Consider the following 62283-nt stretch of genomic DNA (forward strand, 5'->3'; position numbering starts at 1 on the left):
TGGTGTCTGCTCCAACAGAGGCTCTCCTCCTTTCCTCTGTCCCAAGTACACAGCTCTCACAAACCCTGCTGACATCACTCCTCTGCACAAGGACCTTAATTTGCACAGTCCATAGACTCAAAGTGGCAGACTTTTCAAGTGTTTTTTCATCAAGGACTGTAGTCACATGCTGTATTCCTCCTTCACCTCATTGCCCATGTTCTGCTCTTCCTCAGCCCTTTCTCACCATCTGCAGCTGCACCTTTTTGTAGTAGTTTATTTTATTTTCTCCAGCTTCTTCCCACAAAAAAGCTGATGTGCAAGTTGCTTTCTCTGCATTGTACAGAGCAAACATATCTCACATCAGACCTTACAGCAAAGACTCTGGAGAGACCAAAGTCTTAAGATTAATCCACTAGACCCAGCTCATTTTGGGAAAGATATGCTCAGGCTGCAATCACATTTCAGGATGGAGACAGAAGTGAGCAATCACTACAGCTGAGATCTTGTAGTCTGGGACAATGGGCTGATTTTTAGATATGATTATATAATACTTCATAGATTATATTAATATTTAATATATTATATGTTATATATACTGCATATTATATTAATGGCGGGCTATGTATTGGGCTACAGAAATTAGTTGGTTTTTCTTTTTTTTTTCCCTGCCATAGCTTTGAAAAAACCAAACAGTGTATGCTGTGTAGAATATGGTCCCACTGAGAACATTTCCAAATATTATCTCCATCTGTGGTGAGACAGAATTTTCAGAATGATTTCTTTTATGCTATTTTGAACACACATCAGTTTATGTTCATATTCATTAACTACTATTGAAAATTTTATTTGAGGAATACTGAGTTACAAATTCTACAAAAGAAAAGATGAGTCATCAGGTTCATTTGAAATGTTTTAATGACTTTTTTTTTGTTAACATTAAAATCAAAGAGAGATCGATAGTTGAGGGCCAAGGGTTCTAAATAAAGTCATTGTGTTCTGACCATTCTAGTAAAGCTTAATGTTGAGTTCCTGGGTAAGAGGAGCAGAAATCCGCAGTACCAATTTCTGTGAAAAAAAAAAAAAAGAGACAAAACAAGGAATTTTTTTAATGTGAAAAAAAAAGTTCAAAACAGAGATTAAGAATTGAAACTTGAGTTTCGATCCTTATGATTTCTTTAACATATCTGGTAGGGTGACACTAACTTGATGGCAGTATGCATCTTTCTACTGCTGTATTCAATTCAACATCCTTTTTAGAAATTCTGGAATGGTTTAAAATTAATTAATTACATGAATTAAATATTAAATTATAAATACAATATCTGTCCTGCTGTCTCCCTGTTCAATGTTAAATATCATGCATTTTATTCTACTCACGTAATTTCCATTTTCAGCACTTCACCAGTTTTATCTTTAGGTTTCAGAATTAATAATTTCTTAAAATGCATAATACCCATTCACTTTGCCAGCCTACAAATTCATGTTAACATTACTCTAACAGTCTGTGCTTACTTAGATCACTTCTTCAACGTATCTAATATTTTCATCTTTCATCAGAAACAGTTCTCTACCACTGCTTAGCGAGTTGGAATTCCACTTCTTGTATAATCTGCCTTTTCTTCAAATACAGGGAAAAATTCCAGACAAAAGTACTGCAAAACTGAAAATTGCCAGGCAGCCAGAGAGGCTACTCCAGACTGCAATACTGCATGGATATTGGGAGCTGTGGATATTGGGAACCTCTGGGAACTTCCCAGAGGATGCAAGTGTGACAAAGAGAACCTTCCCTATGCCCATTGTCAGCACAAGCCTGGCCAACAGATGTACCCTTCCAGCATCCCTGCTGCAGTCACTGTACAGTTCCTTAAGGCATGAGGCTCCAGAGGAAAAAAAAAAAAAAAGAGATAACAGATTCCTAATAATAGGAAGATTCTGTGATATTGCAAATGTCAAATCAGGGTAGAGCTGCATGAATCAGAGAGAAAGAAGTAGCTTATTACTAAGCAACCTGTTTCTATTTATATACAAATAAATATGGCTCAATAAACACTTAAGCACTGCTATTAGGTAAATTTGCTTTCTGTAAAGCAAAACCAATATGGTAGAAGTTACTTTCTACAGTAGCCCTTTAAACAGTAGGGTCTCTGCTTGTAAAATTATTATACAAGATGTAATCTCACTAAGACTGTAAGAAAGTGGCAAATTTGCTCTTTGTATTTTATTTATTTAATTACATGAATAAGTTTTCAATATTTAAACCGAAGCTGCTGCTAGTTCTCCTTAAAAAATTAATTTTTATTTTTTTTTTATTAGAGGGTCAAACACGAGAAGAATATAGGTAGTGACGTAACATCTGTTCAGGGATGGTGGGAGAGGTTTGACTGAATCTCTCAGAATTGTGAGAGGAATATATTTAGCTTGTTTAGAAAATTTAACTTTTTTGTAATTTTGGATCCCTACAAAATCAGCTTGGTGGGTTTTTTGATCCAGCATTTGAAGCAGATCTTAAGTCACCGAGATAATATTTTGCTCTTAAATGAAATTGAAAGTTATATTTTTGAGACAAGCTTATTAGCCTTTTAAAATCATCTTTGTATGTGAGGCTGTTGGTCTGCAGTTATCTTCTGGATTTCTGTGATTGGTACCTTCAAGCATGTCTCAATGGAAAGTTTTCTTTACCCTGCCACGTTTACGTTGCTTTCAGATTGCTTAGAGGCTGTTAAACAATTTCATCCCTTGGGGAAATACTGATCACATTTATTTATGACATTGTCTGTGAAAGTGAGATTTTTACAATTCTCTAAGGCAGAAATTTATTTTCAGCAATTTTCTTCCTTTGCAGATTCCTTCAATAAAATAAATGCTAGTACCAGGTATTTATAATGGGGATCACTCTTTGGTTACAAATGAAACTCAATCACTAAGCCAAGTGGGTAGGGTAACATTAGATGTGACAGCCACTACTTGTTGCCTCAGTTATCTTTCACTGCAGGATGACTTAGTGGCATTTTGCAGTGTTAACACCAGGAGTTCCCTAGATGCAGACCAGTGCTGAGATGTGAGCACACATCTCATACAGAGTGTGAATGGCCACTCAGCTTGGTGACTGGTGACAGATATGGGAAAGTAGCCAGAGGAAAGGAAGCAAAAGGTTTTGCTCCTTTTGTCTATACTCCTGCGCAAAAGAAAATTGGGACCACAGAGGCTGTTGCCTCTTAGGGCTTGTTAGAGGTGTTCAGTCCATCCATCCCCTCTGCAATGTCCCCGTGCTGGTGGCAGAGGAGCACTGCACAAACAAGTCATGCATTTCGTTCTGGAACACTGAGGCTTGGCACTTTAAGATGATGAAATTGTATCTCTCCAGATGACAGAGAGATGCTCCTTAGAGTCAATTACACTGGAATAATTTTTGGACACCAAGTAATCATGAGAAAAAATCCACAACACTTCTTTTCAGCAATAGATTAAAAGCTTGGACAAGTTTTCTCATTTTATCAGAATGGTAAGAACGCCCATAAAATTGCTAACTGCACTCTCAGCTCAGGGACCTGTATCTTCTTTCCAATATTTCATTAGTTTAAAAATTGGTGTAAGTGGCAGACATTAAGTAAAAGAGAGAAAGATATTAAGTAAAAAATTGGTGACTGGTTAAACTTGAAAATGTAAAGGGGTGTGGATGAGAAACAGTTCCTGTCCATCACTGACTTCATCTCTCTTCACTGTTCACCCTCCTTTCTCTATGTTTTTACTTAACCTCTCAATTCAAGTCTTACCCCACTCATCTCATAAGACACAGCATCTCCACGGATGGATCTTCCATTCAGAGACACAGCTTGAGGTCTCAGTTTCAGGCCAAGAATGGTAATTTTGTTGTACTTCAGAGTGTCAGCTCCACGGTAGCCATTTTTAACTATTTCAGTCTTCAGGCTTCCCTGGAAAAAGACACAGAGAAAACTTTAGGACCATGACAGCTCTTTAGAGGTGACTTGCTGCACAGTTACAAGATTTTATCCTTGTCAATGAACATACAGAACGTCTCCCAATGTAGACACTGAATTCATAAAGGAAAAAAAACAAGAGTCACATTAATTTGTACATAATAAAGGCTTCATGTATTATTATAAACTAAGAAAGCAAATAGTATTTACAGCATTCATTCGATTACGAATAGAAAAAATGTCCAAGAAGACATGTTTTTCTACTTCTAATCAATGTAAATTTTGTTCTTGTACCCATTACAGAGTACAGTGGCATATGCAAAGCCGAAATCCAGATACAGAGATTCAATTAGTGACCTCAAGACATAATTAATTAACATCTAAAACGAATTGCTTTAAAACACCAGTATCTTCCACAAACATCAGCTGCTACATGTTTTGCCCCTATTTTATGCACCACATCTCCTCCTAGAAATACATGTTATATATGTCCCAACCTTACAGAAACTAAAGGAATATTGTATGTCCACAGAACTTTGTTTCTTGTACTTGTTATTTACTATGTGTCCAATATTTAGGGGTGTACTAAGAGGACATACAAAGTCATTAAGCTAATTCATTTGGATCAGTGACAGTAATTTCCCATACATGCAATGAAGGGGAATCATCGCATTTGTTATGTGATCAAAATTGTTGAGGAAATAAAGATTAATTACACTGCTCAGGAAATGATGGACTGCTATGCAATCATGACTTTTTAAAAATATGCCAAGGAGAAACCCATGATGGAACCTTTTGCATAAATTAGCTTATGTTATTTCAGTAGTGCATTGTAGGAGGGGAGCACAAGCTAGATCACAGTATGTGTAGCTTAGGGCTGTGCTTAGACTGTTTATTTCAGGCATCCACACTAAAAATAAGTGCTAAGCCCCAGCACACTGATTTAAACTGCCTAAATAAGGAATGTTGGTTATTATTCAGCTAATGGGGAGAGGCCTGCAAAAGCCTCCAGAGAATTTTTTAGGGTACCTATTGCATGTGGTGTCTTATCCCCTCTGGCAGAGCTCCAGTACAGAGGGAGGCTCAGTTTAGAGAGAGCACCTCCTATGTTGCTTTACTACTGTCTCAGGTGTGGCTAAGCAGGAGAGCCAGCTCAGGTGGCCACACAGACCCTGTAAGCACAATATAATATTGAACTCACATCTCAAGCTCAAAGGCCCAAGTCAGGACACTTCAGTAGACACCATTTTCCCTGACCAAGATCTAGAACTGGAGAAACAGAATCACAGGATATGCTGACTTGGAAGGGGCTCCTAAGGATCATGGAGTCCAGCTCCCTGCCCTGCACAGGGCAGCAGGATGGTCTGGGTGGATGTGACTCTCTCCTCCCCAGGCATCTAAAGATTAAAGTAATTGCACAGGAAGGTCCTGCCTTCTTGTTTGAGGGAGTTATGGATATCACTCAAAACCCCATAAATGCAAAGCAGCATGAAGCCCCTTGATCTGATGCCACAAGCCAGGGTTCTGTACTTTGAGCAAAATGGGTACCATGGAGTTCTAGTCCTATCAACTTCACCTTTTTTCTCCCTACATTTTCACCCTGAATATTGGACCAGTTTTAGGAGAAACTTCTTTTCAAGCTATCCAGTCACTTAGTGCCTAATGGATGCTTTCAGAAGCTCCCATTTTATTGGACAACCCTTCCATCACCATTGCTTTAGTATAGTGTGGACCCACCTGGTACAGGCAGACACACCTGGCCTGTCTGCCAGCCCTGGGGAAGAGGACCTCCCTGCTCATCCCTGAAGAACAGTGGATCTTATACATGGATCAAGCATTTTTCTAGAGGGGAATTAAAATGCCAACTGCAGTGAGACAGCACCACGGAGCAGGAGCTTGAATCATTCTCTGAGACTCAAGTGCCTGCCCTAGTATTGAATTCTTCTTTACACTTCTGAGTTGTTTAAATGAAAACATAAATTAAAGGGTCTAATCCTGTAGCTGTTACTTTTGCAACATCCCATGCTGGGTTCAGAATAAATACTGTGATGTCAGACCTTACCAGCAAATCTCTCAAGGAACAAAACTTATGTGTTCTCCTAAAACTAGGTGTGATTAAATTATTCTTCCACATTTTTTTAAGAATACAGAAATGTGTAACAAATACAAAGATATTCATACATTTCTTATACCTCAAATTTGCTATTTGAGATGGACTGTTTTCTTTATAAACACATTATAAAAACTCAACATTAAAGATTATTGGAACGCAGATAGGGAATTCAGTCATGGATTTACAGGCAGAAGTTAAATACGAGCAATGAGAAATGGAAGTGCCGGAGAAGCAACAATCTAATTTGCACAGTTCAAAATTTAATATAAAACTGGATATTGTTTTTCTGTAGCCTTCCTGCAATAAATTACTATACACAAACTATAGAAAACCAAAGTGATTTTTCTTCCTTTTTGCTGTTGAAATACCCTCTCTTTTCTGAAGAAGGATTTTTTTTTTCTTGGTAAATCAAGAACAAAATAAGTTAAAATGAAATTTAAAGTTAATAGTATTAAATGAATGTCATGTGGTATTAGTTCCAGGAAAATATCTCATGAATATACCAGGCTACATAATAAAGCCCGTTGGCTCACCCTGAATTGTTCTTGCTCTTGCACCTAGAAGACAGATCTTCTAAGAGCAATATCACAATAGTGATTAACACAATTTTATTGTTTTGACTATTTTCTGTAGATTACTTTGGGGCTTTTAGGAATACATGGCATGAAAATGATGAAATAATTTATGTTGGAAAATACCTTTATGGTTATCAAGTTCAATTATTAACCCAACACTGCCAAGTCTACCACTAAACCATGTTCCTAAGAGCCATAGCTACACATCTTTTAAATACCTCCAGGGATGATGACTTCACCACTTCTCCGAGCAGCCTGTTCCAGGGCTTGACAACCCTTTAAGTGAAGAAATTTTTCCTAATATTGAATCTCATCCTCCCCTGGTGCAACCTGAGACCTTTGGTCCTATCACTTGTTACTTGGAAGAAGAGACTGAACCCCACCTAGCTCACCCTCCTTTCTCACAGCTGTGGACAGCAATAAGGTCTCCCATGAGCCTCCTTTCCTCCAGGCCAAACACCCCCAGCTCCCTCAGCTGCTCCTCGTATGACTTGTGCTCCAGACCCTCCACCAGCCTCCCTGCCCCTCTCTGAGCACAGGATCTGAGGTGTGGCCTCACCAGTGACAAGTACAGAGGTGCAGTCATTGCCCCACTCCTGTATATTTCTGGTACAAGCCAAGATGCCCTTGGCCTTCTTGGCCATTTGGGCATATGCTGGCTCACGTTCAGAAGGCTGGGGACCAAACCATGCCATAGTCTACATTCAATCCTATTTCTTACCAAATGCTAGAATTGCAGATGAAATAAGATCTGTAGAGATATCTTATTGAAGTAGAGTAAGGTTTAGTTACAATAACTCCCACAACTTACTCTCATATACTTAATGAGCTTATGGTAGATATATTTTATAGTTTTTTACTCAATTGAAGCCTGGACTGTTGAGCTTTTCTATATGTCTTTCTCAGGACAAGTCTGCACAGAACTGAGTGCTGTGTGAAAGGCATCAGTGCACTGACCCTGAGCCAATCTGTTCCTGTGCTGCACAGAGCATCTGATCAGCACAGCAAGTGGCCAGTCGTGTGCTGGATCTCTCCACAGGGCACCCACCATGGGAGCAGTGTCTGTGCTATCAGACAAGGAAATGTAAGCTAAAGAATTGAGACTACATAATTCTCTGCACCACAAAACAAAAAAGTGATTGAAGTTCAAATGTTGCTGGAATATCCTGAAGAGAGCATAGCTTTCTCCCACCTGTCAGGCTGAAAGTTCTCACGAGGAGGAACAAAAGAAAAAGGTCCCTTGTCCCCAAAAGTTGCAACTAAGGAAAAAAAAAGTTGAAAAAGTGTTTGGTTTTTTTTCAGATTTGTATTACAGGAGGGATATTAATGACATGTGTCACTGCAAACACAAAACTCTAGGATCATAGTTGGACTATTTTGTAGCTAGCTGTAAATGAAAGCATTAGGTATCTTACCTAGTTTATAGACTGAGCTAGAAGATAAAAAGCTTTCCAGAGAAAAGTTAGACATCAGCACCTTACAGTGGCTACATTAAAATACAGCTACCTATATGTATGTAGGTATCTTGCATGTTGCCACTTACTTTGCTGAATGTGTATTTAGCCAAGAAGTAGTTCTCTTTTTCAATAGTATCTGTCAAAATACAAAGCAAGGAGGATTGATATCAAAACAGGCAGCAAAATCCATAAGCAGTTCACATTATTGCAGCAAGTGGCTAAGGTCACGCTAAGATGATTTGTGGGCTATTTAATCTCTTTCTCTAGTCTTAGGTTGATCTCAGGAGAACACAATGTGAAAGATTGCCCTCTCTAGCAGATTAGCTGCTCCCAGTGTTACACATTTCTCATATCAAAACACTGACTTCAACAGCAATCAGTTTTTCACCTTCACAGAATCACAGAATAAGATGACTTAGGACCCTCAAGGATCATCAAGTCCAGCTACTGGTCCTGCACAGCACCATTCCTAAGAGTCACACTATGTGCCTGAAAGCATTGCCCAAATGCTTCTAGAACTCTGTCAGGCTGGTGCTGTGACTGCTTCCCTGGGGAGTCTCTTCCAGTGCCCCACCACCCTCTTTGGTGAAGAGCCTTATTCTAATATCCAACCTAAACCTCCCCTGACACAGCTCCAGGCCATGCCCTCAGGTGCTGTCTCTGTCACCACAGAGCAGAGATCAGTGCCTGCCCCTCCTCTTCCCCCCATGGGGAAGCTGTGACTGCACTGAGGTCTCCCCTCGGTCTCCTCCAGGCTGAACAGACCCAGTGCCCTCAGCCACTCCTCACACGGCTTCTCCTCAAAGCCCTTCACCATCCTTGTTGCCTTTCTTTGGACACTCTCTAATAGTTTAATGGGTTTTTTATATTGTGGTGCCCAAACCTGCCCCCAGCACTCGAGGTGAGGCTGCCCCAGTGCAGAGCAGAGGGGAGGGGACAATGCCCTCCCTTGCCCAGCTGGTGATGCTGTGCCTGAATCTCCCAGGACACGCATGGCCCTCCTGGCTGCCAGGGCACCTGACTCACTTCCCATTGACCTTTCTACCATTCAGTCTGGGGTCAGCTCTCCAGCTATTTCTAGCAGAAGTCAGTGCCATTATGCTGCTGAAAAGGTGGCCGGAGGAGAGCCCTGTATGCAGGTACTACTTCACAGAAGGGGACCAGGCTTACCAATGGAATCACCATCATCCCAGAAGAGAGATCCAGAAGCTTGTCCTTGTTCATCCAGGGCAATAAGGAGTCCAAACGGGTTCAGGCGGCTGTTGACAAACACATTGAGAAGTGTCAGTACAAACCTCTGGGCACTGTTCCTTCCAGGTGACTGAACTAAAACTGTGGAACACAGCTCCCATTTTAAGGTTACAAAAAAGGTCATGACAGAAGAATGAGAACGGTGTTCACCAAAAGGATTCTCAAATTGATGGAAAAAAATCTTTGCCTTGCCTTGGCTGCTGAAGTCTAGACTTCCCACACTTTGAGTGCTCATGTGGACAAGCTTTTGTGGCCTTAGTGGATAACTGGATAACTGGATGGTCTGGGACTCACCTGGTAACCAGTACTACCTTACTATGGCTGCTGCACAGTGCTGTCCCTTCTCTTTCCTACTCAGATTAGCTTCTGAGCATGGTTCAGACTTAAGACCAGTATATTATCCATTGACATGGGGAAATAATTTTCCTGAAGAAAGATTTGAGCTTTTCCATCTTGTTGATGGCATTTGGTAAATTCACCCAAGAAAATTTTTGCATTTCCTCTTGCATACATTTACTTTCAATGACTGACAGCAGGTCAGTGTGGCACTAAGAGGTGCAAACACTTTTCTGAGCATAATCACAGGGCCAGGAGTAGGCGTCACCTGTGCTAACAGTGACATGGGTCATCTCTCAGGTGATTTCTCCTAATGAAATGGAGTGAATAGTAGTATTATCACTTGGGATGGCAGCTGGGAGCTGCAGATAGTCTCGCTTCTGTACTTTCCTTTGATTTCTTTTTTGACTCTCTGTGGGTCTCTCACCCATACCGTGGCTGCTTGGTGACAAACACAGGTGACATTACCTCTCAGTAGTGGTTGTGGCTGGTGCCTGTTGTGGCAGAATGTACCCTCCACGGATGAACAGAGGGATCTTGTTCAGTGGGGCAGACACAGTAGCATAGTTCTTCCTCCAGGCACTTGGCACTTTAAGACCCTACCACAAAAATTAATGCAGTTAAAAAAATGCAAATCCAGGCACTATACATATAGACCACTGAAAAAGAGAGCAAGTGGTAAATTTTGATTTCAGTTACACCAGTGAAAAAAACAAACTAAAATACAGATTTCAGGAGTATTACTCTGGTTTATGTTTAAACATGAAATAGGATCTAGACCCTGCAGTTATGCATATACCTGAGGTAGAAGCATCATGACTGAAAGACAAGGCGAATGGTCTTTAAAAATTTTTCATTTGTATCATTTTTCCATATGCTATGAAAAAAACCCACTCATCAAGACACTGAGCAAAAAGAAAAAGAAACTTTTATTTCCTCCTTTTTTACATATGGAGCCTGTCACAATTCAGTTTAAGGTAAGTGATTCATAGTCATTTGGGAATGTAAACTATAGATTTTCTTCTCTTCTAAGAACAATTCTTCGTCTTTCAAAAAGTAATTACAGCATTCAGTGAGTGAAATTTGTGTGTGTGTAGACAACCAACATTAAGTTCTCTTATCCTTTTCTGGTTTAATGCCTGAAAACCAGCTGCAGGCAAGACATGCACAGAGTAAATAACAGGAAGGCTTTGCTCTTGCCCTCTGTAAATTATAATTATTATTTATGACAAGTACACAACTTTGCTTTGGATAAGCACCATGTGCATGACAAGTAAGTGCCAAATACTGGGAGGTGAGCAATGCCAGGGGCAGGCACCTAGGCAGGGCAAGGGACACGGGCCACTCACCCTGCGCCCAGCCCAGCAAGGAGAGTTGAATTAAATGCTGGACTTTGCAGCATCGCAGTCTTATGAAGAGAGAAAAGGAAAGGGTTAGATGAATATCCATCTGAGGACACCAGCCAAATGCTGAAAATGACCAAACTTATTTAAAAATGAGTCTGCATTTCCTCTGAGAGCAGTTCTGTCCTGCCTGCTCTGCTGCCAGGGACACTCAGGAGAGTTAACAGCCTGATGATCCTGGGCTTGCATTTCTGAAAGCTCTTAGCATCAGTTTAACTGCTCACTTTGAAGCCAAGGCTGGGTTTAGCCTGCAGATTGCAGCAGAGCACTTTTGGAAAAGCTTTTTGTCCTGGGGATGGTGTTGGAAAGGTCAGGACTCAGGCACTGAAGAGAAGGTGCTGGCATGTCCCACAGAGCAGATTGTTTTGCAGCTCTTGGAAGCATCTTCCAGAGGGATGCCTCACTCTGAGCTCCCAATATGCCTTCTGTCAAAAGTGATGTGTGTGAAAAAGTACATGCACAGGAGGGTTTGTTGCATGTTCACAGGAGTGTGGCTTGGCTCTGCCTCTGTCTCTGCGCATAGAAGTGTACCAGAACAAGAATTAAAAGTGGGGGTCAAAGAAAGAAATCCTGGCATTTTCATGTAGGTCTAGGCTGCTTTTGAAAATTCTGTTCACTGTGTCTCAGAGCTTTCCATAGTAAAAACAGAAAATAAAATGTTACTGAAAGCTGTGTCATTTTCTCTCCCAACTAGCCTGATGTTGATTTTTTTCCCTCTAGTTTTCTTAAATACAGATGCTGAGGTAAAAATACTGCTGAAGATTGATAAAAGTTATTTTGCTGTAATTGTACCATATTAATTTTTTTTTTAAATAAGAAAATTAATCTTAAAAATACATACGGTATAATAGTCGAACCACTGTGCATCAGGGAAGTATACAGTCACAGATCTTGCTCCCTGTAATTGTCATAAAGATTAAAGAGATTAAAGTCTTTTTTTTCCTTTTGCATTTCTGATATTACATTAGCTTTATTATATTTGTTCATGGAGAGACATATGCTGAATATTCTAATAACGTCAAATTTTGGATATTATGGCTGAGTTATTGTCGTAGCAGTGGGCTAGTGCTGGATACTAAACAGACAAGCCTATCCTATTTGGAGGGGTTTTACTGCCATAGCCTGGAATGAGTCAGTGTTACATGATTCATTTATTCTAGTACATAGCTCTGTGTCTTGCAAATGTAACTGGCCTAGGTGCATTCCTCCAACACCTGAGCAGCCCCAGCAAGAGCTATGGCAGGCTTTGCAAGACAGGGCTTCACATCTGTAGTGGGAGGACACCACTGCTCAGTGCCCCCTGCACCATTCCTGCCCCAGAAACAGGGAGAGAATGAGCTCTAGCACACAGAGGATACAGATCCTTTGCTTCTTGCAAACAATTTAAAGTTGCAGATAAGTAATAATAAATAATAAATGCTTTGCTAATTGCACAATTACTGTACTTCATTTTGCAGCATGTGTTGTGTCAGATCGCTGCAGGGATGAAATCCTGCTAAAGGCACTTTGCATTAATAACTCCAGGAACAGTTGGATTCATAGCATACTTCCAATTTTGTCACAAATTGCTTATTCTCACAAACAGATTAATTTTTACTCTCAGTGTAGACATCTGCCCCTTTGCAGAATTACAGATTAGCCCCAAGGACTGCCCCAGGAATCCTGTAGAGCAGGAAAATAAAGGTGAAAGAGAAATAAGGGGAAGTTACCATTTGACATTTTAGGGATTTTAGATACATGAAAAACCCTATAAAGGCAAGATGCCCCCCTCACCATCTTTTCTCTGTGGTATTGTGACAACCCTGGATATTCTGGTCTACAGAAAAGTGTGTAACCATCATCTGAGTGGTGATGATTTCAGGGCCAGGTTGGATGGGGCTTTGAGCAACTTGATCTAGTGGGAGGTGCCCCTGCCCATGGCAGGGGGCTTGGAACTAGATGATCTTTAAGATCCCATCCAACACAAACTGTTCTATGACTCTATGATTCCATGAGCCTCACATTCATGCCTCCCTAAATAACAAACCAGTGTTCAAGGCAGTTCTCTATTCTAATTATTTATTTTTTTTATGTCTCACTTGCTTTCATCCTAGGACTCAAGAGGTGAAGTTCAAGTCATCCCTGACTCATCTTCTCTACACAAGCAGATGCCAAGCTGCAGTTTGACAGTCACTGCTGGCCTGCACTGCCACAGTGAGGGGCTCACAGCTCACCTCTGCCCCTGCCCTGCCAACTGGCACAGCTCTGGCTGCCAGCTATCACTGACTGTAAGATCCAGCAATGTGCTGCCTTCAAAGTTCTGCCTTCCCTCAACAGGCCACAGGCATGCAGCCTCCTTTTTGTGCTGCAGTTCTTCAAAAAACATCATGATCTCCTTATATAGACCCCCTAACATTTTATTTATCCTTATAATGTCACCTTTTATTCAATTCTGTGCAGCAAGCTTCCCCTGGCTTGTCACTCCCTCTTCATGGGAAGGGGTTTTTTCCTATCCTTTATCATCTTGCTGGTCTGAGACCCTGTGAAATCTTCATTCTACTCATTAGCTATTAGAAACCTGTGGGAGTCTGAAGATAAAGGACTGATATATGAAGTGCCCCAGTGGGGTCAGAATGGTTTTAGAATTTAATTTATATTAAATTCACAGAGACAAAAGGGTTGATTAAAAAACAAGATGAGTAAAAGTGTCCTGTTTATGTGTTTGACCATCAGCAACATCTAGAAACATATCAGATATTCTGGCAGCATGCTGATTGCAAACAGCACTAGGATGTATCACATGCAAATACTTAGATCTGCTCAGACATACTTCTGTTTTGCTGCCAGCAGTAAGTGGTGGGCAAGGAGAGATACACACCCTTGCTCCAGCCAAGGAGCAAGAGCCATGACCCCAGCACTGTGCCCAGCAGAGGAAAATGCTGTTTTTTAAAACCTGTCCCGTTAGCAGCTTGCATTACCATTATTGTTTCCATAATGACTGCCTTTGCCTGTGATGCTGGGAAACTCCTACCACAGCCCTTGAGATGCTGCACTTCCAAAACACTGTGGGTGAGCAGTAATATGGAAACCAGTTTGCTTTCATATCTGTGTGTTTTATCCTAGCTCTGTGTGTGTCCTTGGAGACTGCTGCCAGAACAATAACAGGAGCAGGTGAGGGGCAGCATCCAGCCTCTTTACATCCATTCCTCACTTGGAGTAAAAGGGAAAGGCTGTGCCCTCACTTTCATCCTCCCACTTCAAGTACTGAGAAGCTCTGTACTGTCTACACTGCTCAGAAATGTATTCTGCAAGCTTTGACAGTGGAAAGTAGAAAGGGATGGATATGAGCAAACATGCTCTGAATGTCAGCAAATGCCCTAAGCACCATTCGTTTCTTTTATTCCAGTATGATGGCATTTCTAATTACAGTACTTGCCTCTTGAAGAACAGGAGCAATCATAAAGGCAGATCCCCAAAGGAAGGCAGTATCTATCCCATGAGTCTCCTGATCAGAAGTAAATCTATTTTGAAAGCAAAATACACAATGTTAATTCATAGTTGTTAGAATTTACTAAATATTTTGATATTACTCACTGTGACAAGAAATCTGCTTCCTCAAAGTGTTCTTCAACAGAGCCAAATATTTTTCCTGATTGAGGGAATGCCAAAAGCTGGACAGAGATTCAGATATTTTAGTAGTACCTACCATCCCAGAGCAGACCAGAGCTCTCACAAAATTATGAAGCTGATTTCTTTTCAGAACAGCAACAGTGGAAAAACAGCTCACTTCTGTTCAGTGGGCTGAGACTGCATTGTGGGAGTCAATGAGCAGGACAGGGACCAGGCCCAGGAGAAAGAACACAAAGGAAAAACACTGTGCTTTAGAAACTAAAGCACTTATGAAAATCCTTGGATTTGGCCTCCCACACATTTCACAGATTTACATTTGAAATTGTTTGCAAGACAAACACAGAGCAACACTCATACATATTATACATTTTAGCTGCCTCTCCAGAACGGATGGAAAACCTGTGGAATTCATTTTATTCAATGCACTAAAATAGTTTTGGATTCTGATCATGTTCTTCAGAATGCTCACAGTCCTGTTTGCCTGGGATCACAAACCTTCTCTTGGGAAGAGATCTCTATTCCACCATGCATCAGCTAATGAAAATATTGAATAGCACCTGGCAAAGAAGAGAGATCCTTCCCAACTCAGGAACCTTCCTTTCATCCAGCATAAAATCCTTGAGAATTTAAATAGGTTTTCAATCATCTGCGAGTCTCCTCCTGAGGAAATAATTAATGGATCCTAGTTCTTATAAGAATGTCACATGGACAAAAAAAATCCATGTCTCAAATCCTCCTAAAACCAAGTTACCTTGTACCTCCTGACTTCTGCTACCCCTCTGCCCCTCCAAGAGCCCTGCTGACTTGTCAGAGATGGCAGCTGGTCTGGTTTTCATGCATTTTTGACAAACCCACATTGGCCATTGCATATTTACGTATTATTCTCTAAGGATGTAGGAACTCCTTGTTTAAAAATTCCTCTACTGTGTCTGTTTCATGGACTTTGCAGCTGCCCCTGTCTAAAGCCAGCTCTCTGTTGAACACTGGCTGGAGCAGAGCAGCTCAGTGTCAGTGCTCTGCTCTGCCACCCTGCCTGCTTGGGGCAAAGGCACACACTGCACCCAGCCCAGGCTCACAGAAATTTCCACAAATAAGTAAAGATAACTTGGCAATAAAAAGATATCTATTGAGTGCTTGGATTTCTAAAATATTGCAAACTTTGGGGAGTACACAGAACTGAAGAAAAAATGTTCTTGAAGGCATGACTTGGGCTCTGCTTGAAAAAAAACCTCAATTTGTTCAGAGTTTCTTTTTCTGTCCAGAACAGTAGCTCTTTTGGACACCTTATCCTTGATAATGTTTGCATTTTGACAAAATACTCTGTAAATGTTTAAAGCAGATTATGATTTTTGATTCATTACCTTGTCCTAAAGTTTTTGAAATATAAAACATGAGTTTTTCTCATCATCTCAATAAGTTCTCTGTATTTTCAATTTCGTGGTAATAAAACTGTAATAGTAATAAAATATATTTTGTTGTGGGAGGTTGCAGGACAAAAAGCTGATCAAGAAATTATAAAAAAAGATGAATCAATTGCATTTGTACATGGAAACAAGCTTCTCACCCTTTAACTCAGCACAATTTTCTCTAGCAATTATAGCAACCACTAGCACAAATTCAGCAAACAAATGAACTTTCCCATTTTGAAAATGGAAGCCACTAAAGCATGCTGTCATCTGTGAAAGGCCTTTAATTCCATCTACTGCTTCCTCTGATTAGATGCTGGCCTGTTTTCTGTTCTATTTCCCCCTTGGCTAGCCATTAAACAAGCCTTCCCTTCCACTAATGGATTACCACCTCACAGTCTTTTTTGGACACCTGAGATATTGACACTTCTGCTTTATGGAGTGAAAGCCTCTAAGGCACCAAATACACTTTAAAAAATCTACTAGGATGTTGTTCTTGTTTGTTACTTGAAATGAGCCCCTAAATGTTCAAGATGGAAGGAAATGTCCACATGAAATAGCTATTACTTGGAGACTCCCTGCCTGGGTACAGTTCTTTTCATGGTGAGGACTCTGAACTCATAAGAGCTTCATCTGAAAAACTAATGCAGGTGTTTTTTAGTTTTCCTTTGTATTTTTTACAAGAGGCAAAGTTGATGTAAACTTCCATCATCCACACACTGAAAATTCTGTTTCAGTTCTCTTTCTCAAAACCCCACATTTCTCCTCCTGTTAGGACCTGGGGTCACCTTCTCTATTTGGGCAGACCCACTACTAAATTAATATTAATTAGAAATAGCAAGAAACACGCATTAAGTAATAACAGTGAATAATAGTAACCAGAATTAACTACTAGTAGTAAAGAAACACTTCTAAACCATTTTAGGACTTAGGAAATGAAATTGTGGCACACTTTTGGGCTTTCATATGTATTGCTTGCACTCCTTTCAGTCAAGTCTTCACATAAAGCATTCTGAAGTAAAAGATTAAACAAAAGCAGGTAAAAAACTAATTAAAATATGAGGACAGGGACACTAAACCTCAGCTGTTGTCTGGCTTCTTCCAAAAAAAAAAAGAAAAAAAGAAAAAAAAAGAGTTGTTCCAAAACTCTGAGTTTAATATCAAAGGAGCTTTTCAGTCTGCATTTATTAATCTCAGTTTTGCACCTGCTTCCACACTCAAACATCTTTATCTCTGTTTTCTCTGTGCAATTTGTGGACACAGATGTGGATTTCATATATAGCATGCAGATGCAAGTGCTAAATTGGAAAAAAGCCCCAAATGCTATGGATCATTGGACTCTCTGTATGAGGCCTTTCAGCATTCTGGATCAGAATACAGATTTCACTGATTTCATTCAAATACAGGAAATACAGGTATATGACCCTCATTTTTGAAATAAAAAAGAACTATATATTTTCCTAAGACTAAAAATTTTCAGAGTTCTTCTTTCTTAGGTTTGTCTTTTTCCCCCCCGCTGGAAACAAACACAGCTTATACATTAATGTAAATTAATTGCATATATTAAGAGTTATCTTTGTGCATATAACTTGATTGATTTAATTGTTCAACTGCTCTTTTAAGAGAGAGCATGAAATATATAAATGAAATTGTGACTGTTCTCCTAAGGATATCTAACAGTATATACATAAGAGATCAATTATTTTGTCAGCAAATTATGATAAAAAAGAGACTCCAGACTCACTCGTGCATCAGTGACCTCACCACCGTGCCTCCGTAAACGTGGGACTCGTAGAACAGGGTGTATAAGTATGGCAGCAGGGAGTATCTGATCCGAAGAGTAGCACGAGATATCTTGGCAAAAGCATCTCCAAACACGGCTGGGTCTTGTTCCTGTTCAGGAAAAGCTTAGATTTGTACTGAGCATTGACACAAACTCAGCAGAGAAGCTGTGTGCGATATAAGGAGATCTGTGGCTGGCATGATGCTATGGAAGTGAGTGTTTAAATAAGAAAAAGTACTTATTTTCAAGCTGCAAGATTATTAAGAACAACATCCATTATTCCCAAGCTAACATTTGTAAAAAATTCTAGACTTGAAAAATACCAGTGAGTTCAAAAAGATCAGGCCCCACCACAATGTATGTGAGCCCCCTGCAAACATCCCTAACCTTGTGAGGAGAGGGAAGATGGGCTCCATGCCTGTGGTCAGGAACAGACACCCTGCGCCCAGAAGTTAATTCATCCTGGAGATGAGATGCAAGCCCTCTCAGATAAAGCAGATTAAACAGGAAAAAGGGAAGACTGACAATCTGCAGATCAAAGTCTAAGCGTAATTATGTTGGCCACGATTATAAAGGTTAAGTCTACTCAAAAGAGTAGACTCATAACCCTCCTGAAGCCAAGAGACATGACCAAAGTCACTGTGTGTGGTACAGAAAACATTTCATCCATTCAAGAAACTTGATTTCTCCTCCCGTGTGCCCCATTTTAGGATGCCCTGACTGACAGTACACCCACACATCAGCAGTGCCCCTCGGCTCCTCACTGGCAGCAATGCTCTCCTGTGAGACAGGGCATGCACTGTGTCCACCATCAGGAGGGCAGCTCGGAGCAGTCTGTCTACGTCCATCAGCTGGACTTGGTCTTACTCCAACACAACTTTGGCTCTCCCCTGGGACGGCAGAGAACACGCAGCCAAGGGCGGCGCTGATATGGGAAAGAGTTACAACTGCTTTGATTCCTCCTGTCAGCCTCTCCAGTGCTAAACAGCCAGCTTACAAATCACATGGCTCCCTTTCTCCTTCATGAAATCTTTCCAGAGTACTCAATTTTCTCATTAAAGCTGAAGACTATACAATGAATTCCAAGGATAATGAAACGCAAAAGTAACAGAAGTAACAAAGCTTTTTATATTATCTAGTGCGTCTCAGACAAGAAAAATATTAATTAAACTGTTTGAAATACCCAATGAATTAGGCAAAGTGGGTATTTAAGGCTTTTTTTTAACACTAACCTAATGTTAATTAAATTCAATATTTAAGTAAAATTTCACCATTATTATGTTTATGTCAGAATTGCTCACTAAGAATACTCCCTGCTGACTCTGAGCTCCAGAGCATCCATCTATTATTTCAAAAATTGCACAATATTTTTACCAGTGTTCTGATACTGTACAAACACTGCTTAATTCCACAAAAAAAGCCAGACTTCTTAGGTGATGCTGAGTCACCCAAAATGCCTGTTCATTTCTTTCCGTGAACCCAATATTTTAAATGAATTTAAGTAATCCAAAAAAACCAAATATATCTCTGACCTCCAGCACCAATCATATAGACCCATTGCTCTCTTCCTGTTTATTAAATTGTACATATGAGATTGGTATCCACTCACCCAGGTCAGATTCTGTTTTCATGCTCAAAGGGCCAAGCAGCCACATATATGTATATGTATATGTATATGTATATGTATATGTATATGTATATGTATATGTATATCTATAGCTATAGCTATAGCTATAGCTATAGCTATAGCTATAGCTATATCTATATCTATAGCTATAGCTATTTTTATATATAGATATCTACCTCTAACTTTAGGTGAGAGGCAAATAGAAAATAAATATTTCACAACAGCAACAGCTAAAACCTTACAGATGTTTGTTCTTCTACAAAGAAATACCTCAGCAATCTATAGGCTAATTTCTGGCCCTCTTAATCATAGTACTATAGTTTATTATTCCTGCATTTGCTCAGTTGCTTTCATGCAGAGACAAAGATCTTCCTGGGAGTATAAATGTTGCAGCATTTTGATGATGCAACTTCAAAGAAACTGAAGGTTAGCAAATAACCTGAGCTGTGAGCATTGCACAGATCAGAAGGAGAAAAACCCAAACGTTTCTTGAACAAGCAGAACCATTTCATCACGTTTGCAGATAAACACAGAATAATTACAAAGGCTGCAAGACCTTCAAACTTCATAGCTAGAAATAACCTGATACTTCTTGCTGTTTGCAACAAGTCTTTAAAGGACTTTTATGATGTTGAAACCAGGGCATGGATTGGGACTAAGGCTGCACTTTCACATTCATCTCATGGGCTCATTAGCCTTTTCCGGTTGCTTCTTGGCTGATAATGATGCCACTATTGGTGCCTCTCCTTGGAATTCTCACATTTTTGTAACCTGCTTTTAAATAGCAAGGTTGGTGTATAATGATCTCTCTCCCTTCCCTGCCAAACCTATTATAATTACAGAAGTATTGAAACAAAAGTTGTAGCAATCAAGGGAGTAGGAAGATACACTGACACTCACTAGCTCTTAAATAAAACTTGGGCTTCAGTAGGTAAAAGATGAAACAGATGAATCTCACCAACAGCATGAGAAGACCAGTGTTTCTGTGTTATCTTTACATTATGGATAGGAAAAATTTGCATTTCACTCTGTAATTCCTGCTCTTGGTGCAGCATTCCTTTTCACCCACTGCACCAGTTTCCCCAAGAATGGCAGGTTAATTTTGGAGAAAGAAATACAAATCCACATAACTGTAATCATAGGCTACAGCTTTATGTAACTTTATTTACTTACGCTGTTTCCCTCTGCATTGTGATTCCTGGAAAATGGATAGAAAGAGCCAAGCTGCATCCAGCGCAGGCAGAGTTCATAGGTAGTGTTGTAGTTAAACCCACAGATATCAGCACCAATCTAAGGAAAAATAAAATTGTCTTTGTGATTGTGACTCAAGCCCAAAAATGAGAGACTACAGAAATCTAATAATAAAAATAATTGTTGGAAAGAAATCCCTGTTTCTAATTACTTTATAAGAATGCTCCAGAATGATACAAATCTTTCTGTGACTGAGGCTGTACTGTCTCCTAGAGCACTAAATTCACTGTGGAAGATCTGACTGTATTTCAATAATTCTACAAATTCTCCATCCCAGCTTGCAAACCCAGAAATATATGAAGGGGCCCTAACCATAGCATACGTAATACAAAGAGATGTGTTTGGGATGTCATACATTAAGTCAGTCTGAATCTTGCAGTGCTGTTTTTGTTTCCCTTTAGCAGCCAAGACTGACATTTAGCCTTTTAATCTGCAGCTCCTTAGGCTGTGGCTTACTGCCGGCCACCTCAAACGTCTTGCTTCAGAAAACATTTGAGTTAATTTGAAGTGATATTGTGGATAAGCCAGCCTAGAGGACGCCAGACTTACATAGGGAATGCCAAAGAGGTTGAATTCCAGGATTCCAACGATTGAGCGGTGCAAGTCCTTCCACTGAGAGAAGTTGTCACCCAGCCAGTGACCGCCGTGCTTCCCACTGCCAACAAACGTGGACCTACTCAAGACAAATGCCCTCTTCCCAGTTGCCTGCTGGACAACACTGCAAAAAAATGCAACAAGATCATCAAAAAAAGCGCATGGTAACCGAAACATCTTATAATCAACCTGAGCATACAGGCATAATTTTATCTGAAAGGGTATTATTCATGAAACAATTATTATTGTGGTACCTACACACATGAAAATGTGGCTGCAAAACTGCAAATAAAAGGAAGGTTTACAAAGTGGCCAAGACAAAACAAACAAAGAAACAAACAAAATCTGATTCACTAAACAATTTGTCTCAGGTATTTTTAATCTTCCTAAATAAAAATTTGTGTTTAATTTATTCTCATCAGTGTCTCAAACGGAAAAGTCAAATCATAATTTTCTTTCTATATTTAATTAAGTGTCTACTGAGTTCCTAAAACACAATATAACAGGTATTTTTTCCAACACAGGATTTATTTAGAGATTTCTGCTGGTAAATAAAATCCCAATACCCAGTAATTAAAAACATTAAAAACCCCAACAAAACACAAAAACAAACAAACAAAAAAAAAAAAAACAAACCACACAAAAATACAAAAATTATATCTAAACATCTTCTAAAAAATAAATAATCAATATAGAAAACAAACTTATAATCATTCCAAATGCCACCTCATCCATGTAGTATTTTCTCTGGTTTCCTGTCTATTTTGATATATGAGGTTCTATTACAGAATTAGTGGTACAATGAATTTATCTGTGCTTTCTGAAAATAATTTTGCTGCATCACCAGAAAATCAAGAAATGTGCCTTACTAACAAATCTATTACAAAATTCCTCAGAAGAAGATCCTCTTCGTAAATAATTATAAATTGCAGAATTTTATATTGCAGGAACACAAATTCAGCTCTGCTTTAATAAGATATGGGCAACACAATTTGGATTCTCTGGGAAAATCTAGCATGAAATATTAATCATGTTGTTCACAATCTACTTCTTCCTCCCTTTTCTTAATAAAATTTCATCAGGAGTTCTTTCACCCGTATTCATAATGGCCTAGTGTTTGCTCTTGGGTCTGTAATGGCACAGAGACTTTAAAGTGTTTCAACACTTGCTTCTGAAACAAAAAACAAAACCCAACAGCTTTCATGGAAGACTGAATGTATTAACCTTAGGGGTCATATGCAGCAAGAGGTGCAATTCTGGAGCTGTGAGAGACTTACTGGTCCTGATTTGCAGGTACACTGTTAGGCCAATAACTACACAATACTCTGTGTGCTTTGCATAAGTGTTATTTTGGAGCCTTTCATGGATGTCTTGAGCAGGATGCTCTCCTCTGGCTGTCTTTGGCTCTATTTGCAAATACAGGTGCTAATGGGGGGCAATATCAGATCAACTCACCTATGATCCAGAGATGCATAAACAATTTGTAGCAAGTAATTTATTGAATAATTTCAGTCTTTCACGAACCATTGCAGAACAGGTCCTAATGTTGTCAAATGCATTTGTTTATTTAAATCATTTACAGACTATCATGTGCAAATTACTCTTGGCATTAAGCTATGCATAAACTGATTTATGCTAGTTTATGTATTTGAATTCAAACCATTTGACATAGGCCAGATGACACATTTCCTATTCTCTGTCTGCCTTAGAATAATTCTTAGAATTGGGGTTTTTTATACGATTCTGAAGTTGTCATTCATTTTCATCCAATATCCTGCAATTGATGCTGGATGCTAAATATTCCTGTCAGTAATTTCATTTAATATATTCTTTGTGAAGAGTGACTGCAGAAAGGAAATACAACCAGCCTTGAAAAGAAATGTATTTGAGAAACCCAGATGAATATTTACGAAAAATACTTCATCAAAGTTTCCCAGCTTTGCAGCAAAATCAACCTCTGCATATACTTTTGGTTGTGTTCTCCACGTTTGGCCAAGCAAAATAGGTTTGTTGGGAGGATCTCTTAAAAGACTGGGGTGACTGTACTTCATCCAGGCCCATAAGAGCTGGTCAACTACTTCTGGTTTTTCCCAGGTCTTCCCTTGCCCTGGACTTGGCATATAAAATACAAACACATCAACACCAGAATTAGCTCACTTAACCATGTCCTGTTGATGCTATCAGAATCCAGCTTCTGAAAATGAGTGCCAAATGCTGAAACAGGCCACACATGGACCCCTGCTTTGGCTCTTCTATTGTGGTATTACATTTCCCAGTGTTTTAGCTCAATCCCTGCTGGAAAAGGCATGATTTGCCCATTTCATTTAATCCAACAGCTAGCTTTCCACGGCAACAGTCTGTCTGCATAAGCTGGTTTTGAGTGCTTCCCAGCTGCAAAATGAGTTTTACAGTAGCTGACAGCAACTGCAATGCAGCTCTAACCTCCTGAACCAACTGAACCCCAAGCCAATTTGCAAAACGCAGCCTGCCAGGAGCCAGAGGCAGCTCCAGAAGCAACCAGGGGACCTGTACAGTTTGGATTCTCCACTGACAGTGACAGAAACTCCTCTACCACAATAGTGAAAGGACAAATAAATACCCCTGACACCACACAAGGCTGCTTCTGCTGCAGACACTCATAAGAAGCTCTAACAGAGCACAGGATCATCTTGCTCTAGATATATAAAAGCAGCAGCTGAAAACTTAGGCCCTACACATATATCCTGATTTAGCTAAGAAAAGTAAAATTAGAAAGGATTCTTTTCCTTGTCCCAAGGTTCTCTTTTCTTGAAACTTCTTACTAAATGGTAAACAATACAATAAAACATGGGTCTGCCCCTTATTAAATACTATTACAGATTTTCCAGGTAACATCAGTGGCTTTTAAAATGCATTTTAATTACCTGGAATCTGATTAGAATTATTTAGAAGACTTACTTGAAAGTTGGTTCTGTCTGTGACCAGCCAAAGAGAGAGTGTGTGTTGTAATGGTCTCCAAGGTAAGTCTTGGAGTCAGGACACAGTGTCTTTTCCGCCAGGGAACGATCAGAGATGCCTGAGAATGATACAAACCACTGTAAAATCATATACATCATAATTCAAATCTCTTCACATTTCTACACATTTAAGGGTGAAAACACCAAAAGGTTTGGGGAAGAGAAAAAGCTGAAGTGCTGGATCTGCACTGATCTGAGGTTAGCACATGGCCACAAATACTTGTTTGCAGACAGGCATGTGTCCATGGAGAGGGGAGAGGACTGAATAAACACTGATAATTAATTTCAAGTTCTATGCCAAATAATTCAAAACATCTCTACAGGTGTCATGTATTCAGTAAGCAATAGTCAGAAAGAAAATTTCTGCTTTGCTGAATTAAGAGTATATTATTTTACACAATTAAAAGTTTCAGTTAACAACAAAAATATTGCATAGATGCTCCCTGGTCCTTGATCCCATATCGAAGAGATGCTGGCAAAGCCAATTTGGTCCAAAAAAATTTCCATCCTCCTTAGGTAATCATCATGAAAATGCCACATGAAGTTCAGCAGGAATTGGGCAGGGCAGATGTTTATATATTTGTTGGGGGTTAGGTTTCCTTCCTATTTTTGTTTCTTTTTACTTAGGGAATTTTTTCCCAGAGGTTGCTAGAAAACACTAACAACTGCATGTTTAAAGAGTGGCCAAGCTCAGGGGCGGAGGGCATCTGGTTGCACTTCTCTAATCTGGGAGTTTCTCTCTGAGGGGCAGAGATACATCAAGAATTGGGCAGGTAAAGGATGGGCTGGGGCAGCTGCTGGCTCTCCGTCTCAGCTTCAGAGAACAGTTGGAGCTGCTGCTTGGGGAAGATGTTATAAATGCATATTTTATTATTGGCTTTGCACAAGTATTAAGATTAACTCTATATGTATAGTGTTAAAATAGTTTTGCTGTATGGATATAGTTTTTATTTTCTGCTATTAGCAAAAGCTAGGCATAACATTAATAGTTGACAGCATGCTTGAACTGTCTGCTTGGTTGGAATAACCTCCAGTAAACAAATAATGAAGACCCAACTACTGACATACCAATTATCAACACTCACTGTCTTTGGAAAGAAGGAGCCAAAGCCCAAATTAAAGTTGATAAAGAAAATGTATTAAAACCACAACCAAGAAACACGGATGCTCTGGAAAGGTGGACCCAAAGAGTGGCCATGCTAAACAGTTCTTGAAAAATATAAACTGGTTTATGGAAAACTTTGAATATGCATAAAAGTCTTGAATATGCAACGGTCTAGTGTTATGGAAAAAGTATCTAAGGGGTAACTCCAAAGTAGCAGGTGTACTCTTGGCTGATTGCCAAGCACTTGGTCGTGTTAACCCTTTGCTTTATTTCTGTCTCCTATTGTCTTTTTATTAAGCCTTTTAAATTTTACCGAGAAAGTGAACTTTGTTTTTCACAGAAGAGAAATCACTGCTGCAGCCAGGTCCCAGCCCAGAGCTGCTGCTTCTGCCACGGGGTGAGAGCAGCCACTGAACCGGGCCCTTATTAACACCCACCTCACGGAAAGAGGGACCTATCCCCCCCTGCTCGGGTGCCCGGGATCCTGAGCTCGCCTCTCCCTGCCCTGCTCAGAGCCGGGGGCCACTGCCCCAAGTTTGGCTGCACTGTAACCCTGCCCCCCACCTGCCGAGACATCCTGCCATTCCAGCTTGGTGCTCCTCGGAGTCCTGCTGGGGCGCCGCCATCGGCTGCTCCCGTGGGGGTTAGTGAGCCTTAAAGCCTCTCCTCCATCCCTTCACACCTGGGCACTGGGATGGACACTGCCCCAGTGGTTTGTGAACCAGATCCTCTCCTCCATCCCTTCCCATCTGGGCACTGGGATGGACACTGCCCCAGTGGTTTATGACCCAAATCCTCTCCTCCATCCCTTCACACCTGGGCACTGGGATGGACACTGCCCCAGTGGTTTATGACCCAAATCCTCTCTTTTCCATCCCTTTCCATCTGGGCACTGGGATGGACACTGCCCCAGTGGTTTATGACCCAAATCCTCTCTTTTCCATCCCTTTCCATCTGGGCACTGGGATGGACACTGCCCCAGTGGTTTATGACCCAAATCCTCTCTTTTCCATCCCTTTCTGTCTGGGCCCAGCCTCCATTCCCACGCCCTGCCCGAGCCCGCCCCACAGCGCCCCCTGCAGGCGCGGGGAAGTCATGGCCCCGCCCTGCCCGGCCCTGAGCCAGCAGCTCCCCTGCTGGCTGTGCCTGGAACTGCACCAAGGGGAAAGTGCCCGCAGCCAGGTCTGCTTGGTGTTAATGCTGCAGCTGTTAGGGTTTGTTTGCCTTGTTATACACACCAGTAAAGAAATGTCATTCCTATTCTCATATCTTTGCCTGAGACCCCTTAATTTCAAAATTAAAATAATTCAGAGGGAGGATATTTACATTTTCCATTCCAAGGGAAGCTCCTGCCTTCCTTAGCAGACGCCTGTCTTTCAAACTGAGATAACATATTTATTTTTTAGAGATAGAGTTGCAAATACGATAAAATCATGTCAAAATAAAAAAGAAAGTGAATTCTCAAAAATTCTTTGTTTTCATGCTTAATTAGGTGCATGCACTATTGTAAATATTTCTTCATGAACAAGCAATCTCCCTGCCTAATCACATTTCCGCTATGGTTGCAGTTCATTATCGCAATTTCTCTGTACCCGAAACTCCATTAGCATCTCAACCCTGCTGTGCCACTACAGCTATAAACCTTGTGTTTGGATCTTTAGACACAACGACTCCAATGTGTGTGATCTATATCAGAAATAACTTAATTTATAGGCAATTTCCAAGTAACTTTGACCGATACGTCTTTGAAGAAGACACTACATTTCTGAGGAAAGTCATACTTAATGTCCCAGTGGCTCTTGATTATTAGCCCCATAAATTTAAGGTGGGATGAAAGAGAAAATGCTACGACATGAATCATAGGATCATGCTTCATTCTTATTCTGACTATTTTGCATTCTGCTTCAGTAATACTGATTATTTTACAATTGCATATTAATCTTCAGTATAAAGTGTTTTATAGAAAATTGGTTCAAAGGACATCTGGCTTTAGAAGTTCAAACCATGGTTATGGGTAATCATGGCTATAAAATGTAGATAAGGAGGTTGAAGGCTACACTGGCAAAAAACCTGAGGGTCTGAGACTGGGATGAGCACAAGTGAAATCACCTAAGACAACAGTGAGCTCCCAAAGCTCTGCTAACCCAAGGAAGGTCCTCATGTTTTACTGGACTAAACAGCTTAGGTCACCTCTCATACCTACATAGGTCAAGGGCTTGGACAGCTAAGAACATGCATCTATTCTATAAAGTGAAGTAGAAAAGAAAGCCCTTAAATACTGCTTAAAAATAGATTCTCTACATGTTCGGATGTAATGCCTAGGGATCCTGGTGTCAGAAGAGAGACCAATACCAGGGAAGTCTCTGGGAAGACCCTAGAGCAGCCTGGTCTGATGTCCTTGCCTATGGTAGGGGGGGCTGGAACAAGATGGTTTTGAAGGTCCCTTCTAACATAAACCCATCTGTGGTTCCGTGATATCATTCTACCACTGTGAGTCAGAAGCAGAAGCAGGGGCATATGTGCATGAGTCGAGCCAGAGAAACTGGGCTCAAAACACACCTGTCTTCAGTATCTTTCAGTGTCCTTACATGTCACTTAGGCTTCTAGGTCTGAGTCCCTTCTAGTGGCTCAGACTTCAATGTTAATCTTCACAAAGCTCAACTGCAAGGCTCAGAAGCCACTGCGTGAGTTCAATCTCAGCCTTTTATTTGTGAAGAGCTCTGCTCTTTTGGCCAGTTTACCCAATGTCTCACATCTTTCTTGCAGCTCTGAAGGCTGACAAAAAATGAAGGTAGTTTAAGGCAAAGGTGGAAATTCTCACCAGTTCCTGGGCTTTGACCCCCACAGGACCAGTATGCAGTGGTTACCCCCCAAAGAGAGCAAACACCAAAATCATCATTAAAAGCTCTGCTTCTGCTTTCAAAAATTTACAATCTCTTTCTAATATTTTGTCATGTTTTTGTTATGTTTATGTTTCTCTTGCATTCAAAGTAAAAAAAAAAATGCTTTTTAATAAAGAAAATTTAGAATTCTCATGAGACTACAAGACCCTGAAGGGAAAAAGGGGACATTTCCAATACTCCACTGCCAATACTCCAACTCTCGTGTATTATCTATCTGCTGCATATTAACATTGCTCAGGCAGCTGGGCTGTCCTGGGGAAATGTTGGCTGGATTAACTGCCACACCACTGGCAATAATCATAGGTACTCATGGCTTCCTGAGAAGAATGAGCATATCATTAACTCAGCTACTGGAAGAGATTTTCCCATTCCTGTAAGTCTCCCATCGGCTTAGACATTTAAAAACTTATTTTTAGCTCATTTCTAGTAGCACAGTGAAAATTTCTTTCCTAAGAGAAAGAAAATTTATTGAACTAAGGCACCGGGGAGATACCATCTCCCTTGTCATAGTTTGTGAGAGGGCAGAAACTGCCCATCTCTCAGACTAGCAGTAGGACGGCAGAAGGGTTACTCCATGAGTCTGTAGCTGAGTTACATTATATAGGTATCTTGCCCTTTTCCTGATGTGGACCAGTTGCTCAGAGAATGGCAGGAAAGGTCATTTTTCTATGAGGCAGAACCTTGGACAGAGGTTCTTTTATTCTTTTGATACTCCATCAAAGCTGAGCCACTGGAGTCTTGAACAAATATCTTATTGAACATCCACAACAGGCAGGGAAAGATGGAAAATGAGAGAAAGGATTTTTTTCCCCCCTAAAATATAGCCTATCCAGGTTTAAAACAAAACAAACAAGAAAACCAAAGAAACAAACAAAAAACCCCACAATGAAATAATAATATTAATATTATTATAAAATATAAAGTAATATTATATAAAATATAAATAAAATTTATAACATTAATTAATAATTAATGGCGATTAAATAATACTGGTTTACTTACTAGGAGTGTAAGGAGGGTAATTGATTTCATTATCAGCACATCCAGGCATCTGGCCTCTCATGAAATTGGATGGTTCGTTCATATCCTTTAATAAAGAGAGTAAGACGTGAAAATCTTCATTTTATTTTTCTTGAAGAAGGGAGGGCAGATATAATGAGACATACAATCCAGATCCCATCGTAGTCAAGGACATCCTTAAGCTCCAGACACAGCTGGGTCCACCATTCCACTGTCCTGGGGTTGGTGTAGTCAGGAAACACAGAATCGCCAGGAGGCCAGGCCTAGGGTTGTATATGGAAATCCTGGTTATTTTCTCATCTGTATTACACTGCTGCTTTATTGTTTTGAAGCAGCAGTAGTCAAAATGCACCACAAAATTAAAAAACCCACCTGCCCAACAGCAGGAGTCAGGCCATCAGAGTTGTTCACCCACACTCCCATTTCCTGGCCGAGTTCATAAGCTCTGTAAGTGCCTGGCTCCTCGTCCTTGGTTATGAAAGGGTCCTGAAAACAGCAATTACACTTCTTTTATTGAAATCCCAGAGGTAACAATTATTCTTCTACTTGTATATTTTAGAAAAATTTCGTTTATGTTCTTAATGCTGATTGCAAAAATATTGGAAGAAAACAGCATTAAAATTTAATAAGAGTTGAGAGCACATAATAATTTAGAAGAAGTCATTAAGGATATGTCATGAGTATTTCTTGGGTAAGGCAAAAGCAATGTGCAATTACTAAATACCTTCATGTTTATTTTTTATGAGACTTCCTATGTTCAAATTATTTCAGAGAGGGACTAGATTTTACTCCCTCCCCACGAAGGTCTCTGCTGTGGCTGGGTGCTCTGCTGGGCATTCCCAACACTTGAGTACCTCTGGGTTTCCTCCAAGGCAATCCTTATTCCAGCTGCCTCAGCATTAACAGCTCAATGATGGAATAACTTAAACTTTTCAAGGGGTTTGAAGTTGGGCACATCCAACCTCAAAAGGGCTCTGTTAGCCCTCCATTCCAAACCAATGTAGGACCAGGATGTTTTATGCCAGTCTGATGCAGAGTAATCCAATTCACACTTGCCTGTGAGACCTTACACCTCTGTTCTGCCCAGGTACCAAGACCACAACTTTTCACACCCCACAGCTTGTCCTTCCTGCCCCTTCCCACTGCTTGGGGTGGTCACCACCTCCCACTGCTGCCAGTGGTACTGACACCAACAACTTCTCTACATCAGGATGACCATCAGAAGCCACCAAGCTGATCCAAAGTGAGTCTGATCAGCTCCTGGGGATGATAGAGGCCCATCCACCTTACTGGCAAGTAATAAAGTGAGGAATACTTTGAGATGTCAGTGAATGACTCTGCAACGCTGCCCAGCAGTCAGCTGCTACCAAAAGGAGGTAAGTGCACTTTGCAATACATCCCTAATTGGAAGCAACTATCTGCTTTGTGGTTTTTAGAACAGATAAAGACTGAAACCATTTTAGAAGGGAATTCTTTACTTTCTTCTTAGAAAACCTTACTTCCTCAGGTTCTGCTTTAGGCAAAATCTTTCAGTTATGAAACACAATTGGAGAAAAAAAACATTGAAACAATTCTTCCACTCAGTTATAGTTTGTGTAATAATTTAAGAGAACTTTAATCAAAATGTGATAGAAATATAACTAATAAATGTCTTAAGAAAATAAAAGTATCAGAGCCCACATGGTAAGTTGCTTCAAAGGCTTGTTTTAAATCTCATTTAAATACCTGACTTAACTGCCTGATTTACTTGTGAGCCCTCTGATAACTACAGCCCTGGTGAGGAAAGTATATTCTTCCATACCTTAACAAGAGCTACAGCTAAATCCCTAATTTAAATGTGAAATTCTGTTTAACTTCATCCAGCTCTAGTGTCACCTCCACAAGGACTATAACCGTCCATTACATTTTTAACTCTTTCAATAGTCCAACTTTGCAAAAGAGAAAACTGTCCGTCTGCAATAATTACCTTATAATTGTGGTAAAGATGTCTCTCAAGGGACTTGAAGGCTAGAAGAAGTCACCTTAATTAGCTACTCCTAATCCAAACCTATAGCTTCCTGCAGCTGAAAGGTTTTTCCAGTGCATAAATCTAATACATTATGCAGGTTTAGTATAGCCTTAAAGAAAACAAAACCTCTCTGTGCATGCAGGGGTTGTTTGTGGGGAAGGAGTTTCATGCCTGTTAAATCTTCACTCATGTTTTTAGCATTTAGGGGAAGAAGTGCTGAGCATCCTTAACTCCAGCTGACTGCCTAAAGACCTGGGAGCACCCAGCATGTACCCAGACTGAAGCGCTTCCACCTGTGGCCCCACCCCAAACATATATTTTGATGCACATCCATAAAAACTCATCTCTGGAAATTTTTGCCTCTACAGCTCACACAGTTGGACCTAAAAATGTTAAAGATATTGAGCATTATTTTGAATCATGAGCATTTTGCTCTTAACTTTTAAGCATTTCATCAAAGCTTATGTCATTCCTAGCTGTTCCTATTTTTAGTATGATTCAGTACATGGTATGCAAGGTCTTTCATTAAAGATCCTTTTTAGTAAAAATGTTTATAATTTCTCAGTGTTGTCATTGTTTAGAACTTCTTTGTTTCTAAAGGATATATTTGCTCTGAATCAGCTGAAAGGACAAACTGTCTCAGCTTTTGTTCTTTTTTCACCAGCTTTGTTAAAGAACTAGAGCAGAAGACAGGCCTTAGTTACAGGTTAGTGGAAGGATGAAAGAAAGGCTTCCTATCTGGATTCCCATTAGTTCATTTTATGAAATGAGTTGCTATGTTCCTTGCATCTGTCACACAGCTGAATTTATATAGCAACACCTCCCTGCACTGCTGCAGAATGTGACATCTGAGAAAGGGCTTTAAAAATGTTGTTGAAGTTAAACTCATAAGGAAGAAGATAATGCAGCCTGCCCACTAAACCAGGACTGCTTGTCTGTAGCTTCATACCCGGTGGCAAGTGCAAAACAACTGGAGACACCCCAGCATTGATGAAAAAGAGATGACTACCATGTATTTATTGAAAGGAAAGAGTGCACAGGAAGAGTTTTCTGTAAAAAAAAAAAAAAAGGTATTTTGCTCCTATATTAGTGTTTTGCAAACTATTTTGAGATAGACCAATAAATAGGTATGTGGTATTTAATGTTACAACTCTAAGAGATTGAATCATTTTTAGAGCAGTATTGAGGTTACAGAGAGCCTAAGCTGCCTAACAGTTAGAAAGATCAATCAGTCCTGACAGCACAGGTGCTCACTATTGCTTAGTTATTTACAATGATGTATCCAGTTAATTTGGGTCTATTTTTGTCTTAAAGTTTCTCTCCATCAAAATGACTTAGTAATCTGTTACTATTTAAATGCTCAGCCTTGAACATTCACTGATGTAAACTGATTTCACTGCTGCAACCCCAAGCTTCTCAGATTGGAACCTTCAGGGGAAGGTATCTTCAGGGACTAATTGCTAGCAAGCAGCATTCACTCTGTAGACTGCTGTTTCCATTATCAATATGTAATTGATCACTTGGCCTGCATGGTTTTGTTTGAAATTCCTGATAGTAAATGGAATTATAGTACACCAAAGCAAAGGTTAGGCATAATAAAAGGTGCTTTTAAAGAAGCTACCAGAAAACTCCCAACTAGAAAGAAAACACTGATACAGCTGTCTGTGGTGCTGACTAGTCCATCATCCTCAGTCATATTCACAATTTCACAACAAACTGTAGGAAAAAATAAGGACGGAGGGAGGCACTTCTGCCTTTATCTATTTAACAAGAAAATGTGATTTTTAGACGAGGAAACTGCAGTAGCTCTTGCTTATCTTGACTCCACATACACCAGCACAAGTGAAAGAGGAATTGTACCACAATTCAGGACTCTGCTGCTCAGTCTCTCTCTCCACAAGCCTTTGACAAGACTCCCAGGGCAAGAAGAAGAACATGGCCCTTATTTTAAAAGGACTGGATCGACTTAGGGCCCAAACATTGGTGACCTGTCCATCATGATTCAGTTGGATTAACTGAGTCCTGTTCTCCTTAGAAGCATGAGCTTCAATAACATGCAGGCAAATGTGTTTGGTTAGCCTAGAAGGGAAAAGATGAGGGAGAATACACTTATTTTAATCAGTGCCTCAAGAAAGAAAATAGAAGGGTGAGACACTGGCAGCTGGAGGTAAGGACAGTAATACCCTAATGAAAGATATAAACTCACCATTTAGATAGGAAACCGATTACAAAACTACAGTCACAGCAAAAAGTCCTGAGAGGAGCTCTGCAGGATTGTCTCCTCCTCCTTCCCCTGTGGCTGCTGGCTCAGCTCAGCCTGAGCCATACCTGGTGCATCTGTTGGGCCAGTTCACAGCACCCACCTGGGGAGGGACCCCGGCCCCAGCAGCTGTCTTTTGCTCAGCTCACCTTGCAGACAGGCAGCTTTGCCCTAATGTTTGACTTGAATCTGTCCTGCTGCAATTTAAAATGCTTTTCTTCCTATCCTGTCCCCAGTGGTTATGGAGAGCAAATTGCAGCCTGCCCTGGGGAGTGCAGCCCTCCTACTGCTAAACTGCTGGGGGACCCTGGAGAACATGATCTTGTGAATTTATCAATGGATTTTATGTAATTTCTTAATTTGTTTTCATATTCACTTAAATTTCTCTTAAATTGGTCTCCAGTTTCCTTGCCACCATTGGTGCTCCCTTAGCTATTGTGACAAAGTAATTTTGGCACAATGACATGCACAAGGAGGTGCTGAAGAGAAACAGCAAATTTTGTTGGAAAAATCTACTGGGGAAGATAGGAAAACTCCAATTTTCACTTGTATCCAAATTAATTCATTTGGCCATACACCAATTTTGGCTAGAGGTTCAACATACATTTTCCACAAATTTGCATACAGGTAATCATCTCTAACATTAACTTAAGATAAAAAGTAAGTACAAGAAAACTTGAACTGTAGTTAGTAGCTTCCAGAGTGATTAGGAATAGGGTTTTTTCCACTATTCAACTATTTTTGTATGTGTATTAAATTGATTTGTTCATTTCAGGGAAAGAATAGCGTGAAAGCAATACTATTTCAACTCAGAGGCAAAATTTCTCATAACTGAGTGGGGAAAAGGTGAGAGAGAATTAATGTTTTGGTATAGAGATGATACTGGTGCAGACATATCAAATAAAGACAACACTTTTAAAAATTAAATCTGTAAGAAACTGTTCTTCAGCTCTTCTCAACATATGAGAAAATGGAAAATCTGCTACATTAGTATGCATGTGCTAGCACCTAGGTACTGCTGTTTAGACTATGCTGTGAATAGTTCTTGTAAACAGAGAAATAGTTAGCAACATTTTTAGTTTACCAGAATCAAAACATTGTGCTTTCCATTCTTCTTCAGCTCCTTCATGAACTCTGGCAGACCAGCAAAATTCACTTTATCATAGGTAAAGTCCAGGCGACGTTCCATGTAGTCAATATCATAATGCTGGACATCCTAAACAATTTTAAAGTAAAAGATTACATTAATAATTCCTCCAGCTCTGGAGTTCTTAGACAGGGAAGACATGGATCTGTTAGAGCAAATCTAGAGGAGGGCCACAAAAATCAGAAGGGCTGGAGCACCTCTGCTATGAGGACAGGGTGAGACAGACAGGGCTGTTCAGCCTGGAGAACAGAAGGCTCCAGGGAGAACTTACTGAAGCCTTTAAATACCTAGAGGGGGCTTATAAGAGAGTTGGAGTCAGACTTTTTGGTAGGGTCTGTAACAATACAACAAGGGGTGATGGTTGTAAGCTAAAAGAAGGTAGATTCAGGCTAGATATATAAGGAAGGAATTTTTTACAATGGTTTCACAGGTAGATGGTGAATGCCCCATCCCTAGAAACATTCAAGATCAAGTTGTATGGGACTCTGAGCAATCTGATTCAGTTGAAGATGTTCCTGCTCATTGCAGGGGGTTTGGATTAGGTGGCTTTTAATCGTTTCTTCCAACTGTTCTGTGATTCTATGACTGAAGTATTTGATATAGATATCAGAACATATGCAACTGTATTTCTAAAAGAGAACTAACACATGTAATGAAACCTAAGAGATTGTAATTGTAATTCTAGCAGTGAACTACAAGAAAACGTAGAAGCCCAAGTTTAGCAACTACTTTGCAGTGATCTGCATCAGAAGTTTTTTTTCATTATTTGTTTTTAAAATGCTAGTACCTCATACTGCATAACAGCAATTCCACACCAGAATCACTTGCTATGCAGCCAAGACCAGCACTTAAACATCATGTTCACAGCCCACTTTAAATGTTCTTCTAAGCATTATGAAGATATTACAACGCAAACCCACTACATAAGATTATGAATGTCCTTTTATTCTACAATTCTCTTGGTAAGACAATTATTTTTCCTCCATTATGATTTTATTCACCTCACTTCAGAGTGCAAGATTAGCACACACAGTGGAAGATTTGTACTTACGTATGGGATGTCATAGCGCTTCATGCGATCGACAGTTTCCTTTAAAACATCAAGGCTGCCATAGCCCCAGCGGGAGAGCTGGAATCCCAGAGACCAGTAGGCTGGCATGTGGGGGCGTCCAATGGCCTGCAGCAGGAATGAAGAATACAGAAACACAAGGGGAGGAGAGGAAAAGAAGTTATTCTGAAACACACGGACAGGCTTCCAGATCATTTAAGGCACAAAGCTCAGGGCACAGGCATCACACCCCCGTTAAATATTCATTCCTGTCTCTGAGTGGCTCTCAGCACAGCATGGTTGGCACTTCTGGTGGATTCTTGCCCTTCACAGAGACTCCAACAACACCAACACTGAGCGTCACTTCTAAGGACACCCTGGCGGAAGACACGGGGTATAAAAGCTGAGATAATGTTAGATGTGGTCTCAGCCTCTGCACAGCAGCATGTGACCTCACAGGGCACATGCCAGCAGAAATCCAGCATGGATCCTCATGCCCCTGATCCACAACAAGTCCACAAACCCCTTGGTCAACAGAAAGCAAATCTCCAGTGATGCACAGCAGCACAAGCTTTACAAACTTCTCTTGCCACGTCCAGCTGAACTAACTTATCAAAAGTCTGATGTTTATTTGAGCTCTCTGAAGTTTTAATCATATTTACACACCAATCTGATGAAAATCAGTTACTTATGTCTGACTACTGTTATTGCTGGCCCACAGCCTTGTGTTGCCAGGCACTGACAAACCTCTTCAAGGCCAGAGTTAATGTTTGGTCCTGAAATTCGCAACTGAAACACAGGGTAATGAGTTAAATATGTTTTTATAAATATTTGATTTCCACTGTCTGAATGTAATCCATCTGTAAATGGCATGAGGAAACTCAATTGAGAGCACAGGGAAGCAAGGCATCCTGCTCTGCTTCCCCCAGTGAGAGCTGCTGTGGAAACCTCAGTGAACAGTGGGCAATCACAATGTGTCTGTTCTACAAATAAGCTGAAATCTGGCTTTGTCTCATTAGTACTGCCAATGTTTTCTGGGGGACATCTCCTGAAATCCTTACTTCAGTTAAATCCAATGAAACTAGCCTTTGATTTGTACTTCTAACACCTTTGCAGGCAATACATGAAAATCTAGTAGCTAGTAACACCCATGACTTATTAATCAGCTGCAGCTATTGTCTCCCTTAGGCTAAATAATGGTTCCTCCCTTGTTTCCTTGTGGATCTCCATAGTTAGGAGCTATAATTATGCTAAGAACTGAAAAACAACAAAACTTGCATATTGGCAGCTAAACCCCATCTACTTTAAATAAATAGAACAAGGCACTTCTGGCAGTCTGTATTTATTGTATTGCTAAGCTCTCTGGAGATGCTTTGCACAGAGGCACACCTTCCTATGGGATTTTCTCTAGGAAGAGCCTGGCTGGGAAAGCAAGGCTGAATTTGAAATTGCTCTAAAATACATCACATGCTAGAGCATCAGTACACAGATGCACAAAGTGCATCAGACAGGAAATCACATGTGAGAGAGAGGCAGAGAAAAGCTGAGGATGTTTTTAATGCCCCTGAGCTGGGAAACACACTGGGTAAATTGCTTCCAAACCAGAAAGGCTCGGAAACACACAGTCAAACATTACAAATTTGGCTACAGTGTGCTTTCACTTGCTGGGATGCTGCTGAAACATAAGGAGGCCATAACCCCTGGTGAAGTCAATGCTTGGGTGTCTGCAGGAGTGATGCTCTGGCTGATCAGCACAGTTGTCCTGTACATCTGCTGCATGTCCTGTCCCACCAGGCTTAACTTTCTTGATTCTCCTCAACACCTACTTCTCCTCCAATTCAGCTGGAGGCTGGGGTCTTCAGAAGAAGCAAGAGCAGCTCTCAGCAGCATCTTCCAGCCACAGAGGCACTCAGCTTCCCCTGCACACTGCTGTGCCCTTGCCAGGGCAGGCCCTGAACAGACAGTGTAGGGGGAGGCTGATGAGCAGGCACATGCCATAACTACCCTGGTGCTATCCCATCTCCTTGCACATGTCATCAGTTCTTTTTCTAGCATGTGTGGACACACCTGATCACCCAGAACATTTTTCAAGCTCTGCTGGGGTTTTTCATGGAGAACTGATTGGGGTGTGATGGCTCAGGACAATCACCCAGACACCTTGTGAGCCAGCACCAAGGTGTCCAACAGAGTACGGCAAGCCCCAGGGCAAGAAGTCTTCTCTGTCATATCCACACTCACCATGTAAAGGATAAAGTCATCTGAGGAGACAGCAGAGCTTGTTTTAGACCAGCAAAGGCTGCAGGATGAGCTTTGTGGACCCACCTTTTTGTGCTACTAAAGCAGAAGCATGTTTTGCCCTTGCTTTCTCTACTGTAAACAGAGAACGACCTCTAGAAACAAGGTTAAAAAACGAGACCAAAACAAAAGAACTCCCTAATGAAATAAAATGCTTTATGCACAGGCTTCTCATCTTGGACAAGAGAAATAGGGAAAACTGGCTGATAAATGTTAATCCTGCAGATAAATGCAGAGCCCTGTGCCCTGGAAGGATGTCTGCATGGCATCTGCTTCCTCTTCTCAAGCAGTCTGGGAAATGGGAAAGGGGTGACCAGCCTGGGCAGAGGCAGTGGGAGCTGCTGGGCAGCTCTGCTCTGGGTACTGTGACACCCTGGGTCACTCCTGCCTGGGGAGGACACTCAGTCTGGGACATTGCCAATACAATACATTTCAAGAGCTGGATGGGGATTAGCTTCCTCCCCCATGTCCTATCAAACATCCAGGTGGAGAGCAGTGGGGCTGGAGGTGGAGCTGTGGCCACTGGTGTGTCAGTCAGAGGCCTTCCAAAAGGGCACATCCCCAGCACTGGGGTTTGCTGAGGTTCATCTGCTCACCTATGGGATGGTGCTGTGTCACTGTGGACCACAGAGCAAGACAGTATTTTTTGACAGCATCCCTTGAGGAGCTCGGGATTACAGCTGAACCAACAGAACAATATCTACATTGCAAGGAAGATATTAAGGTTTTAAAGCAATTAGTTCTCCAGGTTCACCAGGCTGGTGCATCTATGGTGAGCTTAATTGAAACCAGCAGAACATTTGAAGAGGAAGGATGAAAACAGGGCAGCTGGGAAAACAAATGTTCTTTTTTCTAATTATGCTGTGGACTCTTTCTAATGGATCCCCCTGAAGCTTCCTGATAAAGTAACTGACATATGGTACCCACTAACAGATGGATCAGCAGAGGCAGGAATGTAATTTTGCAAACCTGAAAACTCAAGTTGGATTCGATATATATTTAGGATCTAGTTAATTCATATAGTTGCATTCTGCATACAAATGATCAGAAAGTGCAGCAGCCAGAGAAAGCCTTCTTGGCAAAATTGACTACCATAGAATCAGGAAAGATAGATGGGATATGGCAGGGGAACTGAAGGAGGAAAATGCAGAAACAGCAAACATATGGGGTATCCAAAATGAGGGAGGGGGAAAGCACAAAGATATGGTAGTGCAGAAACAATAAAAAAAATCCTATTTTCTGTTACAGAATTCTTCCTGCACTTGCTTCTTAAATTCTCCTGGTGTTTAATAAATTCACTGCTAGTCTTTCCATGTTTACCTAACTTGGCATTACGGGCTTTTTTTTTTCTTTTTTATTCAGAGCCACCTGAGAGCTGATGTATTGGGGAGGTACCCTGGAAGCATTTTGTGATAAGATAAAAGTTCAGTAGAAACAAATATATCCAACAGATACAATCTGTGTCTAGGGAGCAAGTGATCTGCATTTATTTTCCCTGCGTTAGATTATTGGACAAATAATACTATTAATATGAGCATCAATGATATTAATTAGGTTTTAATTCTACAGAGTCAATCAAGATCCTATTCTGTTAACATTATGACCAAAGACTTTGATGAGAGAGACACAGCTGCAGAGTTATGCCTATATATCACAGGGCCTGCAGAGAGCTACTCTTCCCTCACAAAGGATCTGAGATGTCCAGCAATGCAGATTGCTAATCTTACCCCCTAATTAGCCACACAAAATTATTTGTGAAGCTTGATGTTCACTCCAACTCCCTTTCTTCAAAGAGGAGTTACAGAAGGAAACCATAAAACCCAAGTGGGCTAAGTCACTGGGTTTAGTGTTTCTGTATAGTTACACAGGGCTGAATTCCACAGGTGCTCCTATGGCCCACGGATCTGTACCCAGCTCATCTGCTGTGACTAAGGCAAGCAGCTGAGTGCTGTGGGCACCACAGGTAGAGGTGTTAGTCAGTGAGAGGGTAACCTTCACTCACAGTCTGTTAACAGAAGCTAAGATTTGATTTATGAGAGCGAAAAAGAAAGGCCCTGCAGCTGCTGAACCATAAAGAAGATGCTCACAACCTCAGGAATATAAAAAATTTAAGGATTTTCAATGCCAAGGTCTTAAAATCTTGGTTTTTGCTGCACAAAATGATTATCAGCTGTTTCTTCCTTCTTGGGGAATTCAGTTGTGAGACTCTCACTGAATCATCTGTGATAAAATTTGTGTACAAGCAGGTTCCCCAATAGGGAACTCTCCAATAGGAGAGTGGACTAGAGACCTCTGAGGTCCCTTCACCTGTAACTAGCCCACACTTCTGTAAGGAAGAAGCAAACCAGCAATTTTCTCTCCAAACAGAATTAGGAGACTTACAGTTTGCTCACTTACAGCTTGTTATTGGATAATTTGTGACAAAATAACAAATTCATAGCCTTTACTGAAGAGCTATTAAATATCTGGTTTTTGAACCCTATCATTCCTGAGTGTCTTGTGATGGAGCTCACACACTACTGCTGTGCACTCTTGGTCTGTTCTGAAAGGACACCATGGTCTTGGCAATGTTGGTCTGGTATTAGGTGTGACTGCAGAGCCTCAGCCAGGCTCAGGTCAGTGCCTGAGCTCTTTAGCTCCTTGCTGCTTTCTCTTACCCTCTTGGAAGCTGAGGCATGTGCTGTTAAAAGTGATATTTGTGTTACATAACTGTTCTGCACACCTGACCTCTTCTGCAACAGGAGAAAAATGTAATCACTGTCATATATAGAGAGCTGTACAGGACAATCTTAGATGTCTTAGCTGTGGCAGGAGTAACACCCCACACAGCTGGGCTCAGGGACAGGAGGGAGCAGAAGAATCAGGCTGGTCCTTCCCACAGGACCATGCCCAGCACATCTCCTATAGCTGCTGCCCCTGCTGTAGCACTCTGGTGCCACTGGCAGGACACATCCCACAGCTCACCTCTGCTCCATGCAGCACACAGTAGAGGGACAGAGGTACCAGCATTTACCTCTGCTCCTTCTCACACGTTGCCTCACTCTCAGAGCCCTTTTAAAGCAGATTATCCTTGGCCAGGCTGGCAGCCAGGGCCAGCACTTTTTGCTGTTACTTGTCCTCACTCCAAGGATGCTGAGAGGCTGGTGGCTCTTGGCAGGGTAGCTGCAATCAACCGTGATCACCACACAAAGCCAAGAGCCCTGCTCTTGGCATAGCCTGGACCCAGCAGCCCTGGCCAAGACTCCATGGTCTACCCTGGGTGCTGGTGACAACCTGGAGAGGTGTGTGGAGAAACCCTGCATACTCCAGAGGCCAAATAAAGAGCTTTGTTACAAAACTGTCCTAACTCACTGCTTTGGGGGCAGCTACATGAAAGCACAGAGAAGAGCTAAGTTCCTAAACCTCTCACAGAAACAAGCATAGCAGGGGCAGAGAGGTGGCTCAGATGTTGAAAAGGCACTGAAGGCAATGGCTCAGAACATTTGTGAAAGGTGTAAAGCACTTTGAAACAGCTCCCTTGTTAGCTGCACACCTGCTGGAACCTGGCCACCCTGCCACACCAGTGGGGCCATCCTGGAGAGATAAAATGAATGGTCCCTGCAAAAAAGCAGTGACTGGGGCAGAGGCTTGCTCAGGAGGGAGGCAGGTGCTGTTCCACCGAGCTCTGCAGCAGAGCAACCTGGTCCCACCAGGGGCCCCTGCAGCCAGGAACTCCCAAAACACCGATTCCCAGAGGAGACCCCTGCAAACAGCTGAGAGAGCCGAGCCATGCTGCTGAGCCATCAGTCACACTTCTCCTTTCTACCTCTTCTCTTTCCCTACAGCATGACAGTGACTGCACGGGGAAAATCCTCTCAGTGTGACAGAAAAGACAATTGAAAAATGCAGTCTTTTCTGTCTCCTTCACCTTCCCACATATCTTGTACATGAAAGCCAAATTATTACCCTAGAGACTAATAATATGGTAATTGTAACATTTTTGACCTTGGCATTTCAGGATGTTTACTGAAGAAGTTATTATTTCACATTAAAATTACTAACATGCATTCTTTAAGATTCCCTAGAGGGTTGAGAGCAAGCTCAAAGAATACAGAACAGGGTTTTTTAGTCCTGGCATGTGACATGTCTCATTAGGAGACGCCCACTGCTCTCCTTTGCCTTGTTTTCTTTGCTCCTGCTCCATTTCCAGAGACAGGGGTGGAAAGTGAGCTGCCACTACCCATCAGCTGGGAAGTGAGAACTCTCTCATTTTATTTTCAGATGCTGACCACCTGCTAAGCCACAGAAATGTTGCCTTCAAACACCAGTAAAAGACTTTGAAAAGGAACAGGCGTGGCTTTAAATTCCATCATACTGCTGCACTAACTCCCTTGAAATGGGTATCAAAGCTCCAACCTGGGGGCAAGATGCTTTACTTCCCCCCCTCCCCAGTTTTATTACCCACGTGTAAGTTAAAAGCCCAGTTTGCTTGCTGGTCTGTGGCACTGGTATTAGAGATAGTGTGTGCTGATTTGGGCTGGGATATAGTTGATTTTCTTTATAGTAACTGATATGGGCTGTATTTTGGATTTGTGCTGACAATAGTGATGATAATTCAGGGATATATTTGATTTTGCTGAGCAGTGTTTACACAGAGTCCTTACAAGCCTCTTTCTACCCCTTACTCCACACCACCAGTGAGGAGGCTGGGGGTGCACAAGAAGTTTGGGAGGGGACACAGCCAGGACAGCTGAGCCCAACTGACCCAAGGGATGCCCCATATCAAATGGCTTCATACTCAGCACATAAATCTGGGGGAAGAGGAAAGGAGAGCAGGATATCGGGAGTGATGACATTTGTCTTCCCCAGTAACAGTCACATGTTCAGCCATTCCCCCCATTCCTGGGGGTGGCTAAACACCCTCCTGCTCCTGGGAGCTGGTGAATGAATTCCTTGTTTTGCCTTGCTTGCGTGCACAGTTTTGCTTTACCCATTAAACTGTCTTTATCTCAACCCACAAATTTTCTCACTTCTACCCTTTGGATTCTCTCCCCCACCCCACTGAGTGAGTTGCTGAGTGAGGCTGAGTTGCCAGCTGGAGTTAAACCATGACAGACAACTGGTGGGGATGATGTGCAGAGGGAGCTGGAAAACTCAAAGCAACAGAGCAGTTGCTCCTGCTCCAGGACATGGAGGAGCACCATCGGCCTCTCACCTCTCTGGGAGGTGGCACCTGAACCTCTCCTTGGAAAAGGAAGGTCTAGCAGAGCCCACAACCCCAGAGAAGCTCCAGCTTTCCCAGAACAGCATCATGAGCAAGTCCTACCCCTTCCTTCACCAAACCAGAACCCAGAAACCTTCCTTCTGAGCTAAATCCTCTTTCCCCCTCACTCTAAACCACAGTATTTCTGTTCCCATACAGGCACTTTAAAAGAAGGCAAGCATATGATAGGGAGGCTTTAAAAAAGACCAGAAAGACAAAATATTTGCTAAAGATCAGAGCTCAGGCCCCTTTGAGGGGTGGCACATGGAAAGGCAGAGCACATGCACATCTCACTGGGAGCTCTGAGTGCCTGGCTCTGGGATGCCCTACCCTGTTCAGCATTCCAGTTCCAGCCTAACCCCCCTTCTCACAGTAACATGCTCACTCCAGCTTTGCTCCACACTCTTTAGGTTTGACACTGATTGGGTTAAGTACACAGCTTGGGTCTGAGGTGGCAATTTTCTGTGGAAAAGCCCAGCTGAAGCATCATGTGGTGACCAGGAAAAACATGTCACCTATTTTTTCTACACAGTCCTCACAAGATAAGAATTTCATGTACACTTCCAAAACAGCCATCTGCATGTGTACTCCCAGTTCTCTGGAAAATAATGGTCAATTGGACACCAAGTAGTTACACTCTGTGAGACAGCAATAAATGCATTGTTATAAAATGCATTTATATGGGTTTATACTCCAATGCAATTATATGGGTTTTCATTAGTGAAAAACAACCTGATGGCTTCAAAATCAGCAAGCGATTCCACTGGCAAATAAAGGTTTGAAGACTTTAAAGTCCATTCAATATCTCTGAAATCCAGCATATGTGAAGTTCCCAAACATTCCCATCTGTGCTCTGCCTAGTTTGTTTTCTTGGCCTGCAGTGTCAAAATGCAGCTGTGTCATACAGCAAAGACTATAAAACTGTGATGACCAAGAGAAGAGTAAGCTTAGACAGATTTCTTTCTAATCATCCCTTCAGTGCACTCCTGCATCCCTGACATATTGCAGGAAAGGCTGGAGATGTGCACTGAACAGCCTGTGACACAGACAGACTGTTCACTCATGCTTGAGCATACGCCAGTTTTCCTATGGATCTGAAGCTGCAGCTTTGTACGAATGGATCAGGACAAAGCTCTGGCTGCACCACCCTCTGACACCACCAGATACTGACAGAACTGTGTTACAAGGCACTGCTCCATGTGCCACGTGTGCTTTTCTACTAACCTCAGTGTACTGCTGAACCACGCTTTCAGGAGTCGGTCCCATGAAGAGATAGAAGTCGAGGATCCCTCCAATAGTGCGGAAAGTTAAAGATGGATTTGGAGACAGAGTAACATCTAAAAGGGAAGAAAAGGTCCTCAGTACAAACCAGCTCTGCACTGTACTGTGTATGAGTCTGAGACTCAACATTAGGAGGCATTTATTTACTGAGGGTGGGCAAATGCTGGAACAGGCTTCCTAGAGATGTTATTGATGCCCCGAGCCTGGCAGTGTTGAAGAGGCATTTGGACAATGCCTTAACAACATGTTTAGCTTTTGGTCAGCCTTGAAGTGTTCAGGCAGTTGCACTTACCAGTATGTTTTATGTGCCTTCCAGCTGAAATATCCTATCCTATCCTATCCTATCCTATCCTATCCTATCCTATCCTATCCTATCCTATCCTATCCTATCCTATCCTATCCTATCCTATCCTATCCTATCCATCCTAAGTCTGTGCACGCTGGGCTCTCCTGTGTGCCTTGTGGATGTGACTGGATGAGCAAACAGGGCCTGAAGGTAGGCAGGACATTGCCCAGTGTTTCTGTAATCTCTGCTTTCAGATTGGCATGGAGCAGCAATAAATCACAGAAACCCACACAGAGTGCATTGCATAGTTGCATTTGTCTCAGTTTCATATACATAAAAAGGATCAACAAGTTGGTGTTTAGGGTTCCTCTATGCTATTTTACTTTTATTGAAAACCATTGTTTGCCAGGGGAAACTGATGTTATAGACTAAGTGAAGATTCCCCTTTACTGAAATTATACCACTAAATTAATGCAGTAAGGTGACCATGGCAACATACAAAACTATTCTCTAAAGACAGAATATAGGACTAACCTGAACTGATTTGATTTTGTTATTCCAATCTCAGAGGAAATTTCTTCCACCTTCTTTTTTCCCTCTATTTGCATCTATTTTCATTTAAAAAATTAAGAATGTATTTTCCCTGAAAATGCCTAAAAGTGCCCAAATTCCTTGTTAAAAATTCATTCTGCTGAAATTCCTTTATAAAATCTTTTAAAAATCTATTTGTCCAGGAAGCTTAGTTAGAGCACAGTCACTCGTCTTTGTATCCCATTGAAAAAGCAATCCATAAAACAGTATTTTATACTTACTAATCCATCATACTTCTATATGCAGTCTATATAGGGAATCCATATATCTTTTTACCTTGTGCATTGGAGTTCAGAAGGAGAACACCATGGGCATTGGAGTCTGGTTCTACACACATATAGAAAGGGTGAACTCCATAGAGGTTGGCAAATGACTGAAACATAAACAGCACATGAGGTATGACTTGACTTTGTTATTTTTCATAGTTTTTGTCAGATACATACATATGCACAGACAAAGAAATATATTCATTCATAGTTAGAGACTTATTTTGAAAGGTTGGGGATTTTTTCATCTAAGTTTGTGTGAAATCAAATTGACAGAAAAGAGGGGTTTTTTTCTGCCTTATCACAATGGAATTTTTTCGTCTTTCCCAGTTGACTTTTGATACTCTGCCAAACCCTTCAAAATGGCATGAGTAAGAATCACTTTGCTAGTTAAAACAGACTCATTAACCACTGACTCCAATTCAGCCAAATATCTAATGAGTCCTGCTGGAGTCCAGCTTGTCTGGATGAACAGATAGATCCAAGAGTGAAATGCAAAGCTCTCCTGAACCAGGGTCTTGGCACACAATATACTTTTTTATTTCTGAAAACTGCACTGTGAGAAAGGTTCTGATAAAAGGTTTCAAAATTCCTTCAAAACAATTAATGTCTTTGTCTTTAATTAAAACTGATGACAGCTGCTAAGCCTGTGACATTCCGTGTTTGCCACCTCCTTTTGGTGACACAAGCTAGGACAACATGCTGCATAGAGTGAATTACCGTCGGTGCCTGGTCCCTGGAGAACATGCCATAGGTAACAAAGTCCATGTTGTGCTTGAAGGTAGGGTGCTCATGTTCACCAAACCCATACACAGAAGTGGATGGCACAGTGGTGGTGATCTGAAGGAACTGGTTGGAGAAAAACAGATCAACCAGGGGACTGTCCCACCTGTGACAAACAGAGGGAGACAGGATTAGTTTACTTGCCTTTGGAAGGTATAATTTTCAGTTTATGTCTGGCCATTTATACTTTTTATGTATTTTGGAGAATAACAGTATTAAAAATGCATTAAATGCTACGCATGTGTCTGATGCGCTTAACCTAACACATTAAATTAATCTCGCAGTTGTTGAAGATATCTCATTTACTTATGCAAAAAGATGCATCAATATAATTTTTGAAAAGAGCAACTAAAACAACAGAAGACAGACTATAAATCTATTATCAAAATAAGTAGTTGCTTGTGCTATTTCTATGACAACCAACATGAAAGGCTAAAAATTGTTATTACACAGTGGAGTTCAGAATACTTAATGAGAACAACAGACATTTTATCAGCTTTTTTAAAATGTTTTGCTGTATCAGGACCTGAATACCCCCAGCTTCACGCAGGTGCCTAAAATAGAGGTATAGCTTTCTCCAGACTCTGCTTGAACAAGATGTTTTTATTGTGATGACTCTCTCATGCTTTTCTCACCAGCTTAATGCATTTATTTCTATTGAATCATCTGTGGACACAGGCTCACATTTTAATTAGGTGCTACATTCTGTTTCCTATCTCTAGAGTGATAATGAGCTGCAAGTTAGATGGGGGAGAACACAGTCAAGCTGTGGAGAAGTGTTTTGTTAATGGTCCTGTGTATGCCATGAGTACCTCATTTAGATAGCACCCTCTCGAGCCTTGTTTAACCATGAATTTGTTACAGCTAATTAAAATAAATGAGCCCAAGCCATAGAGCACAGAAGTGGCATAACTCTCTTTTTAATGTTCTTCTGTCAATGATTTTGACAAAATTAAATGGCTGATCAAATTGACTGGTAAACCAGAGAAATGGGAGACGGGTAGTGTTGGTGGGGAGCAGCTCTTCCCCCACGAGGGGAGCACCCTGGTGAGTGGCCTGTCATCTGTGCCACCAGCACCCCTGCCTGGGGACAAATCCCTGCTGCTGGGAGGACTGGGAGGGCACCACTGCTCCCACCACACCGGCAGGCTCTCCCAACAAGGCTGCAAGGACAGTCACTCACGGGGATGCTTAAGGAACTCCCTTGCCTCTCCATGCAAAACACAGGCACAAACTATCCCTGAAGTTTCCAAGACATATCCAAAGTCACACACAGATACTAAAGGGTCTGTGTATTTTTTTAAAAGTCTATTTGTCCTTTCTTACAAGCAGGAAAAGTAAGAATTTGTATAGAACTCTTGATTTTTTTGTTGTTGTTGTTGTTGTTTTGGTTTGGTTTTTTTTTGTTTTTTTGTTTTTTTGTTTTTTTTTTTGTTTTGTTTTTTTTTTGTTTTTTTTTTTTGCCAGCAGGAACCACTCCCTCCCTGCTTTTCATCATCTCCACCTACATGCAGTGCTGAATAAAATCATTTTCTTTTAGGAGGGCTATGCATGCAAAACATCCCTGAGAATCAGATTCAGTCCTTGACAAATAGAGGCCTTTCTGCAAGAAGCAGTTGCTGTGTAGGAATAAGGATGGGCTCTGGAGCTGTATTCCTTCCCAAAGGAGATCTGCCACACAGCTCTGCTCTGTGCCAAGACAGGAAGGGTCACTGCTCTAAACAGACCACAGGGTTATGAAAAACTCAAACTATGCCGGGGGGAAATGCTTTGGGAAGAGTTTAAATATCTGTCCAAAGTCATTGAGCTCTTTCCATGATGTCTGTTCAGATGACATGAGGTTTTGTACATTTGTGGTACCCACATTACAGCATGGACATTTCCTCTCATGATAACAATTAGTGTTACCATGGCATAAAAGTATTCCTCCAGCTCAGCAAGACCCCTCCCTGACCAGGAGGGTCACTGGGGTGGTGACAACAACCCTAGGAACAAGCCCTCTGCCCCACCACTTGTTGTGGAGAAACTGGTTTATGACTCATGCATTCCTTCAAGCAGCTGTCATGCACTCGACCCCTGCATGACATTGCCAGAACAGTGCCCTGCTCTGCAGCCCTCCATGGCTCAGCTCCCCTGGGGGCTGCCAGCCCCACCAGCACAGCTCCCCACGCTGTGCCACCAGCACTGCACCCCACCAGCCTTGGCTTTCCACAGACCTCTGCATGCCAGCATAGCTCTGCACTAAATATAGCATTAACCATGATATAAAAAGGCTGGCGATGACTCTCTTTTTTTTTTTTTTTTCTGGGCATCATTATGTCATTTCCATCTGAAGGAAAGCATGGACAGGTTTTCTGTTTTCCCCTGGCACTACTCTCTGCCTTCACTCCCAAGCAGCTTCCAGAGTTCTTGTGCTCTCCAGCACACCGTGGTAGGCTGTTGTGCCACTTTGTCTTTGCTCATGCGGTGTTGGCAAAGAGCAGTTATTTAAATGAAGAAAAAAATTATGTCTGCCATTCCATAAACCCTTGGATACAATGAAAGAAAATGTCATATTTCTCCCACTTTCCCTCCTGCTAGTTTAAAGCTAATAGAAGGAAGAAAACAGGAGGGAGCACAAAATGATATCATATTTGCAGGAATTTGTGTGGTTCTCCTCCAAGAGTCCTATGAACCATAACAGCACTGTGATGGACTACAGAAAGGGTCTAAAAAAATCAAAAAACACAGCTGAACAGTTGCTGTCAGAAATGCAACCCCTGCTAGAAGTTAGACAAGGCAAAGTCTGTGAGGACAAAAACCCTTCTTTTTGCTCAAGAGGTAATAGCTGCAGCCAACTACATTTACTGCTGAAAGTCTTAACCTGTTACTGTGTCTGTGTTAGGAACATTCCTGCCTGTGTAAATACAAACCAGCCTCCCCACACATCTTCCTGGCCCATTGTCTGTGAAGAGTCAGCTGTTGCCTGTCCAAGGAGTCTGGCTGATAAAAGCTTCTCTTTTCTTCAATACACAGTGCACTATACTAAAGAGTAAACCCCTCTTACTTTTAACCTCTTATCAGGAAAAAAATAATGACTCAGATTGGAAACATCTCTACAAAAATTAACATTTTTGGCCAGCAAGGGAACTAGTCTCACACCCAGCAGTCAAGCCACAAATGTAACTGGAGTGGACCAAGGAAAAAGGATTAAAGGAAGGTGAGTAGGCAGACAGACAAAACATCCTGTTCATGTTGAAGGTGTAGTTGATGACTAACATTGTCACAATGTTTGAGGAGGATGACTGAAAGGCTGTACAAGATGGTTTTCAGGAGTGCAGTCATCAGTCCCTTGTATTACAGACTGGACATGAGGATTTACCCCTCTGAAGGACTACTCTGTTGAGGTTTATTGGAGACCAATGACTGCAGTGTGTGCAATGGCTTGAAGCACTGATGCACCTGCCATGAGCAACCAGCTGTTGACACTTCCAAAGGTGGTCTTACAAAACCTCCAGAATTAGGAGACTTGGGACACATACATAATACATCATTAGGAGAGGTGTCATGCATTATCTGGACATTCAGAAAGAATTTTAAGCTGGGAGAGGTTTGGTCTTTTTTTTTTTCTTCCTGTTGCAATGAATCCTGGAGAACTGAGCTCATTATTTTAAGTTGTAAATAACTGGTTCACTCAGTCACTTGGAGAAAAATGTCGTCTATAACATCTGCTTTTCTTGGCCTCCAGACCACCCTGCATGCAAATTTAGCTGTGACTTCACACACAAAGGGGGTCTAATTCTCCTGGCAAGGCTTGGGCTCACCCTTCCAGAGAGCCTGGGCTAGCACAGTATGCACAGGCTACCCATAAAGTGCTACAGCACCTTAGGGAGTGAGGAACACACAAATATTTTCAAATATACTGACTGACTCAACACACTTGAGCGGCTGAGGAGCATCACCTTAGGAGTCCAGATCTCCATGGTTTTCCACTGATCTCAGATTGCTAAAAATATTTCCACTGACTGCTGGTTTTGGCTGAAGTTAACCTTCTTCATAGCAGCTGGTGTGGGGTGATGTTTTGGATTTTTGCTGGAAGCTGTTGATAATTCAGGGATGTTTTAGTCACTGCTGAGTAGCTCTTAACAGAGCAAAACAGGTCTTTGCTGCCCCTTACACTGCCCCACCAACAAGAAGGCTGGGAGTGCACAGGGAGCAGGGAGGGGACACAGCTGGGATGGTTGGCCTGAACTGACCCAAGGGATATCCCAAACCATATGGCTTCAGGCTGAGCAGTAAAACTAGCAGGAAGGTTGGCTGGGAGACTGCTGAGACTGCTGCTCAGGGACTGGTAGGCATCAGTCAGATGGTGGTGAGTAATTGTTGTCATTTGCATCACTTTTCTTTCTTGGGCTTTATTTTTCTCCCTGTTATTTTCCTTTTAATAACATTATTATCTTAATAACATTATTAGCAATAATAGTTATAATAATAATAATAATGCTAGTACTACCTTTTTCCCCCTGTTATTAAACCATTCTTATCTCAACCCATGAGTTTTCTCACTTCCACCCTTCCAAGTCTCTCCATCTTTGAGGCAGGAGTGAACAAGCAGCTGTGTGGTGCTTGGTTGCTGGATGGGGTTAAACCATAACACTGTTTCACAACAGCTGCACTCCTTTTTAGCTGTAAGTCTTGGGACACCACTGGAGTGTAGAAGGCCCACCAAGACTGAATCTTTATATGTTTATCTTACTTTAAAGGTGATTTGTCAAGTAGGAGGAAAAAATCAGCAGGAGTAATCAACAGATTTTCCACAAACATGGCATTTATAAAGAAAAAATATGCGCAGAGTATATTTACAGTTGTTGACACAGTTCTGCTCTACTTCTACTGTATTCATTGTTGTGATATCAGGAAATATCCTGTAACTCACTGGATATACAATGCTTAATTTTTGCTCTGAACAAACACTTGGCTAAGTGATATACCTGCAATACTTCTTGCCTAGGTAACATAAATCCTAATGATTAGAAGACTAAAATAATGGTTCTTACAAACTAGGAACAAACCCATCGTACCCATGATGCATACAATTTCCTCCCCTTGCTTTCAGCAGAACTGCAGTTATGACAATAGCATTATAAATCATTCTAATAGCCTTGCCTATGTAAAAACATCTTCACGGTAAGGGGTGTCTGTGCTAACTACCACAAACAATAAAGAAGGCATCTGAACTCTGCAGCAGCCTTTTTGGAAATTAGGGAAAATCTTGGTTAGGTTTTGGTCATTTGTGAAGTATATTCCCAAGTGCAATAGCAAACAAGGTATTCCAAACACTTAATAGAAAGTAGTCCCTATCTGGCTTGTAAAAAAAACGTTCTGCCTTCCATTATGTGTGTGACATCATGAAGGAAAAGTCAGGACATTAAAGTGGAGAATCAAATCAGTCGCCCATCCCTCAGCAGCCTGTCTCCAGCAATGGCCCAGGCCAGATGTCATAAAGGAAGGCATAAGATGTCACTCAGAGCCAGTCTTGCAATAATTTGCTTATGCAGGAAGTTTCTGGCTGTTTTCATAGAATTAAGTGATGTTGTGAAGCATGGAGACAAAAGTATTTGGGGGTTTTATTTCCCTACAGATGATTTTTTTATTATGCCTGAATGTGTATCCTGCTAGGCCTCCTGTGCTAGTGCTGCCCTGGGGAAATGAGTGCCACAGAGTAATCACACACTGCAAAATGAGCCTGGTTTGTTATTTATCACTGTCTTAAAGCAAACAGTTCCCAGCCTTTTACCCTCTCTTCTTGAGAAAACCTACACTTTCTCGGAGCCTTCATGTTCCCAGTTGATATTTGTCCTCCAGTGGCTGCTGTTAGTGTGGCAGGAGCAGGAAGGAGAATAGCACTTAACCTGAGTGTATGTGCCACAGAACAACTCACAGGCTGTTTAACTTCCTCACCTGCCTTATCACAACACAATATTTTCCCTCCTGTTTTCACTAGTGTAGGGCCCTGGCCAATGATAGAACAATTTCCCATCAGAGCTGCAAGATCAACCAGGATATCCTAAGCAACGATTTACTGAACTAAAGCCAAGCTCTTGACAAAACATTTTTCCACTGACCACACCAATTTTGCCAAAACGGTTTCTTCCAAGCATGATGGGAGTGAAAAGAGGCTCCCTGCAGTCCCCACTGCCCAACAAAGATGGGAGTTTGGGATCCATGCACCAGTCCCTGTCCCTCATGGTTCAGAACTGTGACTTGCAGCTTTAAATCAGATGCAGGTTTCTAGTTTTCTTGTGGAAAGCAGAAAACACCTGATGTTTTATCTGATCCCTTGGCATCTCCCTAGTGAATGCACCTCCCTAGTGGACATGGACACGGCACTTCTTTACCTCCTCCCTGGCTTTGGACAGCTACTGGCATAGAAAAGGACCTTGCCTGGCTAGTGGCAAAACAGCAGGAGCATTAGGGTGAAAAGCAGAACAGAAGGATACAGGATGGGATGGAACAGAGAACAGGACAGCAGTGGATGAGAAGGAGAAAAGTAAGAGGGAGTAAGACAAGAGGCATTACTGGGAGGAGAAAGGGAGGCAGCCCAAGAGCTCCTGGTCCCAGCAGCCCCCAGCAGTGCCTGGATCATCTCCCTACATGATTCTGCTTAATTTTCACCCCATGCAGGCAAAGCAGCAGCTGTCAGCTGATTACCTCGGAGCAAGCTGAAAATGTAGCAGGACTTGGCCTTTTATTCTTGCTCCTGGCTCTGCATGAGGTTTGCAATCAGCTGTTAATGTCTCTCCCCTCACATAGTTCATTCCTCTGCCCTGTTATTGTGATTACATGGAGCCCTGAGTTTGTCCTGCCCTCCTTGGGTAGCTCAGCTACGTCTCCCTGCGTGCAGCGAGCGTGCGAAACGCCCGTGAAGCACACTCAGAGCACACTCAGAGCCTCCTCTGCCTCTTCCCTGCAGCATTTCCAAGGCAGAATGAAATAATTCCTCGCGAGGAGGAGGCTTTGTGCACATGAGGGGCAGAGTGGGGATGGGGTTTTCTATCAAGCAGACAGACAGGAGCCTGACATCCCACTGCTTCACAGCCTACAGCACAAAGACAGATGGCAGGACACTGCAGCTTGGAAAGGAGGGTAGGGAAATACAGGTGTGGGCTTTGAAAGAGCAACACCAACCTACACTGTGTTTCTGCTTGGGACAGGCTGCTCCCTTCCCAGGTGGACTGTCAGCTGTGTCAGAGCATGCTGGGCATCACGAGGGAATTTAGGCTTTTTAGGGGGGTAAGTCGTCCAGTAGCATGGCTCTGCTAGCAAGGGATAAGAAACATAATGAAAAACAGGTTTCTGACGATCTGGGATTGCTTTCCTATGGGAAAGCTTTCCTCAGATATATTTAAAAGGTCCTGCAGAGACCTGGTTTGGTCTCTCGGCAGATACAAACTGTTATCCACCCACACCTGGGGAGTGCAACTTCAGTACCTGTTCAAGAGGCTTTATTTGCCCACATTGACTGTTCTGAGCAGTGTTCGTGTGCATATGGAAACCAGTGATTGCTTCAGCTGTTCATGGAGACTGTAAGGCCATGGCTCCTCTCATCTTAAAATAGGAGGCTAAAGTCCCTCCAAGTGTCAGGAACTTGCCTGTATCTCAGGGACAGTCTCCCACACAGCCCTGCCCTAAGCTGGCCCAGGCACAGAGGTCACCAGCTGTGCAGCTTAGTGCCTGGATGCCCTGGAGCAGCTGCTCCCACTTCTGGAGGGACCCCACAGGAAAAGATTTGGGTTTTAGCATTCCAACCTGCCTTTGGGCAGGTTGAACTAACATGAAAATCTACTTAACATGCCAGATGCCACCAGTGCACCCCTGGACCCAGGCAGTCAAGTGCAGCCCCTGACGGGGATGTTCCTATAATGCTGATTGCTGAGGGCTCATCCTCCCCAGTAAAGTAAATGCAGCCACCCATAGCTTTTAGGGCAGGATATATAACCTGCTTTCCTGTTTTGAAAGATTCCATCTGCACAGCTCTTTTGGTGGCTAAGGAGATTGCAAATCCCTCTAAGACAGGCTGTGGAGCTATCTCTGAGCACCTGCATTTCCTCACTCTGACAGGATGGACAGGCAAACGGATGAAGGGGAAGCATTTTTGCTCCTCACACAGGAGATGTGTATCATTCAGATGTGAGAGGAATAGCTCTCTGACAGGATCCTTCAGTCTACAGTACTGGCTGTGCCATTTTACATGAAACAAGAATTCCCAGGAACATACAATTTCCCTTTCTGTACACAAAATCCTGTGTCCCTGCTGGTGAGAATATTTTGGGAGCAGCCTTGCCATGGTTTGCAGGATAAAAGCCAATTACCTGTGCACTGTGTTCACTCACAATTTCCTCTTTTTGGGGTTGGCTGGGTTTCAGGAGCACTCCTTTACCTGCCTGGAGGCAGTTTACAATTTCCCGCGGGGATGCTGGAAAGCAGAGCATCACTGCTGATGCTGTGCCAGTGCTGCAAACCAAGGCTGCCCTCTGCCTCCCTGGGCTCTGCAGCACAGCACTGCTGCAGCCCACACCTCTGCTGCTGCTGGGCACGGGCCTTGGTGCACAAAGAGATGGAGGGGAATGGAGGAGGCTTCCCCAGGCCCATGACAGGGCACTGAATGGAAAACCTGCTCAGTGGAGACCAACTTGTGAGTTGTGCCTCTCACAGACCCTGCATCTGCTCCATGGCATCCCCCTTCCCTTAGCTGGGACATCTCATTTCATCAACCCAGGCTAAACCCTTGTGGTCTGGGTGAAGATCAGGAGGGCTGAATGGGAATGGGCCATGAGCTAGCCACTTGTTATGTATTCACCCCTTGCATCAGCATTCCAATTAATAAACCTGTACAGAAAGAAGAAGAAAACTGGGCCTTTAACAAAAGCCCACTGTTTACACAGAACTGTCAAGTCTAACAAGAAATTTAATTATTTTTGTTATCAGAGCAATGCATAATACATTCATTTAAAATAGCCTGCATAAATAAAACTTTACAGAATTGATTGTGAGGTATAAGGAGATGCCATGAGACTGTAGTTCAAAAGGATGGTCAGCTCATTAAAAACCCAGCATAATGGTTCCATCTGCAGACCATTGTAGAGGCTGTATTGTCTTATTTGCATCACTCATGTTAAGCCACCCTTAAATTGCTCACTGCTGCATTCCCAAAAGCAGCTGGCAGGAATGCACCTTGACTGGGACTCTCATTCTAAGTGGCATTACACCCAAGAGATGTGTTGATGGAAGGCAAGGAAAGGCAAAATTATGACACCTGGTGACATTCGTTAGTGAGGGGAGCTTTTGCTGATGTTAAACTTACAGTACTATCTTGAGAAAACAAATGGTATTTTTGCAGAGGGACAAACTAGAGCCAGTGCCATTCACTGACATCAGTGGAAATCAGAGGCTCGTGTCCTCCATGGCTTTGAACTTCCTAGACCTGCCTGCTGGAGAGTGTCAGGAGATTTGGTGCTCAGTTCCTGACACCTCAGATTTCAGAAATCTTAGCTCAGTACTTTGATGAGTTGAGTTTACCAGCATCCCAAGCCATGAAATCATAGCCTCAATCGTTTTTTGACTTACTGAATAAACCTTTATACATGCACATAGATAACTGTCCGTTACACAGGCACATACCCATCTTGATAATGGAAGTTCTTCAGGGACAAGGCATAAATCTGCATTTATACCACCCCCAGCTTGCCTTTGACCCCTTGTCACACAGACCCAAGCCACAAAGTGTAAGGAAACAGCGGTCACCCCATCACACCTAATTTTTACAAAAGGCAATGTGAATCACGTGTAGTACTCACAGTACGGTGCCAGTGCTTTTCCTCTTGATCGTGAAGTGCGTGGAATCATCCGAGAACTCCACCTCATAGCTGGCTTCTTCAGCAGTAACCCCGGGGCCATTGATCTTCAGTGGGACCTCAAACCGCTCCTTGTTGGGGTCGTACAGCTAAAGCAAGGCAAGCAGGGGGCAGGTCAGCTCACTCCTTAGCATGTGTTGCTTTGGTTAAATGATTCCAACCCCTCCAAGTACTCACCCTGAACCGGAGTCTGTCTTTTGTCTGGAACTCCACTTCCAAGACAATCGGGGAAATGTCATTTCCGAAGAGGGTCAGGGCCTGGCGCTTGTTCAGTGTGACTCTGCAGTGGAAACACACACATGCTGGTGCCCACCACAGTCAATCACTGGCTGAGACCACCCTGGGGCAGGCTGGGGGAGCCACCCAGCTGCTCTGCATCACCTCTCGAAAAATAAATCATTGATTTATTGAGAGAAAGAATCCCTGAGGTCAGTTTAGGCCCTCCTTGATGTTAATGGATAAAATAGGGGCCACCAAAGGAAGGAGACATCATTGTTTCCTGGGACACAGTTCCCAGGGTGGGAAGGACCACTCCGTGCCTGCACCTGGTTTCCTCACCTGAGGTGTGAGAGCACGAGCCCCAGTTCTTTGGCATGCGCACAGGGAAAGGTGTCCCTTACCCTCCCCTTTGTCACCCGTGTATCGGAGCAGCTGGGGGGACATTTCAGGGTGGCAGCGGTGGCTGTGGGGCAGCACCCAAGGAGCCACCCGCACTCACCTCCAGCCCTTGTCCGTCTTCTCGGCGTTGCCGCTCCGGGCGTAGCCGTAGGGGCTGTCCTCGGGGAAGAAGCACCAGGGAGCGTTGGGCACGTCGCTGGAGCACCAGGTGCAGCCTCGTGCCTCGCAGGCCTCCTGCGAAGCCCCGGGCTGCGGGTGGCAGTCGATGCGCTTCTGCACCGCCACGGCGCTGGGGCACCGCGCATCCTGCTCCAAGCCCAGGCACCCAACGAGGGCTGCGCGAGGGAAAAGAGCGGCAGAGGACCACGTTTAAAAACACGCAACCTGCAAACTTCGGTCGTTCTTGTTTTTGGGATGTGCTTTCTCCCCATCTTAAAGCTCGTACCCGTGATCCCCGGGACTATGATGAGGGCAGAGCAGCTGTCTGCTCATCACGGAGCGAGAGCAACAACCACTTTCTTTTACAGGCCGAGGTCTGTGTTATTCAGCACTCAGAGCTGCCTGTGCTCAGCTGAAGCACGACTTGCTTGAAATACTCATAGAAAGTTAAATTGCAGCATAATGAAGCTGCTGGTGAGGCGTGAAAGCAACCCTGCGGGCGGGCAGAACAGGAGGGATTCTTCAATAAGGACTGCTATCAATATTAAAATGTTACATCTTCTGTATACTTATGTAATACGCAGATGTTTTCCATCTATAGAGACACAAATATGTGATGAGCAGCATGCACTTGTATGATATAAATAGAAATATAGTGAGTATATGTTCGTATCTGGTTTCTTTTCTGCATTGTATGACTACTGTATCTACGTAGTATTAGTAGTTTGCGTTAATACAGGTATGGTTATGAGCAAAGGGAAGATGCCAGCAGTAAAAGAAAAGGCATATGTTAGTCATTCCCAGAATCATCATGAAAAAAAACCTGTTAGTAAGGTGCTAAGTTTTCCCTTTTTACAGCTGCAGGTCAAGCCCTCTGGTTGAGAGCCTCCCAAGAGCAGGGGGACCACATCAGGTCCCTGCTGTGCTAACAAAATGCTGTTAGCAAATATTCTGAGAGAGCAGGCATATCACAGGCAGCATACTTATTTTGAAGTTAATTTATGTCATTTTAGTCATTACAGCAATAGGCAAAGATTAAATCTACTTGAACGATAATTGCCCTTTTCTACAAAATGACTAATACCTCTGCTTTAATTTTTTTTATCCATGTGGACTGTTGTGTGCTTGAAAGCTTAAAACATGATTGCTGATGCAGTCTGGGCTTCTCCACAGAAAGAATTCTACAAGCAGATGTGCACAAGCAGTAATTTTGTATACTGGAAAAATCTACAGAATGAAACTGTAGATTTTTGCTAGAGAATGCCATCATGCTGCAATGCCAGAGTTGATTTCCAAGTGGGGGATATGAACACAGAAAAGCAGGAGTGCCATCTACTTATTTTTTGAGAAAACTCTCATGCCCCTTTTACACAGGAACATCTGACACTCAGGTGTGATGCTCCCAGGCTGCTCAGGAGAGCTCACTGCTCGCTGCCACAGTGCCTCATTATCATGTTCTAAAGACTGGAATTAACAGGAATTATCTGGCTGTTAACCTTTGCCAGCTGCTGGGCAGGCAGGATTGATTTCCACCTCTGTTTTCTGGAGCAGAGAGTCAGGTCCCATGGGCTGACTGCTCTCTGTCCAGCATTCACCCCTCATGACCTGTCAAAAGCTCTAAATTCTTATCCTCTTTTTCATCTAAAGCATAATAGGAATATGAGCATCCTTGTGCAATCCCTCACTTATTTCTTCTTGGAGCACAAAATAAACGAAACCCATCACATTTCATTTTGGTTTGGGGTGTGTTTTCTAATGGGAGTCAAATACAGTATTAGTGTTTTCATTGCTGAAATCAAAGAGTATGACTGAACAGACTACAGCAGATTACTAATGTGCAGTCATTTTATACAGTACAGGTTTGTGGGAGACTTTCATGAACTAATTTGTATTGTAAAATACTTCTCATTAATGATACTGTGAATGAAATAGCTGGTTCAAGGAAAAAAACATTGTCGCAGCAGAAGCCAAAAAATTTCTTCCATTTTTTCTCCCATTGATGCAAAGCTTACATTTTCTAGCAAATTTAAAAAAAAAAAAAAAAAGACTTGCAGGTGTGAGCAGCTGAACAGGGCAGCAACCACGTTCATCCCTTGTTCCTGGATTTACTTCTATTGTAGTACAAACATGATAGCAGCAAGTGGGAAGATATAATCTTCCTTCCCTACTGTTAAAAATAATTTTAAAACCATCATTTTCACTGTATTTATGGCCCATGTCTGTAAATGTACAAAGGAGATGAAATCCAAACAAGCAGCTGAATATATAGCAACAGCTATGGCTACTTGCTGCTTTTCCATGATAATTTCCATGGGAACAGAAGCTAAAGAAAGGCAGTTGGAAAGATATACATGAAAAATAATCCTCACTGATTTTTAAAAACCTTGACTTTAATTTTGAAAAATTAGGTTAAAATTAAAGCATAAGGAAGGAATTAAAGCATTCCCACACAGATTTTAATTTAATAGTATTGATCTTTATATTTTGGGTTCATCCATACATTTCAAAGGCATTTGCTGCAGAGGTTCCCTCCTCCAGCAGCAAAATCATATGTATTCTCCCTTCACTATGCTACAGACCAAACTAACCTCTGGTATGCTGAGGTAAAAACTACAGAAGAAAAGCTAACACAGCAATAGGTAACTTTCAGGAGCTGAATGATCCCACTGATCCCCTTTTGCCTGTGCTGGTGCCCAAGTGCTGAATACACTGTAGGACTGGGGCATATTTCTAAATAAGCCAGCTCTGTTGTCCTCCCACAGTCACCTCAGGTGGAGTCAGTGTCATGCCTGCTTTTTTCCTTTTACATGGAAAACAACCATCTCTTTTAACAGCTCTTCCATTATTATCACGTTTATACTTTGTTTTTGAGCCCTACGACAAAATACAAATGTGGAGTATTTACCTGTGAGCACAACAGCCAAGAAATACAGGCTCCTCATCCCTGCCATGGCTGAAGGAGGACCTCCACAGGCAGTCTGAAGCCTTTTATACAAGGTAGGGGCACGATAAGCACTTGTTTTCAAACACAATCAGAAGCATTGCAAATATTTTCTCAGCGTTCATATCTTTGATGAGATTAATTGCAACATATGACCTTGTCTGTATCTAAGCAGATAAGACGAGTTACAGTCTAATTTTTCCACACACTTTGCTCAACTTCTGAATTCCAACTTTGAGAGGAAAATATGACTTCCCCATGACTTCTTAGAAAATTAATTTTTCAGAGACCATGGTTTGTGTTTTTTTTCCTTTTGACACAAACATGTTCAGAGAGTGGGAGTCCAGTGCTTACCTTTTTTTCTGATTTCATATTATCTTTTGTCACATATGTGGGTTTACAACACAGATGAAGTTTGGAGAAAAACAAACAGTCAAAGAATTCTCCATTAAAAAAAAACAGTGATACTGTGACCTTTACCAAATGACATTTTTCTTCCAATTACTTGATGGCAAGTACTTTCAGAGCAAAGGTGTGAAAGCTTTGTTCTATGGCAAGACCTGGTTTAGGTGGAATATCTTTTTGGAGGAAAAAAAAAAATTAAAACTAGATATTTTTATTAATAGATTAAGTAACATTGGTGTCTATCAGGAGATAAAGAAAACAAAATATGTGTACTGTCAAACATCACTGGAGAGGAACATCTGCAGCTCAGGCCACAGCCACACAGCTGGACAGAGGGAGGCTTTTCCCAGGTCTGCAAGGGCTTTTGTCCTGAAGTTGCAAACCACAATATTCATATGAATCTTACACACACAGCCATGAGTGTTCAGCCCCAAAACCAGGGGTCACCAAGCTGTTGGTAACATTTGTGTAGCTTGGCACAACACCTTCTGGGCCAAAAGGAACAGGGACCCTCCACCAGGCACAAAAAGCCTCTCACTTGAGTCTTGCGTGTAAATCCACTCTCCACTGGGAACTTGCTCAAGGTTTTGATATAGTCCCAAATATTTTGTGTACGCCCTTTGAGTAGCTAACAAGCATAATATTCCAACACTAAGTGGTAGTGCTGCTTATTTTAACTAATTCATACATTGCTTTTTAACAATATATATCATTCATCACCCATTTCTATCAAAACTTGGAATACATCAGTAACCTCAAACTGTAAGCAGTATTTTCATCTCCTTTCAAGCTGAGCAGAGAAGGCATTCCTCCAAGATCACTAAGAGGCATCAGAACTTTTCCTTGTTTGACAGCCCATATGCAGTAAGATAAGAGAAGTGTCACCTCATAGGAACAGGAGTCACCTGCTTCATTTTATGTCTGTACTGTACTAAGTGTGAGGGAATCCCCCTAGGGTTCCTAACTACTGTAAAAACACAAATAATGGCCAAGGAGAAGAGACATGGGATATGAGAACAACATATGGGCTATAGTGCTCATCAAGATACTCTACTGCACTGCAGAAAATTGTGGGGTTTATATTCAACACCTTTGCAAGGGAAGTGAATTTTCTATAAGGAAGTATGATAAATAAGTCAAAAAAGCAGTTCACATCCACATCTTTATTTGTTAACTACACAAGCTATAATTTACAGACTGATATTTTCTGAAAAATAAAAACAAAACAACAAAAAAAATCTCAATATCCAAACACTGCTTCTGAATCTACATAAAATTTTAAAATTTGCAGAATTTACAAATTAATTTTCAGAGCAGCTGGGTAAATTATACATCCTCCCTCAATATCCAGGTTCCAAGAGCTTTAGAAGTCATACAGGCACAAGATAAGATATTTTCTTTATACAACCATCTATTTACATAGCTTTTTCCAATATATGTGGTTCAGTTCTCAAAGTAACTGCCAAGGTTTGCAAAACAGTGTATTTAAAATACATTTAGCAGCATATAAAATTAGATAAAAAGGAAAGACAATTTGCTTAAAAAAAGAAAATGCGAGATGATAGAAACAAATCTGTAAGAAAAATAGATTAAGATACATTTGTCATGACATTAAGAACACCTAGTCATTGCAGAACATAGGCAAAACAAATAAAACATAGCCATTTGTGGGCATTTGAGTTCTAGTCCTGAGCACAGAGTATACACAGCT

At 41.8% G+C, this 62283-nt stretch overlaps 1 protein-coding gene across 1 annotated transcript; it reads right to left on the bottom strand.

Moving 5' to 3' along the window:
- Positions 1–987: 987 nt before the first annotated feature.
- Positions 988–58828, bottom strand: LOC134043363 (sucrase-isomaltase, intestinal-like). The gene is made up of 23 exons (XM_062491556.1): positions 58723–58828; positions 57168–57402; positions 56627–56729; positions 56393–56538; positions 46494–46662; positions 45784–45880; positions 44574–44686; positions 35816–35941; positions 34702–34833; positions 29722–29835; positions 29496–29612; positions 29332–29416; positions 24263–24380; positions 21281–21449; positions 20654–20770; positions 17815–17963; positions 14471–14555; positions 11897–11953; positions 10121–10251; positions 9236–9324; positions 8152–8201; positions 3756–3914; positions 988–1047 (listed from the first exon to the last, which is right to left on the bottom strand). The coding sequence occupies exons 1-23, from the start codon at positions 58826–58828 to the stop codon at positions 988–990; spliced, it is 2727 nt and encodes a 908-aa protein (XP_062347540.1).
- Between the last annotated feature and the right edge of the window lie 3455 nt (positions 58829–62283).

Source organism: Cinclus cinclus, chromosome 4 (assembly GCF_963662255.1).
Source record: "Cinclus cinclus chromosome 4, bCinCin1.1, whole genome shotgun sequence".
NCBI lineage: Eukaryota > Metazoa > Chordata > Aves > Passeriformes > Cinclidae > Cinclus > Cinclus cinclus.

Bases quoted from the DNA above. Each gene is read 5' to 3' on its own strand.
- LOC134043363 (XM_062491556.1), bottom strand. From the start codon at position 58,828: ATGAGGGGTGAATGCTGGACAGAGAGCAGTCAGCCCATGGGACCTGAC. The intron at 45,881-46,493 runs GTAATTCACTCT...TTTATGTTTCAG, and splicing joins CCAGGGACCAGGCACCGACG to TCATTTGCCAACCTCTATGG. The intron at 14,556-17,814 runs GTGAGTCTGGAG...CTTTCAAAATAG, and splicing joins GTGAGGTCACTGATGCACGA to ATTTACTTCTGATCAGGAGA.